Source organism: Astyanax mexicanus, chromosome 4 (assembly GCF_023375975.1).
Source record: "Astyanax mexicanus isolate ESR-SI-001 chromosome 4, AstMex3_surface, whole genome shotgun sequence".
In the NCBI taxonomy this organism is placed as follows: Eukaryota; Metazoa; Chordata; class Actinopteri; order Characiformes; family Acestrorhamphidae; genus Astyanax; species Astyanax mexicanus.
In genome coordinates, this window is record NC_064411.1 from 28,051,805 (window position 1) to 28,107,814 (window position 56,010).

General features: G+C 38.2%; 3 protein-coding genes across 4 annotated transcripts; 1 reads left to right on the forward strand and 2 right to left on the reverse strand.

Moving 5' to 3' along the window:
- Nucleotides 1–793: 793 nt before the first annotated feature.
- Nucleotides 794–28,194, reverse strand: LOC103031452 (high affinity cAMP-specific 3',5'-cyclic phosphodiesterase 7A). 2 transcript variants are annotated; one of them, XM_022679268.2, is made up of 13 exons: nt 27,320–28,194; nt 15,341–15,401; nt 14,049–14,189; nt 13,291–13,463; nt 11,544–11,607; nt 10,576–10,671; nt 10,316–10,416; nt 10,019–10,150; nt 6,423–6,514; nt 6,056–6,200; nt 5,740–5,836; nt 5,520–5,600; nt 794–4,500 (listed from the first exon to the last, which is right to left on the reverse strand). In XM_022679268.2, the coding sequence occupies exons 1-13, from the start codon at nt 27,455–27,457 to the stop codon at nt 4,307–4,309; spliced, it is 1,515 nt and encodes a 504-aa protein (XP_022534989.1). In that variant the 5' UTR covers nt 27,458–28,194; the 3' UTR covers nt 794–4,306. The 2 variants fall into 2 exon arrangements, with proteins under 2 accessions (XP_022534989.1, XP_022534990.1); XM_022679269.2 differs by having other exon boundaries at nt 13,291–13,439; nt 27,320–28,193.
- A 7,293-nt stretch (nt 28,195–35,487) lies between these two features.
- trim55a (tripartite motif containing 55a) lies at nt 35,488–51,255 on the forward strand. Its single transcript, XM_007237634.4, has 10 exons — nt 35,488–35,798; nt 42,093–42,265; nt 43,293–43,476; nt 44,055–44,150; nt 46,567–46,712; nt 46,941–47,028; nt 47,560–47,582; nt 47,676–47,800; nt 48,861–49,213; nt 50,956–51,255. Exons 1-10 carry the CDS (start codon nt 35,679–35,681, stop codon nt 51,052–51,054), a joined length of 1,407 nt encoding a protein of 468 aa, XP_007237696.1. The 5' UTR covers nt 35,488–35,678; the 3' UTR covers nt 51,055–51,255.
- A 560-nt stretch (nt 51,256–51,815) lies between these two features.
- Nucleotides 51,816–55,079, reverse strand: LOC103031770 (corticoliberin-1). Its single transcript, XM_007237645.3, has 2 exons — nt 54,990–55,079; nt 51,816–53,828 (listed from the first exon to the last, which is right to left on the reverse strand). Exon 2 carries the CDS (start codon nt 53,806–53,808, stop codon nt 53,350–53,352), a length of 459 nt encoding a protein of 152 aa, XP_007237707.3. The 5' UTR covers nt 53,809–53,828; nt 54,990–55,079; the 3' UTR covers nt 51,816–53,349.
- Nucleotides 55,080–56,010: the final 931 nt, after the last annotated feature.

Genomic DNA, 56,010 nt, shown 5'->3' on the forward strand with positions numbered 1-56,010 from the left:
AATTCAAGTAATTAACTCTTGATAAGTTCAGCACAGCTGTTAACTGAAAGCTGATCATTCCAGTTGACTTTACCTCAAAGATGACTGAGAAAATCCAGCCAAGATGTGCAAAACATCTAACAAGAGGAGCTACTTTGAATAATCCAAAATATAAATAAACATATATTCAGGTTTGTATAACCATTTTTGTTTACTTAATAATTCCATGGGGATTCATAGTTTGCATGACTTTGAATATTAATCTATAATGCAAAATGCTTCTTAAAGAAAAACTATCAGGTCTGTGAGAGACATGCGGGCTGGTTGGATGGTGATACAATACTTATTTCATACAATAAAATGCAAATTCATTATTTAAAAATCACACAATGTGGGTGCTGAGTGGTGCAGCAGTTTAAATCGCTGCCACTATGATCGCTGGTTCGAATCCCAGTCATGTAGCTTGCTGTCAGCCGGAGCCCAGAGAGAGCAAAGCCAATTGTGGGTAGATTGGGCTCTTTCCCCTCATCACTCCTAGGGTGATGTCAATCAGCACAATGCATCTGTGAGCTGATGTATCTGAACCGAGTCGCTGGACCTTAGGTCTAGCTAAATTGGAAGAAAAACGGCGGAAAATAATATCTCTGACAAGAGGACCTCTCCATTATTTGTATGTGGGAAAACATTCAAATATCTGCACTTTATGGACTTGATTTGATGATGTAAAGGGTTTAACATTAGGATCATGTGCTTTTGGTTTAGAAAACACTCAATAAGCAAGAAAAGTGGCATAATAACAAACACAGAAACAACCTTTTTCTGTCAATTTTCCTTTTTATTAAAGAAAACATTACCGCAGTAGGCATTTATCAAAATCGGTTTTGGCAAAACGTTAGAAATGACTCTCTTTCGGTTTGTTAAAAGGTGTATTCAAAAAGAACTTCCCACAAAATGGTAAACAGCATTCTCAACCCAATCTCAACCTCCGAGTGCTTGCCTGGAGAGAGATGCAAAAACAATCTAGAGAATCTAGATTCCTGCGTGTGGAGTATCTAAAATCAAAAGTAATGATTTCTGATTACTCCACTGATTAACCAACAAAGACATTTAGAATGAATACATAAAAGGAATTAACTGATTCTAGACCATCACCTCACATCTGTCTTCTAGTAGAGCGAACAAACGAAGCGTAGAGTGTCAGAAAAATGGAAGAGAGAGAGACACACAAAATACATGAGGAATGTATCAACCTGAAAAGCAAAAAGAGAAAAATGAAATGTCCCTAGCTAAAGGCAAGCAGCTGCTGAAAGAGGCTGAACTCTCTCTTGGACTAGGGTTTGGTCACACAGCTTAGTGCATAGCTTATAAACAAGCCTAGTTCTCACTCATCTACGAGCCTTAATAAGCACCTTATTAAAGGCTTAAGAATCCACTGAGAATTATGGAGAGAGTCTTTATAAAGACTGTATAAGATCTAATACCTCACTTTAAAGTCTTCAGTCTTTAAAAACACTGCTGTAAATGTGTTAAACTGGTTTCACGAAGACAGATAAGTGTTAGAAAGCCTCAGTGGCATATGTAATACACCTCTCTCATCTGACCAATTATGTTTCTTTAGTAGGAAAACCTACATCACAGTAAAAATTGCACTCACTGTAATACAGTCTGAATGTACAGTGGCTTGTAAAAGAATCCATACTTTCTCACAGTTTGTCACCTTACAACCACAAGCTAAAATGTTTCTTATTCAGATTTTAAGTGATAGATAAAACAAAAAAGTAACACATAATTGTGAAGTGGAAAGAAAATGATACACTCTGAAACCCCTAAATAAAATCCAGTGCAATCAATCACCTTCAAAAGCCACTTAATTCGTTACGCTGTGTGTAATTTAGTCTCAGTATAAATACAGCTGTTCTGTAAAGGCCTCAGTGGTTTGTTAGAGAACACTACTGAATAAACAGCATCATGAAGATCAAGAAACGGAGATAAAGTCGTGGAAAAGTTTAAAGCAGGGCTAGGTTATAAAAACACATACCAAGCTTTAACCATCCCAAAGAGCACTGTTTAATCCATTATCCAAACATGGAAAAAGTATTCTACACCTGCAAACCTACCAAGATATGGCTGTCCACCTAAACTGACAGATTGAGCAAGGAGAGCACTGATCAGAGAAGCAGCCAAGAGCTCCATGGTCTAGTCGTGCACTCCACAAATCTGGCCTTTATGGAAGAGTGGCAAAAACAAAACCATTGTTAAAAGAAGACATATGTGGTGTTTGTAGTTTGCCACAAGCCATGTAGGAAACACAGCAAACATGTGGAAGAAGGTGCTGTGATCAGATGAGATTAACGTTGAAATTTGTAGCCTAAATGCAAAGCATATGTGTGGCAGAAAATTAACACTGCTTATCGCCCTAAACACACCATCCACACTGTGAAACATGGTGGTGGCAGCATCATGCTGTGGGGATGCTTTTCTTCAGCAGGGACAGAGAAGCTGGTCAGAGTTAATGGGAATATGGATGGAGATAAATACAGGAAAATCCTAGAAGAAAACCTGTTAAAAGCTGCAAAAGACTTGAGACTGGGAAGGAGATTCACCTTCCAGCAAGACAATGACCCTAAACATACAGCCAGAGCTACGGTGGAATGATTTAGATCAAAGAATATTCATGTTAGAATGGACCCAAGTCCCACTGAGCTTCTGAGGCAAGACATGAAAATGTCTGTACTGTTTACAGGCGCTCTCCATCCAAAAACCTTAGTCTCTAGCTGCGCAAAGCTGGTAGAGACATATAACAAAAAGACTTTCAGCTGTAATTGCAGTGAAAGGTGTCTCTACTAATTAATGATATAGTGTTCTGATTTTAATTTGATTCAAATTTTGAAAATCATGTATTATTCCCATTCTCTTTTACAACTATGTGATACGTTGTGTTGGTCTATCAGAAGACAAATCTCAATAAAATACACTTTAGCTTGTGGTTTTAAGGTGACAAAATGTAATAAAAAAAAAGTTACTTTTGCAAACCACTGGATGTCCAAACATGTCTCTACACCTTCTTATTACTGAATTCAGCCATTTCAGCTTTAAGGTGCATTCATTATTACTGACACTGTCAATCAATTATGTCAGATAATCTGTAGAAAAGCAAAGCCAACTGATTCAGAACAGTCTTGAGCAGTCGCACACAAGCCTAAGAGCATCATGCCCAATGCCAGGTATAAAGTTCTCTGGCTGTGGGCTGCAAAAAACAGTGGAATGACGTTCTCTGGAGTAATGGAGAACTATTGAATACATTTGCGATGAGTCTTAATGCCAGGATTAATGAACAAACATCAGTACCTGACCTCATTAATACTCCTGTGGCTAAAATGCAACCAATTCCTCATGGCGACGGTCCAAAATCTGCTCCAAAATCTACGTGGAAAGCCTTTCTTACGAGAAGAGACTTTAACTGCAGTAAAGGGGGTATTATTACTAATAAATACCCTTGACTTTGCATTAAATAAAAACAAAAAAAAAAACGCTGCATAAGTGGGTGTCCAGATCTCCAAAATGTTGGATATACAGTATACAGTATGTGTGTGTTTGGATCTTTTTTAATTAGCAGGGACAGCAGTAGTTGTAGTAGTAGTGCTACGTTGTGGTGCGTCACGCTTGTGTGTGTGTGAGAGAGAGAGCAATTCGCTCACAGTTCACAGTGTAAAGACAGAAACACGTTGATGTATGGCATTAAATGCATCAGTGCACTTCACTTCAAAGTGTGCGTGTGTGTGTGTGTGTGTATGCATAAAGAGAGTGAAAACCCAGTAGATGAGTAAAGTATGGCACGTAACAGTAACGCACGTCTCATCACTTGCACAGTTCAATAGCAAGTACAGTATAATGGCACATCAGTTCAAGAGAAGCACACGCCCCCTCAGCTCACTCAGTCAGTCAGTTTGTGCATTTGTGTATTGGTTTCCATTCCCTTCAACTCAACGTTCATCTGTTTCAAATATAAAATAAATTAAATAGAAGCACGATCAGGAGCATTGGAAGAATAGGCAGTGTGAGGTATCTCTGTATTGCTCTAGTTTAGGAAGAAAAATGCGCATTAAATACAATAAATAAAAAAGTTAAAATAAGAAATATTAGTGGTTTAATAAAGTAGGGAGTGTGGGCAAGCATTCATGTGTCTGTGTGTGTGTATATGTATGTATGTGTGTGTGTGCACTTATGGGGGCTGGCAGTGCATCAGTCTCTTACCCTCCTTGGCATAGGTACAGTAAATGTTTATGCTTTTACAGAGTTTGTGCGTGTATTTGGGTGTACGAAGAGGTCATGGCCCCAGGCCTCCCTGAGGTAGAGTTTTGGAGGATGTGCTCTGGGTGGGTTCTCGAAGGTCCGCCTGTGGTAAATGGGTCCATTTGTACTTGTTAGAAGCCATGTGACCCAGCATAATATGAGAAAGAGGCGTGTCTGAGAAACGAGCCCATTCCACAAACAGGGGCTCCACCACAAACGACATGAACCCTACAGAAACAGAGAGAAAGCTTGTGAGATTGTTTGAATGCACAACTGAGTAAATGCATGAGCGATGCAAGTTAAAGAAGGAAATCTGGTGTGAAACAAACTTGGGGTGTAGTGAAACATGATAACGAGTACGAACCATTCGCCTCCAGCATTCCAAAATACAGCACTTTTAGGCGATGCTCCCAACAGGGTTACAATACTAGTCATGGGGGCATAGTGTTGCTCATGCAAAGAAATGGCTAATTTTTACACCATTAACAAACTCAAAGTAGCTCCACACGTCATTGGTAGAATTCTGAGGGCCCTGACATTTAAATGAGGCACTGAGAACTTTGAAAGTGCACAGGTAGTTCATTTAAAAAAGACTCTTTATACACACAGTACCTTTAGGTAGTTCTCTGGGCACTGTGGCTCAAAACCCTGTATTTCGGAATGCTGTGGGTGATCAGAGGTGGGCTATTTGACAAAAAATTGTACTGGTTATCATGTTTCACTACAACCCTATTCCATTTCACACCAGATTTATCCTTTAACATATGAATAAGTACAGATGTGAAGTAGCAAGTAACTATTCCTCTCAATCACAGATCCACTATAATTTTTTTCTTCACTGTTTCAGAGGGTGCTTGAGGAAAGTGTAAGACTATCTGTATACAAACTGAAGCTACAAGCATCATGACAACAATCAAAAACAACCCAGTAAATCCACCAAAGGAATGAAATCCATTTAAAGAAAGAAATGGTGATTCCAGAATGGTCACACCAAAACACAGATCTAAATCCTATTGTGATGCTGTGGGTTACATTTGAAATGAGCTGTGCAGCAAGAAAACCCTCAAATAACACATAGCTGAAAGAATTCTGCATGGAGGAGTGGGAAAATTCCAGTCAATGTCAGAGACTGGTAGAGGTTATAGGTGGTGTCTTATTGACAATAAGCTTATTTCAGCCAAATGGGTGCCCTATGTATTTTTGTGTGTATGTGTGCATTTATGTATGCGTTTTCCTTAGATACCTACCAATCTGTATTTTGTCCACACTGTTTGAGTTCCTGTCGCAGAGAATGCTCATGTCAAGATGATTCCTCCTCTCAATGTCACCTACACACACACACACACAGATAAGCACACAAATAGCATCTCTGCAGATCAAAACACCAGTGAATACATAACATTTTAGGTGAAGCGAATTTCCCGAAACAGTATGGTTGGGCAATGCGTGTCTGTGGGACACATGTACCTTGATTGAAGAACTCCTCAGTAACTTTGTGGCTCCACAACTTGCTTAGATGCCAGGGTCTACATGGATTACAGATATCTGCACATTTCAGAGCCATCTGACAGAGAGAAAGAGGTATTTAGGGTCACACCAAATAACTGCTGTTCAAGTTAGCGTCTGTGCTAAAGTTTACTGTGTATGCTATGTAACATTGTGTGTGTGAAGTCTGAATCGTCTGTTCTGTGTGTAGTATGTGTTTGTGTGTGCGTGAGAAGTTTAAATAGTATGTGTTTGTGTGTGTGTGAGTGTGTGTGTGTGTGTGTGTGTGTGTGGGTACCTGCAGTACAAAGTGTCTGTGCTGGCTGTTGTTGAGGTGGAGGTCCGCTCGGTCCAGGTGGGCTCTGAATTCACTCAGATATTCATTCTGTCTGCTGATATCAGTCGCCAGAATCAGAGACCCCAACCGTTTCTCCAAGTTCTTCCTGTGTGCACATACACAAACAAACAAACAAACACACACTTTTTATTCACATTATTGAATGACAAAGAAACTGATGGTCATATGAAAAAATAGGCATTATAAAACAGAACAGGTAGATGTAATAGAGTTTGGAGATATTCTGTGTGTGTGTGTGTGTGTGTGTGGGAGAGGGAGAGGGAGAGAAAAAGAGAGAGAGAGATGTCTGATGTGTGCATGTGTGTACCGGTCTTCAAATGGAAAGTGGGACAGAAGTCCTGACTCTCTAAGCAAGCTGACGGCACATTTCCAGTGGTGATTCTCCAGTACAGACGTATCCTGTAAGAAACATATTAAACATGCAGGTGTAAGAAATCTGCTGGCCCCATCAAGTAACAGAAGCTGTTCATTGATGAGATAGAATGGGTTTAACAATCAGTTTGCTAACTTTACATGCGTCAAAATCCTAATGAGTGTGTTGGAATAACTGGCCTTCCAAATAGGGATAAAATTAGGAATAAATAAAGAAATAAATAAAGAAATAAAGTTTGCCTCAAATCAAGTCTTCTATTGTTGAAACCCGACAGGAAAACAAAAAAAAGACAATAAAATCATGACGAATCAAATTAAGAATTTACTGTAATGGCAAAATAACCAGCCACTCAAAACCTTATTTCAGTTTTAATTGTGTTTCTTTGATTTGATGAATAATGCATGAATAAGTTGGTGAAGACTGTTTTGACTCTTTTTTTGTTATGTTTTGATATCTCCATGTTTACAGCAGCTCTTGCCTCAGCCCCATTAGCAGCACCTCGGTTGCTTAGGTAACCATTAAAAGTAGTTATAGCCAAAAAAAAAAAAAGAAAAAAGATCCCAGGACCTACCAGAGCACCCTGTTTTAGAATGTATATAACTGGCTTTGCAGTGAAGGACAGCAGAAGCACACTGATGCCATTTATTACAATATTTGCATATACATGACCACTACTGCTTTCAATATAAAATAAAAAAAAAACTTGACATTAATATGTAATAAATGTTTAGGGACCATCTATTGGGGATAGTGCCAGAGGAGAAATTAAAACCAGTATTCATTTTCACATACTGCCACACCACTAGAGGCGCTGCTGAGCGCTGTGTAGAACAGCACCGACAAAGAAGCAAATACAGCTTGGTAACTAACGCATAACAAGTTTACAACTGGAGTAATGTGGAGCCTGCGAGTGTTTTTATCAGAGTAAAATAGAAAAACAACTGCAAACAGACATTATTCACTCAGAAAAGAGACAAATTAAATTACACAATCAATCTACAGCTCAGAGAAAAGTTTCTCTCTTCATCCAGAGGAGCCCAGAATTGGTCCTGGGTACAGAATCATTTATTTACACAAGTTATAAAACTCCCTAAAACTCTGGAAACAAGGTGCAGAAAAGCTTGAAGAGCGGTAACTTTACCCGTTTAAATATATTTAAACTGTAGCTTTTTTATATAATATATTTTTTTAGTATAAGATCAATTCAATGTATTTGTTAACTGGAGAACTAAGAGAATTATGATTAACTAATAAACAGCTGCTTAAATACTTTCATGCCTCTAATGGCTTCAATAACAACATATTGTAATTTGATAATAAACTTGTGTTATACTTGTGCAATAGAGCTTTTGAGAAACATCTCCTTTAAATACTTAGACATCATTTAGGAGTATTTTATGTCAATTTATAGTGTTTATTGAACTATTTAAAATATTTAGTTTTGTAAAGGAAGCTTAAAGTGTTAAAGTTGTAGGTGTATTTCTTTTTAAGGTTTATTGTTTACATTCTTCAGCTGTTTCTCTGATAATAGTCTGAAAAAAAGTCTGATTTCTTCATATATTGTGTAATTTTGCAAGACAAATCTACAGTTGTGGTCAAAAGTTTACATACACTTGTAAAAAAACATAATGTTATGGCTGTCTTGAGTTTTCAATAAGTTCTACAACTCTTATTTTTCTGTGATAGAGTGATCGGAACACATACATGTTTGTCACAAAAAACAGTCATAAAATTTGGTTCTTTCATAAATTTATTATGGGTCTGCTGAAAATGTCACCAAATCTGCTGGGTCAAAAATATACATACAGCAACAAAATTTGTCAATTTTGGTGATGTAGCGAGTTGTGTCAATCAAATTAGCTTCATGTCATGGCCTCTTCACTTCTTGTAAGTGATTCTGATTGACTACAGCTGTTGACTTCTCATGAGCCCATTTAAATAGGGCTCATTTGACCCAGTGATTAGACTCAGCTACAAAAGCTACAATGGGAAAGTCAAAGGAACTCAGTGTGGATCTGAAAAAGCGAATTATTGACTTGAACAAGTCAGGGAAGTCACTTGGAGCCATTTCAAAGCAGCTACAGGTCCCAAGAGCAACTGTGCAGACAATTATACGCAAGTATAAAGTGCATGGAACAGTTGTGTCACTGCCACGATCAGGAAGAAAACGCAGCTATCACATGCTGCCGAGAGGAGATTGGTCAGGATGGTCAAGAGTCAACCAAGAATCACCAAGAAGCAGGTCTGCAAGGATTTGGAAGCTGATGGAACACAGGTGTCAGTCTCCACAGTCAAGCGTGTTTTACATCGCCATGGACTGAGAGGCTGCCGTGCAAGAAAGAAGCCCTTGCTCCAGAAAAGGCACCTTAAGACTCGGCTGAAGTTTGCTGCTGATCACATGGACAAAGATAAAACCTTCTGGAGGAAAGTTCTCTGGTCAGACGAAACAAAAATTGAGCTGTTTGGCCACAACACCCAGCAATATGTTTGGAGGAGAAAAGGTGAGGCCTTTAATCCCAGGAACACCATGCCTACTGTCAAGCATGGTGGTGGTAGTATTATGCTCTGGGGATGTTTTGCTGCCAGTGGAACTGGTTCTTTGCAGAAAGTAAATGGGATAATGAAGAAGGAGGATTACCTCCAAATTCTGCAGGAAAACTTAAAACCATCAGCCCGAAGGTTGGGTCTTGGGCGCAGTTGGGTGTTCCAACAAGACAATGACCCAAAACACACATCAAAAGTGGTAAAGGAATGGCTAAACCAGGCTAGAATTAAGGTTTTAGAATGGCCTTCCCAAAGTCCTGACTTGAACCCCATTGAGAACATGTGGACAGTGCTAAAGAAACGGGTTCATGCAAGAAAACCATCACATTTAGCTGAACTGCACCAATTCTGTCAAGAAGAGTGGTCAAACATTCGACCTGAAGCTTGCCAGGAGCTTGTGGATGGCTACCAAAAGCGCCTAGTTGCCGTGAAAATGGCCAAGGGACATGTAACCAAATACTAATGTTGCTGTATGTATATTTTTGACCCAGCAGATTTGGTGACATTTTCAGCAGACCCATAATAAATTTATGAAAGAACCAAATTTTATGACTGTTTTTTGTGACAAACATGTATGTGTTCCGATCACTCTATCACAGAAAAATAAGAGTTGTAGAACTTATTGAAAACTTAAGACAGCCATAACATTATGTTTTTTACAAGTGTATGTAAACTTTTGACCACAACTGTATACTAATCAAAGCCTTAATTTAAAGCGTTGGTGTTTTATATTATATGTACTCCTAACGGTAGAGTAAGTCACAAACCTATATTAAAGCCCAGTCATTCAATTAAATAAAATAAAGAAATAAATAAAGAAATAAAATGAATAAAACTACTGTGATATACCGTGAAAACATCAGAATCTTGAAAAATACTGTGATATACATTTTTGGTCATACTGCCCAGCACTAATCGAGAATATGTAATCTGGCGAGGGAAACTACATATCTACCGGGATCCAGTCAGAGTGGGCGGGGTCTTACTTGGTAGAGTGAAGCCAGGTAGTGGCTGGTTTTGATGAGGAAGGTCTGATTGACACCTGGATGATCCAAATCATGAGTTGCAGCTGCCAGCAAACCCAACAGGATATCGAAGGATGTCAGAGACTCTGAGAGCTGTAAATACAGCAGACAGGCATATCGTTTATAATGAGCAGTGTAGATGTTTATGTGTACCATTCTTACAGTCATGGTGTTAAAGTATAGAGTATGTCACCCTTCAATTATACCTCTATACCACTATATATCCCACCCCGCCTCCCCCCTCAGCAACCCACAAACCTGCGGTTCCTGCAGGTAGCAGTACATGGCCTGCGTCACGTCTGCAGCGTGGAGAGAATTATGATATGGGTTCTGACTGCGGTAGCCTTGGTGTACCATCACTATTACAAAAAAAAGAAGGAAAAAAAACAGGGGGTCACAGAGTCTCCTCATACAGTATGATAGCAGGTGTGAAAGTCTGCATTTCTAGCTGCATTTAGCAAACGGAACATTTATATTTGTGTGTGTGTGTGTGTGTGTGTGTGTAGGTGGACTTTTACCTAAAAACTGCCGCAGTTTGAGGTGATCCAGCTGGAAGAGCTTGATCAGACCATATTCACTGAAGAGGTGAAGGGTTAAATCTACCAAACTCTTTCCTGTGTCAAAAAGAAAGGAGATTTGTTGTTAGAGTGGGTATCACTGGACATTTTATGATACAATATTATCACTATAAAACGATAACAGCCCACGATAACAGTTCTGCGACCAGTCCAAAATTTTGGACACACCTTAAATTCAGTGTTTTTAATTATTTTACAATTGCTCCGCATTTAATACTTAATACTCCGCCGATTAATACTTAAGTCATCCAAACTATAAAGAAAAACATATGGATTTATTTATTTAATAAACAAAAAAAAGTTAAACAAACCAGAATATATTTTAGATTCTTCAAAGAAGCACCTCGTTTTTCTCAGTTTTTTCTCATGGCTTAAAAAAAGAAATTACGTTTTTTGTATGGCCTAGTTTAAGTCTAATTGAGATGCTTTGGCATGATCTTAAACAGGACGTCTATGCTCTAAAACCCTCCAATGTGGCTGAATTAAAACAATTCTGTAAAGAATGGAACAAAATTCTGCCTTATTACCAGTTATCGCAAACCCTTGATTGCAGTTGTTGCTGCCAAGGATGGCAGATACTTTTTCACATTGGGCCAGTTGGGTTTGAATAGATTTTTTTTCCCTTAATAAATACAATTATCATCATTTAAAAACTGCTTTTTGTATTTTTCAAGTTTTCTTTGTCTGATATTAAAAAATATTTAAAAATGATTACACTGAAAAATATAAGTATGATGCAAAAAGAATGAAGCAAAAACAAAAGAAATCTTTAGGGGGGCACATAGTTTTTGCCACAATAATTATGTTATTGACTTATATGGGACAATACATCACCACAGAGTCATATATTACCACTTGTTATGAGTGTGGCAACTGCAGTTACAGATAGTTCCCAGCAGATGGCTCACCATTTGAGAGATGATCAAACAGGAAGATATCAAAGCTCCAGCTTCCGACTTTCCTCAGCAGACACTAAAACAGGAGTAAGTGAGAGAGAGAGAGAGATCAAAATCATAAATATCAAAACACAACTATGTTAATATACAAAAAAAAATTATAATAATGAAGTGTATAATGTGTTTTAATACATCTCTGTGTTTTTCTGATGTTTTACTGTTTTCATATAATGTCTCCAATCAAATAATTTTACTATATTTGACTGTAAACACAATGGATCCATATTGATGCCTATTTTTAGTTATTAGTGTCTACTTCTAATGTGAAGTAGAATTCCATGATGATTTTAAGCGAATGATAGTCTTCCACAGTGCACTTGTGATTGCTAGTGAACACCATACAGTAGGTCACTACATCAGCATAATATGGACAAGTGTGCATTGCAACTCTCTCAATACAATGACAAAAACAATGGATGTTTACACCACCCCAAGAGGCACTGAAAATAAATGTATAATTGGACGCCACTCTGACAGTATACTAGTCCACTAGCACTTTTTACTTTTCTAGTGCACTCTGTAGGTGTGATGATCTTGGGAGCCATAACAAACGATAGTCAGTCAGTCACCCCTAGCTCTCTCAGCTCAGAGAAACAGTATGTGCACGACACATATATGTGACCACATGTGTTTCCTTCTCTCAGGACAGGGCTCCCAACTGGCATCTTTCAGCAGATTAATGCTCAGACACAAACACACAGCGGAAAACTATTATTTTAAACTATTAAACTATTATTAAACTATTATTTAGAAATGGAGAAAACTTGTGAACCTTCCCAGGAGTGATCGGCCTTCTGAAATTACTCCAAAAGGGCATGGACAACTCATCCAGGAGGTCACAAAAGAAGCAAGAACTGCTACCAACTGCCATTTTTTAGCAAGTTAATGCTAACAAACACACAGCACGAGTTTTCCAGGAATTTTCCACCAGATTACTAAACGTCCCTGGTGTGCACGTCTGCAAGATTATCAATAAGTATTTATGAGACCAGCTGGTATGATTCGCAGGGACTACATAAAATGTATAGTACATAAAAAAATACATTTTTAATTAGATGTTCTCATCTGCTTCTCTTCTGTATTTAAAAGGTGTCTCTTCTGTATGTGACACTTGCATGTGTGTGATGTCCCATTCTGCTCTTCCCCAACTGGCTTTATGCAAAGTAGTGGCTCTAATGATTTGCATAAATTTGAAATATGCTGTACTATACTTTTTTTTGCCTTTCGGTTAGTCTGCTCTCGACACAACACAACCCATAATGCACCACGGCGCGTGGCTGCTCTCTCTATTAAATTGAATAGGAGGTGTTGAGGCGAAAGTGCAAATGGACACGTACTGTGAAGAAACAACAGCAGCTCTGTATAATAAAAACAATGACCGTAATGTTTTTCTTGCTGTTCATCACTTAGCAAAAATCTTAAGCTGCAGTTTAATGCACCGCTTTGTCAAAAATTTTATGTGTAGCCCAGACAGGTTTTATTTGTTTCCCTTGTGAATTTTTGCAGAATTTTGCTTTGTCGCCGGCAATATTGATGAGAATGTCATTCAATTTATTTAATAATTAAATGTGTTTTCCTGTTATTTAGTAAAGCTACATTGTTCACAATACTAATGAGTAAACATGGCTTAATTTTGTTTACAGTTCTGAGTTCTACTATATGTATGTCTGGTTTTAAACCCGTTTTCTTAGTGTCTCACCTTTGCTTGGCCAACATACTCCTGGTCTAGAGTGTGGTGTGTGCTGTGTGTGTGATTTCTGCTCAAATGGGAAGAATGCAGGTTTTTCTGGAAGCTTAGGACACTTCTGACCGGTTGCTCTGCTTCCGATCCCACAGCGTCCGTCCGCGCTGCACAAACAACACCAAAACACCCTGTTTACAAACATGCAAACAACACCAGAACAGCTGTTTACAAAAGTGACCATCTTCCACATGTCTCACATTTCAAACTGAGCCTCTCTCTGATATACAGTATACCTTTATTTATCATTTTACATGGTAATAGATAAATCAACGGCTAAAGCATAACTCTTCTTTTGTTTTAGAAAGAAATATATAAATATATATATTATATTTCTGTAAAATGAATGCTCATATCTCTGATACAAATGAAGAAGCAAGCTTCCCAACACCTCCAGCACATTTTTACTAAACAACTAAAAGTGATGTAAATGTAAATGTGACAGATAACAGTACATGTAGGACTAACTAATAGATAATGGGATTAACTGTAACATTCAGTAAAGTTTCTAGCTATATGATACAAAAACAGGTAATTCTATTAATTTCTTTGTTGTTTAAATGAGACAGATTTTCCTACTCAAGTAAAAAAAATATATATATAAAAATTACCTAAAAAAAAAAAACAAAACTGAGAAAAATAAGGAAAAACTAAAACAATAATAGTTAGAAAAACAATAAAACAATATATTTGTATTTGTGCGCAAATGTACTTACATTGTAGAGGTCTGAAGTCAGTGCAGAACTGTGTGTGCTGTCTTCTTTGTGTTCTTTCATATCTTTCTTTACTCTTTTCCCTCTCTGCTCTCTCTCGCTCCACTCTTTCGGGTGTGTACAGTGGCGCTTTTAATCGAACATCTATAAAACCACACAGATCACGCGAACAAATTCATTAATTCTATTTTTTTTCGCAACTTACAGTTGCAAGGTATATAGAGTTATAGGGTGTGTTTGTGTATATTGTTTTTAGTCCACTTTTCTTTGCCGCTACCTGTGCAGGGGTGTGGGGGAAGCATGAGATGTGTGTAGAAGGTGTAGGTTGTGTGTGGGATGTTTGGTCTGTGTGTGTTGTGAGATGACTGTGGGAAGGATGTGGGTTGTGTGTTTAAACGGGGTGTGGGCTGTAGGGGTGGGCGATATGGCCCTAAAATAATATCATGATATTTCATGGTATTTTTGCGATAACGATACTCTTGGCGATATAACAAAATAATGGATTAGTTTTTTTTTTTCAAGAATACACTACTGCAACAAAATTACAATTAAATGTTATTATTGCATACATACTGCACACCTGTAACTGAGATATTAAAACATTAAAAATAAAATAATTTAATCAGATTTGTAACAGAAGTCAATGATCCAGAATGTCATGATACTTAAATGCACTCCATATATCTCCATATATCCATATATGCACTGCGTGTGGGGGGCATGGGGTGTGTATCGGAGGTGGGGAAGGCGTGGGAGTTGTGAGAGCAGTAGGCTGAAGGTGTGGTGTGTGAGGTGAGTTGGTTGTATGTATGGGGAGTGATTTGTGTGTGTGTGTATGATTGTAGAAGGTATGGATTGTGTCTGGGAGGTGTGGGGTGTGTGAAGGAGGTGTGGGGCTTTGTGCGGGAGGTGTGGGTTGTGTGGATAGGAGATGTATGCTGTGAGTGGGAGGCGAGCGGGAGTCAAGGGTTCAGTGCAGGAGATGTAGGCTGCATATCGGAGAGTACGGTCTGTGTGCGGGAGGTGTGGGATGTGTGTGGAAAAGGTGTGTTGTGTGGTAGGTTTGGTCTGTGTGTGTGGCATATGTGGGCTGCATATCGAAGGCATGGGCTGCATGCGGGAGGTATAGGATATGTTTGGGAGGTGTGGTGTGTGTGCGGGAAGTGTGTGGTGTGTGTGCGGGAGCTTTTATATGGGTAATATTAAGTCACAGACTTTGTACAGTGCGTCAGTGATCTGTCTGTTCTCAGAGTGTGTGATGTGTATTTATTATGGATGTTTATGGTGAGACGCACCGAGCATGCGGATGTAGAGTGCTGTCTGGTCTGAGCTGTCATATGAAACTGCTCCTCGTCTCTGTAATAAACACAACGATACAAACAAAACATGTTAATAACAACACTAAATAATATTTACACTGACCTAAGCCATGTTTTGGCATGCAGATTTATTTTCTATATTAGAGCAGACCATATGAAACTGTCTGGGAAGAGCACAGACTCCAATAACATCTGATTTCTGATTTACAACTCAGAAAAGCAGAGCAATATAGAAATGTTGGTGGTGGGTGATTTATTTTTTGGTATGGTTGTGGTGTATGAGGTGTTAGTGTGTGTTGAGCTGGTACAGTGAGTGGATTAGGTACAGTAGTGCTGCTTAAGTTTTTAAACACTGTGTTCACTCACTGTCACCTACACTATTTCACACTATTACACCTATAGCCTTGAAGATATATGGTCCTATTTTAGCAACTGAGAGGTTTGCCATCAACTGTGCACAGTGCAGTTTGATTTAGGGCATTAGTGTGTTTTTGCTATGGTAACAACAGGAAAAGTACACTTTGTGCGGCCTGAAGCTCGCAAAAGTCACGCACTAATTCTTTTAACTAATCATGGGTGTTTTGGGCGTAACGTGAAATAAACCAATCAGCGTGTCACTTGCTCTCTGACTTTGCCGGATTGCTATTTTAGCGGTTTTGCAGTTCTGTGCTTCTCAGCAGAGGAAACTGACCAAAAAAATGACAAGCAGGCCATATATTATTTCCAATATTACATTCAATACTATACTATTTTGTATTCCGATTATTGTTGATGGTAAAAGTAGGGTTTGTGCACTGCTGCACGTCCTGGTGTGTGTGTGTATTGAGCAGCGGTGTATGCATGTTGCGAGCATGCAGCGCTTCTATGTCGCCAAGATAACACTGAACATCTGACAATTTACTGTTGCTAGGGTTCAAATCAGGCAGTGGTGCACCTGTGTTTTCCATTGCCAAGACACCAATACAGCAGAAATTTACCTAAACACACTCCAGACCCCACCGTTGGTGGACTATTCTCAGTCCAGCAGTGTCGGTGAGTGAACACAGTGTTTAAAAACTCCAGCAGCACTGCTGTGTCTGATTCACTCACTGTACCAGCAGCACAACACACACTAACACCACATAGACCACCATACCAGTACTAATCACTAATGACCCACCACTCAAATAATAGCTGCTCTCATGTGGTTCTTTTGTGTCCCGATCATTAAAGAACAGCTTTATTTATGTCCATTTTTTGGACATTTTTATAAAACTATTACTATTATTAATATTAGCCATCACTACTTTTTAAAGTAATCTGTTTAACTTTGCCTCTGCGTGTGGAGCTCTGTGTGTGAGTCTTTGTGTGGGACTGTCACTCAGATAGGCTTCCTTTGTATTAACATTTCTCTGTCAAATATTATGCAAATACTAAAACCAACAGTACCTCCAACATTTAAATATAACCAAATACACACACACATACAAAGAGTGAGAGCAAAAAAGATAGAGAGAAAGAATTATACCACTCTCTCCTATCATACCTATTTCTAGTTCTCTGTACAGGTCAGGCTTGGTGTGTGTGTGTGTGGAGGAGACAGTAAGACAGTAAGATGTCTGTGTGTAATGGTTTGACCTGTGGCTCAAGGCAAAACACAAGAGGGCGAGCACACACACCCAGTGTTTTGTCTTGAGCCCTAGGCCAAACCATTACACACAGAACGACCATGTGATGCTGAATATCAGCACCAACAATGAATTAAACAAAAAAAAACCTATAAATACTCCTACTTTCTTTTTAATACAAATATAATCTTCCCGATTTTCATCAGTGATCATAAAAAATGTTCAGTGATCATAATAAACTGTAGGCAAGAATATTCCCACCCCCCTGCAATATACCTACAGACTCATACATTACCTACTTTAGTTCCTCTCTTATAACTCCCATCAGTAGGTAACTTAAGTAAGAAAGAAAGTTATTAAAGTAGTTACATAATAATAAGATTGGGATCTTAGGGGCAAATCTTCTGTGACTTAAGCAGTAATTACCTGATTATTAGGCTCATTAGGCTTATGGTCAGCTTGCGGGTAGGGGTGTGCCTGAGATCATACTCTAAGCAATATATCATTAGCATTAAAAAAAAAAAAAAGAATTAAAAAAAAAAAAAATATATATATATATATATATATATATATATATATATAATCCCAAAAAAGTTAGGACAGTCTGAAAAAATAAATAAGTAATAATAATAATAAAAATAAGAAAAAACAGCTGGTCACACCTGTGCAACTTTACTTTTTTTTCGCACCATTGAAAAAATTAGGTGGCATATGTGTATTTTTTTCATTGCTCACTTTATATTACTTTTATTATTAACTGTCATTTACGCATTTGTAATACTCAGACAAATAATAGCAAGGAGTTTCCAGTTGTTTAATGCACCCAAGAAGAACAGAATTACCATAAAAAATAATAAATAACATAAAAGATAAATAATAAATATAAAAAAATGTTTCCACGCATACGCAACTCGACAGAACACCGGCCGCTGCACCGTCATAAGTGCTTACTCTGCTGAGCCACTGGGTAACACACATTTCTCAGGTCTCATATTAATAAGACTTATTCAGAATGGTGATGTATGTATATATTTATTTAAAAATATATTGTAATAGCAAATAGTGTTACTTTTAAAAATTTGTATTTATAGCAATTACTGTGTAGATTTTACTTGCATTTTATTGTTCTTCTATTAGTAGTATTGTTGTCGGTTCCTGATGTGGTGATGATTACGATATAAATAGCCTAAGTAATACACATCTGCTCAATCGAACCAGAGTCTGTTTTAACTGGACCAAATAGTGCTGGTGTAAAAACGCCATAAGAAAGTAGGAACAGCTGAGCCGAGCTTTTTTAGTGACTGGGACAGCAGAACACCAGTGCAGGGTCATTCTGTTATGACGCTATCACACCTGCACCCAGTCCGAGGTGGTGATTAACTGTGTCCCGGCTCGTTTAGTCTGAACAAAGTGCCGTTTCATCTGTCTCTGCCTATGAAAAACCAAGGAGCTGACCACAGGCGCAGTCTTCCGAGGTATAAAGGGGCTATCGAGGGCAGAAGGAACTTCCTGCCCAGCATGAAAGAGGCTGAAAAACTCCCTTGGTCAAATTCTGCACAGCCCTGTAATTTTACAGAGTGAGGCAGATGGCCTGTTTAAAGGAGAAGCCCTGAGCAAAGTGTGCCCTGATGCCATTCTTCAGTGACTGAAGAATAAACTTTGTTCAACACCACCATTTGCCTGCGGGTGGTAGAAAGTAGTGCGCACATGACGAATTCCCTTATCAGGCAGAGGGGCATATGAAGAGCAGCAATCAGTGGAGGCACAGGCGCATCACGCCATCTGGAGCACTTGATCCGGGGAACATCCTCAGTGATACAAGTTGGAGTTGGCCAGTATGGATTGGCATGCTACTCATGGAGTGCAGTCACTGAGAAGGGGAGGGGAGACCCTGTTGCAGTCCCTGATGAGTGTCAGTGGCTTCAATGGTTGGGGAGTTCAGTGAACCTATTTTGTAGGCCACAAGTAGGCCAGTCATTAACTTGGGGCCACACAGTCTTTGTACATCACTGGCCTTTTGAGCTTCATACAACACCCAGGTGCCCCTCACTTCAATAAAGTGCCTGTAGACTGGCAGAAAAAATAGACAAAGTGTCTTACTGGCTGCAGTTCATGATGAATAAAAAGTTGTCAAGTGCTCACTGAGGTGTCCCTTCTTGCAATAAATTATGATTATGTGCCCCCCAGATCAAGACATTTTGATATGCCCATCAAAAATACAGTGCCCAACACCTGGTATGAAACCTATAGTAAAAAAACAAAGCTCTTACTGCAGGAACTGAGACTTAGTTCAATGTTAAAGGCAATAAAATGAGGCATTAATAACTTTAAAAGTGCACAAGAAGCTTATTAAAAAAACACCGTTTACATCCCGTGCCACTAGCTTTCAGCTCTGTGCGATAATGACAGACATATATACACATAGACTCCACATAGTGGAGCTTCTCGTTTTAAATGTCAGGGCTCTCCGGATTCTAGCAAGGAGGCAAGGAGGTGTGGAGCTACTTTGATCTGGATAACGGTGTAAAAAGCGATTTATCGGGGCAAATACAATTGTACAGACTGCTGGAAAAAAGTACAAAAATTCTGGATCTCAGAAAGCTGTGGGAGAGCGGAGGTGTGCTATTCAACAAAGGTAAGTACTTTTTTTTAATCATGTTTTACTACACCAAAAGTCAATTTTACACCAGAGTTCTCATTTAGGCTTAGCTTAAGACATTGCCATGTGAGTCAGCTAGACCTCTTCCTGTAGCACTTTTCTCCTGTTTCCTCCAGAGTCTTTTGAAGAGGTAAGAAACAGTACTCACTTCAGGCTTCATCTGTAATTTCATTTGTAACTAAATGAAAGACTTATACTTTTAATAGTTACTTGAGTTATCTGTGTTTTTTGTGTTTTTCTAATTAATAAGATGAAAGTGTGAATGTGCTGCCGTGTTTTTTGCACTATAAGTCTCAACTAAAATCCTTTAATTTTCCCAAAAATCGTCAGTGCACCTTATAATCCAGTGCGCCTTATGTATGCATTTTACCAGTCAGGAATTTAGAAGCAGTAAAGCCACTCTGTTTAAGTACAGCTTTAAACAGAAGTTTAGATCTCCAGCAGCACCAGTACTGGAGTAGCATTAGCATTAGCCACTAATCGCAATGTTTCCATCCAGAGGTGAGTATTATTGGCCTGTAGCCTGCTGCTAACCCCAGCTAGCACTGCTGCAGCAGCGTTAGCATTAGCCGCTAACCACGCTAGCTCTTTTGTCATTCAGAGGGTAGTATATCGGACTGTAGCCTGTGTTTAAACATTGTTGACACAAGCTACGTGGGACAAACTGCTAGCTAATATCGCCCTGGTTTACCAAAACACTCAGGCTTTCTCAGTGTAGCGCTGTCAGGCGGCAGTACCACTAGCGGTTAGCTGCTAATGCTAATGCTCTAGCCTTGTGGTGGAGACATTGGGGAATCTTTGCTTACTGTAAATAAACAAAAGCGCTTTACTCATCCAAATAAACCTTTTCTAGGAGATAAATCTGTGTAGATTAACATTCAGCTCTCCTTTGACTTTAAAATAAAGTCTTTTTTTGTATAACAGTTTTGTTTCATTAGCTTAGCTTTACTTAACTTAGTTAGCTACCCCCCCACCACCACCCAGCGACCAGACCCGCTGAATTAGACCTGCTGTTCCTTATTGTGTTTTTTAAAATGCATTTTATAATCCAATGCGCCTTATGTATGAAAATAGACATTCATTGATAGTGTGCCCTAAAATCCGGTGTGCCTTATAGTGCAAAAAATATGGTAAATGCTGCAGTAGAGAGTGTAGTAACATGATATGCCTCAGTTTAACTCAGCAAAACAATATATGATTTATTTCATATTTTTTTCTTTCTTTTTTTTTACAATATACTATTTTTTAGCAGAAACAAACAAAAAACCTGTGAACAGTAAATTATTTCCTACAGATGTGGATATAATTGAGGCATGTATCAGTAGTACAGTGTGAGAAGTGGATTTCAGTGTTTGTATGTTTTAAGGTCTGTGCCGGTTAGAGATAGTTCCACTTCTCTAACTTCTCGGTTCTCTTCCTGCAGAGGGGGTGGCTGTCTAATTTACATTACATTTGAATGAGCTGAAAAGTCATTTTAATCCATAACAACAGTGTCTATGTAGTATATGTGTGTGTGTGTGTGTGTGTGTGTGTACATTAATGAGTAGGTTGTTGTGTGCTTGTTTAAAAGAATGTTCTAGATTCTACAAAAGTGCAGAGAGACAGCGTGTGTGCCAGTATTACATTAATCAATGTGCTAGTGCATTGAAAAGTTACTTTATTTCAGTAATTCCATTCAAATGTGAAACTCATATATTATATAGAAGTATTACACACAGAGTGATCTATTTTAAGTGTTTATTTCTTTTATTGTTGATGATTACGGCTTACAGCCAATGAAAACCCAACAATCAATGTTTCAGAAAATTAGAATTTATAACACCCATTGTTACTTTTGGAAGTGTGGGCAGTGTGCCAAGTCCTGCTGGAAAATGAAATCTGCATCTCCATAAAAGTTGTTTCAGCAGAGAGAAACATGAAGTGCTGTAAGATTTTGAGGGAAAACAAAACTGCACTGACTTTAGGCTTGATAAAACACAGTGGATCAACACCAGCAGATGACATATAATTCCATATTTAGCTGAGACATATAAAATGTTAATTTTCTGCAGCATATATTTTTGTTTGCTGTCTTCAACTAGACAATATGTTTTTTAAATAGTGTAATTTATTTTTACATTTTGTTTTACATCATAAAGCAAAGACACAAACATTTTTTTATTTCTATTAATTAAAAATCTTTGAAGTAAGGTTGGTGGATTCAGAGAATCACACATTTAGTAGGAATCATAGCCGAGATGTTGCTCTTTCATCCCTTTTATTCTGTCTAACTGTAGAATAATGGAATGTGAGGCATGTTCAGTACATTACAGGTAATCGCCACCTTTTAAAAGTTAAGCTAGTGTTTATCCTGATTTTAGTGATTCTGCCGCACTCTCTTTTAGCTTGCTAGCTTTTTTCAGTTCTAATTCTGTGTTTCTGTGTTTTTGTCTGCTCACTCTCACACAACCAAACCAAAAACAAAAGTTTGCCCTTTTAATATTTCCACATTTGCAGTAGCTCCTGTTCTGTTCATATCAGCTCAAACAATAACACTGTGGTTGTTCAGGTAAACGGCAAAAAAAAAAGTTTTTGATCCTCTTTCTAAAGCTGCACATGCGAGTTAAGTATGCAAAGACGTGAGGTGGCAAAATCCTACCATAAAACTTATTTTATATATGAGATATACTCAACTTTGCAGGTGTGATCACACCAGGACTTTGTTTGATATGTTTTATTCAAATGTTTGGTCTCCCATCACTCAAGGAATAATTCTGCTATCGAAGAAGTTTCTAGTTTTGTTGGAGTCAGCCTCCCCAGCACCACGGACATCTACACCTCCAGATGCAGGAAAAGGGCCACCTGCATCAGGAAGGATCCTACCCACCCAGCACACGCACTTTCAGTCCCGCTCCCATCAGGCCGGAGGCTGCGGAGCATCAAGTGCAAAACAACCAGACTGAGAAACAGCTTCATTCCGGAAGCTGTAAGACTCTTAAACTCCACCTAAACAACACACTGCACTGACACACAAGGACAAACTACTGTTTACAAACACTGTCACTTAAACCGCAGTGAGACACTTTATCTCCACTGCTCTAATTCCATATCATGCTGCAATAGCAAACTTGCACTCTGGATTTCATGTTGCTGCAACCTGTCTACTCTCCCTATTTATTTATTTATTTATTGGGGTATTTATCTTATCTATTTTGTATATTCTATTTTAATTGTTTTCTTTATTTTATCTATATACCTTTTTTAATAACAGTTCTTGGGTGTGAACTGGATCAGGAGATAACAATTTTGCTCCACCTCATGTACCACATGTGATGCTAATGACAATAAAATCTCCTTGAATCCTTGAATCCTAGTTTCTGGCTGGGCTGGGCAACGTTTTTAAACTCAAATTGTACTTTTTTCTATTTCTTTTTCCAAACCTTTTTCTTAACCAAAAAATACAAACAGTGCTTTTTCTCAGACAACATATTTAATTCACAGCTGACATGAGTAGTCTTATTCTCATACTGTCACCATAGGAGACTCCATCTCTCTGAATTTTGTTGGAACGAACATTGAGCAAAAAATCATTTCTTGTGCTTAAATTAAGAATATATTTCCTACGCATTTTGCTTTATGCATTTTAGTTATTTTTTAAATATCACCATTACATTGACAAAATTAAATTAAATTATCTGTAATTATTATATTATATTATATCACACAATAATATCATGATTCTTTTTTTAATGCTGCTAGTTCCCTGTATTTTTGAGAGGGGGCAGAAATAATAGTGTTGTGTGTTTTAGGGCAGGTGGAACTTTCTTACTGTATTATAATATCTCAAAAGTGAGTGAAAGACAGAGACGCAGAGTTATTGAGAGACAGCATGAGAGTGGGCGAGTGAACGCCTGAGATTTTAGCACAGCGGCGGTGTGTCTAAAATTTGAATAATCACCAATGTGAATGATCACCATTAGGGCTGTTTGTTATATCGTTTAAACATAGTCATTGCGATGTGCGCATGCACAATAATTACATCGCAGCACCTGCAATGTCACCAAAGGCAATAAAAACAAACACTTTAGGTTGCAATGTTCTAATTTTTGATATAAGAAGAAGATACACAGGGTTCTAAATGAGCAGCGCTTTCTTTGGCTGCTGTTGAAATGGGTGAGGGGGAGTGTGAGGGGGAGGGGCGTAAACACAAGGTAACCGCATGGCTTCAGACAGCCTGTCCAAAGCTGTGCACCTTTTTGCACACAGTTTTGCGCAGATATTTCCAGTTACAGCTGGAATCACGCTGTCGTGAGACAGTGGGCATGTGGGGGCGGGACTGGTGCTGTGACGGGTCCTGCACTGTCTAATATCGCAATTTACATCGGCGAAAACCAAAACAATGCAATGTAAAATTTTTCCAATATCATATATATATGTTTTTTTTACCTTATTTGCGCGCGCTCTAAGTTTGACATGTTTATGTGCGTTTTTATGCAAAGTATCGTAAACAGGCACCATATTCATATATTTTTTTCACCTTTCGGTACTCTTTAGTACTGAGACATTTCAATTGGTGTCTTTTTGGTATTGAATCTCAGTACGCAGCCCTAGTTTCGCCAATCCCGCGTTCCAAGACATCACCAGAAGTAAAAGCAGTAGCAATATATCAATCAGCTTACTATCACTTCCATCATTTTGTGATACATAGCGTACTATCTAACTTCCATCTGTGAGCATCCAAGCTTCCATGCTGTTTGGATGTACAAAATACTGCATAATAGAGTGTTAACATGAGACAATGCTAACAATGATGGCTGATATCTAGGCATCATGATTATTACATTACCGACTTATTAAACAAACAAAAAAAAGACACATGACCTCAATATTTTTAATAACCATGATATCTATTGTCTATTGTGTTTATTTGTATGTATATGCAGTGAACAGTATTTTAACCAGTGATGTTTAAATAACTGACCAACGTTTCAATAACTGTGACTTAATTCACACGGTGTGGACTGCAGTATGTGAAGAAAAAAAGAATATATTTCCTAAACTATATCTTTAAAAGGATATGACTGCTCTGTTGTGATATTCTGTTCTTGTTATCAGGGCTAATTAAATGGTCTTAAAATGAAAATAATATCGTTTATCACAATAATTTCTGGAACGATAGATCATTTACACATTTTTTTATTGTGACGGGTCTGCTGATATCTGAATGTTTAATTGGAAAACAGTTAACTCAGGTGTGTGTCGCATTACCAGCTCCAACATCCGACATCCAAGATAAATGAAATCAGAATAATACTTCTTTAAATTTAAATAAAAAATATTAAAGACTGCTGCTTTAATGACTGGTAGAAGTATGTAAAACTGCTGTAATGTGATGATGAGTTAATGTGCTTTATAATCAGTACTGCTGTGAAAAAACATGAAGCATTTATGTTCAATCATTTCTTTAGTTATGTATTACTGGTGTAAAATAAATATTACTAAACATTAATACTACTTATCACAAATCAGCCCCACAGGGTCAGAGTGCCATTTTCTGTCTGCTTTAAAACACATGATAAACTTACTTAAATCCCTTAAAACCAAGGCCTTCCTGCTTTGTAGGAGAAAAACAACACTGGTATTCAGGCTGTAGAAACTGACTTCACTGTTAAATAACACAGTGCAGCCACTCTACTCTCCCCACAATTGTAGTCTTCACATGCTAGGGGCCAATTTATTGGGATGATAGAAGCACTGGATATTCCTTCAAGTATAACAGTCTCTTCTCAGTTCTATAAAAAACTGTTGATAAAAGATACTTTGTTAAACTAGGTTTAACTCATTCCCATTTGCCTCAACTTACAAAACAGATTCATATTGGTTACTGAATCATTTATGATAGTTAACAATAACTGAACTACATTACATTACATTACATTTAGCAGATGCTTTTGTCTAAGGCAACTTACAATAATGTACATTTAGTAACAGAAGGCATAGAAGTTTAAGGTATTAAAAAAAATAATAAGACAGGGCCTTAAAAGGAGTAGAGGAGGGGAAGAAGGAAATTTGGTTAGAACTAATTCGTTTGTTAGAGGTGTTATGAGAGTAAGTGCTCTTTGAAGAGCTCTGTCTTCAGGAGTTTATTAAAGATAGTGAGGGACACTTCTGATCTGGTAGTGAAAGGAAGTTTGTTCCACGACTGGAAAACAGTAGGAGAACAGTCTGGATCGCTTTGGATGAATGTCTGGCAAAGTGAGGCGACGTTCAACTAGAAAAAGTATATTGCTGTCTGTGCAAACAAGACAGATGCTTTTCATGACTGCAAACAAAACTCAAAAACAAAGCTTATAACAGCTTGCCCAAGGACACTTTGTTGATCGATATGATGTAAATACTTTGTGAAAAAAAGATGGGTGATAAACTATTAACTGTGCAGTTTCTAGGTGGTTGTTAAGGTGTTGCCATTTATTTCTAATTTTATCCTGCAGTGACCCAGCTAACAGGGCCTTAGTCTACTAGACCAAATGGTAGCTGCCTAGTTGTTGCTACAGTGCTTTCTGCTGTATTGTTTGGTTTTATGCTTAAAAGAAAAATCCATATACAATGCAAAACCAACAAAGCCCTTAATTTCGATGCTTTAATAAGTTGTGGCCACACATTAGAATCTTGTTCCCACACTTTAAAAAGTTGTTGTCAAGTATTATATAGTTTTTTTACATAAGGTCACCTTAAGTGCTCTGTAGGAATTGTATTGCTTTTTTCATATGGACTTTTTTTTTGTTTTGTTTTACAGAACGATACTTCAGCAACCACCATAGCAACAGCCAATTCAGTTACAACTAAGTAACACCATATGAACTGATTCAGACAACCAGCTAGCAACACCATAGGTAATGAGACCCTAATGCATGGTCACCACTTATTAAGGTGTTGAGACAAATTCTAATGCGTGACTTAATAATCTTGTGCCCATGGCATGCTTTAAGTCAAGGCCACATATTAGGAACTCCTTCCCATGCTTTTAACAAGTCACAAGATGATTAAATACTGGCATTTAAGTCTTCCCCATTAGGATCTCCTGCTGGCCAGGCAGTAGAATTAATCCCAACGCCTTAATAAGTGGTGCCCACGCATTAGGGTCTTGTTCACATGACTTATTAAAGCATGGGAATAAGATCTAAATGCGCTATGCATTAAGATCTAATTTACCACTTATTTAGGGTTACATGGCTAGGTCTTAATTATCTAATTTCCATGCTTTAATAAGATGTGGGAATGAGGTATTAATGCGTGGAAATAAGATCTTACTGCATGGCCACCACTTATTAAAGCGCAGGAACTAAATAATTAAGTTGTCGGAAAGACTTTTAAGACCAGGGCTTAATTTGTTAATTCTCATGCTTTAATAAGTCGTGGCCACACATTAGGATCTCATTTCCACACTTTAGTAAGTCATGGGAATGAGATCCTAATGTGTGGCCGGACTTCCACTGTTTTCCACTAAAACGTGGAAACAAGACCTAATGCATGGCCTTGACTTATTAAAGCATGGAAACAATATATTTTACTGCATGGCCATGACTTATTAGAGTGTGGGAACAAGATCCTAATGCGTGTTCACTGTATATATATATATATATGTGTGTGTGTGTGTGTGTGTGTGTGTGTGTGTGTGTGTGTGTGTGTATATGTGTAAAGATCTCCTACCTTAGAGAGCTGTCGGGGGGCCGGTCCGCCGAACAGGACCGGGCTGGATGTGAGGCAGATCGCGCCGCGCCGGCCCAGGACGTGCTTCGGTACCGGCCGGTCCAGCGGCAGCACCGGCAGCTGGTAACATACTTCCATTGGAGAGTCAGAGGATGCGGCACGGAGAGCCAACGTCGAATAAAAGCGAACAGAAACCGAGACATGAAGCGGAACCGGGCTCTGAATCCATCTGGGTTTAAGGGGATGGCGGCTCGGGTCCGGTCAGGGCATTAGTTAGCTATATGTTTCCGCGGATTCGTGCAGAAACGGGACGCGGACCGGGCACACAGTTCGTTCCAGTCGTACCGAGCTCGGCTGTGTTCCATATTTTAGTCCATAAGTTTCTTAAACGAGAGCTAAAAAGAGCGGGCCGCGCTCCAAATACATCACCGAGCCCTCTCGCCTTATCGCCCCCTCGCTATCTCGCTCCCTCGGTTACAGCGGTGTCGAGTCCAGGCCCAGGCTCTAGCCCGGGTACAGCAGCACACAGCGCAGAGTTAGTGAGCGTTAGCTTAGCTAGGCTAGTGAACAAGGCTGCGGCAGCGGAGCCCCGAGTCCACACAGCCCGCTACTGCTGCCAGAGCGCCGGGGCAGCCCAGCAGCTCCCCGGGTAAAACCAGCGCACATCCTGCCCAGCCAGCCACACACACCGCCTGCACCAAACCCGGGGGAGATCTGCGCTCTGCACTCCAAAAAAATCAATCCAGAAACACTGCAGGCTGCTCTCTACAGGACGGGTTTCCCCTACTGCTGCTGCTGCCCTCCAAATAATAAAACCACTGGAGGAGCAGGGGGAGATCTGGCAACACACAGCTCCACCAGCTCCTCTCTCGGCCTCGTCCCATTACTCGGAGCTCCCACTACACCGCCTCCTCCCATTGGCTCACAGACAGACCCCCTCTCCGAGGGATGAAGCTGATTGGCTGCGGACTTTTGTGAGGCAGCTGCGTGATGGAATGATGCTGGTGCTGCCCTCCCTATCCGGGACACTCACTCACTCACAGGCCCTCTGTTTACAAAGACTATATACAAGATTAGAAAATGCACCAGAGAGAGAAAAGAGAAAAAAGAAAGAGAGGAAAGAAAAGTCTGCCCAGATCTATTATTTATTATATCAGTTATAAACCAAATAGACTGCAGGGATGATCACAACAGCATAGTAATAAAGCTGGATGATACTGTAAAAAAAAAAAAAAAACTAATATATGTATGGAAGCCCATTTCCACCACTTGCTAAAAAAAGAGTAAGGGTCCTCCAGTAAGAAATTATTAAAAGATAATTCCACCAGACTTAGTATCTCATAAGTATGACTTACTATCTCATAATTATGACTTACTATCTCATAATTATAACTTACTCTCAAAATTATGATGTACCATCTTATAATCATAATCATATAATCATAATTATGACTTACTGTCACATAATTATGACTTAGCATTTCATAATTATGACTTAGTGGAGGACCCTTATTTTTTCCAAGTGGTGGAAATGGGCTTCCATATATATGAGCGATCCTCAATTATGATTTTAAGGTTTTTATTTGTAAACAAACAGCACTATTTAAAGTGATTTTAAAACTACATTTTTTTATATTTTTATGTTATTTTTCACAAAAAGTAAGCATTCCCCTTCAGCCTCACATGTTACATATTAAACACAGTGCAAATACAAGATCCATAAATTTCAGTTAAGAAAAAAGTGTAAAACATGAAAATCACTGCCACATAAAACATTCATTACAGGTTTCAGGCAGAAGCACAAGTCTATCTTCTGAGATTCCCTCTGCAGCTTCTATATGTAAAGATGTGCAATCTCGATTATTCCATTTTGAAAATCGCATAAAACCAGTAATTACATTAATCTATTAATTCAGTTAACCTCCAATTCCTACATAGTAATATCATTAATAAGAATATTTTCTTCCTCTATCATTCAGGAATATTATACTGAAACAGTGTAATCAGTGTTTATCAGTTCAATTTTTTGACCAAAGAGAAAATTGGGTGTTAAACTTCTTTATTTCATGTTTTCTATTTGGTATAGTGAATAAGAAATGGGTTTTCCTATTTTTTTCCCCAATTTTTAGATTTTCATTTCTGCCTTCCGCAAGCAGAATTTCAGGAAAAATAAAAAAAGTCCTTTCTTGGTTTTCTTGTAACAAAAATATGAAGGTACAATCCAAATTCCTTTGTTTGCAAGGTGTAAATAAAATGGATAATTTTTTTAATTTTTCAAGAAATGAGAAACTAGAAAAATGACAAAATATATGACAATATGATTTTTTAACTATCCTAAGTGGACAAAATGAAATAAGGAGGTTTTACACCTTCTAAAATTTAAATATTTAAATAGAATTTAATATACTTTTGTTATATTTTTTGTGCTACTATATACATGAATGTTTAATCGTTTAGTGTAATCCTGGAGTAAAAAATAAATGGACTAATGGGTAATTTTACTAACAGACCTTTAAAGGAGAAATCTGGTGTGAAATGGACTAGTGTTGTAGTGAAACATGATAATGAGTAGGAACTTTGTCAAATAGTCCACCTCCATTCATCCCCAGCATTCCAAATTACAGGGCTTTTAGCTGAGGCTCCCAACAGACTTAGCGCTACCCTTGCAAAGAAATCACTATTTTTACACCATTAACATGCTAAAAGTGGCTTCAGACATCATTGGTAGAATTCTGAGGGCCCTGATATTTAAAACAAGGCACTATGACCTTTGATACAGCACAGAAAGTTTATTAAAACACTGTTTATACACACAGTATCTTCAGGTAGTTCTCCAGTCACCGCCATTTTGAAAGTTATGATAAGTCGACTGGTAAGCACGAAAATTAATTCTGTAAAAATGTATGAATATTATAGGGGTATTTTCCGCTACAACTTTAATTCATGTATTTTTTTACAAATTAATTTAGCATTTCCTTGCGTGGGCAATGCACCATGTATGTTTATGTTTGTTTGTTTTAGCCACACCTCTTCTAGAATGCACAGGCCGTGGTGGTGCAGTAAGTGCTCTTCAAACAGTCTGAGTCCTCCAGTGGCATAAGGTGACTGAACTTTGGATTCAGTAAAATTAAAGATATGCGTGTGAGTCTGGCATGTGCACTGCTACACTCTCTGATTGTTTGCAGAAACGGGTTAGTCTGGTTTTTGGAAGGCATGTGCAAGATAAATCTATCACCACATGTTCATAGTTATCATAGCACATGAAGTTATTTTCAACAGTTACACATCACCTGTCTCATAAAAAAGGTGGAGATGCAGATTCTATCACAATGTCGTCTGTTGCGTGTGTGCAGTGTTGTATAGTAATTGATTTGCTTTTCATTGCTGTAATAATTATCTGTGTGAATGGTAGGAGTGGCATTATTTGCTAACGTCAGCACTCTAAACCTGTTCGTCTGAAACTCCTGAATCACCTGAGGCAAGAATCCCCCTTCTCTCACTCACTCTCACACACACACACACACAACACACACACACATGCTCAAGGATATTGTCAGTGTTGACAGTTCAAAGCACCAAAGCATCAAACTGACAGTGTGTGTCCCTAAGGCTGTTTCCATTCATCAATCCATTTGTCCACCAATTTATTCAACCACCAACACACAGACTTGTATTTTTACAGTGATTTTATTAATGCTGTGACTTCTCATATAGCTATGTAGCTGTGTAATTGAAGGTGCCCTTTCGCACACCCTGCGCAAGCCATTTCACGATGCTCTTTGCTACCTTACACCCCATCAACAGTCTATTTTCACGCATGCACCTGCGGCGTTAAAATAGCATCTGAGTTTAGAAATAAATCTACACTGATGGGCGTGGTAAATGGGTCTGGAAATGAGGTGTATTCATGTAAATTTGTATTTGTATTTTAATCTCAGTGTCTTCATGAGGGAGAGTCAATTTGAATAGTTTTTTCAGTGTCTTGAAGGAGTTCCTGGAGGTGCTGAAAAATAGTTGCTACTTTTCCTTCATGCTGTAAAATTCCAGCTCATCAAAAATCACCTCAAATCATCATCTCAGTTGATCAAGTTTAGATCAGGGGATTGTGGAGGACTAACACTTTTTTACTGTTTACTATTTAATTCCATATGTGTCTCTTAATTCATGTTTTCATGTCTTTAATATTAATCTACAATGTAGAAAATACATTAAATAAATAAATAAATAAATAAATAAAATTATTGAATAAGAAGGTGTGTCCAAACTTTTAACTGGTATACTGCCTATAAACGAATGCAAAAAGAGAGAGACAAAGAAAGAGATGTAATGTGGCCTCCACACTGGGAACAAATGAGGACATAAACGATGCCATGCCTCCTCTTCTAGTTAGAACTCTAAATGATCCATAGTGCTGAATGGAGCCCAGGGGCCTGAATCTGAACCTGTGTCCTATTTACAGTAAAGCTCTGCCTGACTGAGGGCAGATCTTTATACTGTGTCCTCCAGTGCTGGAGCTGGACATTGCCAGACTATATAACCCAGAATAAACTGGACCAGGGTGCAGAGTGGGGTTCTGCAGCTTGATGATCTCTTGCTCAATCACAAATGTTACGTTGTGCTACATCTAGTGGCCACAACTGCAGTTTTCGCCTTTTTTATTTTACTGAAATCAAAAGGAAAACTAATTACAAATATGTTTTATTCACCTGACCATAAATTCAATATAAAATTATTGTGATAAGCAATTGATATAACTTAAAACATAAATTAAATTAACTTACAATTTAGACATAATAACAAAAGTATTAAGGTCTCAGTTACACTGCAGATATTTCCAGTCTTGTCCTCATCTACACAAAAGCATGATTTTTACTAAAGGACAAATTCACAATTAATTGAAGAATATTAAGTCAACTCAAGTCAAGAGTCTTATATTAGTTAGACAGTGCAACGAAATCACGTTCCTCTGGAACCATGGTGCAACATGGAACAACAGTACAATAGACAAACATAAAGTGCAAACGTGAAATAAATGTGCAACATAGAACTATAACTGATAGGGATAGAGACAGTCTCTGTCTCTGTGTGTTGAGAAGTCTGTTGAATTTGTGGAAGAAGCTGTTGCTGAGTCTGATAGTGGAGGCTCAGATTCACAGTCCATGTGATGGATGGTTTGGGTTTATTATTAATTAAATTAGGAATTTATTTATTTATTGAATTTTGTGACTGTGTAAAAATTATAAAACATTTCAAAATACAAAAAAACACTGTAGACAAACCACAGCAGGACAGAGGCTCAAGAAACATCCATAAAAAACATCCAGACAGGCTCAAACGGGACAGGGTCAAACAAAAAGCAAACAGAAAACAAACTGTGTATTTATACACAGGCACACACAAGGAACACCTGTGAAGGTAACGAGGGGGCGGGGTTACAAATGAGACAGTTTATAGCATTGTGTAGTTTATAGACATATATAACTAAACAATACTTATATATAAAAACTAAATTAACTAAAAGTATACAAGTATTTATATATCTATAAACTACATAATACTACATAATACAGCTGACTCCTGTGCTGACGCCGCCATTTTATTTGCTGAAATAAGCTGGCACGCAATGAATTTTGGGATAGCATGGGCTGTAAAGGATGCATCCAGTGAATACTATGTTTACATGGAAAAGAAGGGCGCATTCATTGGCCGCATTTGAAGGAGCCTTCAAAATGAGACAGCCTAGTTGCACTGCTGTGACGTAATCAGCCTTCAAATGAGTCCTTCGAAGGATGCCGCCCCTGAATTGGGACACACTGACAGACTAGTGTACTTTTTAGTCACAGACTACTTGCCTTGCAGCTTCCTGTAGCTCTCCTATTGGTTGTTGACATTGTTCACGTCACTATTTGCATGAGCCAAGTCTCAAGACTTTAAATATAATATTTTATTATATATTATATTTAAATATAATATTAAACACGGTTGATTTTATTTGAACGGCAGGACATGAAAAAGACCTAAACCTTCAATCCTAACCACCTTAGACCGAACGATTGAGATGACGCAACCATAACTCTACTCTAGCAAGACTCTCATGATTTGGAAATATGTCTGCAACAGTGAAATCGCTTGTTTGGTTAGCTCGTTTGGTGTAAGGTTGGCATAACTCAGTTAAAAAGAAGGCAGCTTGCAGCAGCTGTGATTGGCTGGGCAGTGTTTGGTGAGCTAAAAGCAAGCATTGTGATTGGCTCAGTTCATCAGTAGTCAACATCCTATTTCAAGAGATCAGTTGTCAAATTTCCCCCAATTACTGCCTCTTCTCTCCATTCCTTCACCTACTTCTAAAGCTAGAGGAAAGGAGGAGGAGAGAAGTAGTAGCAAACATTTCTGGACTCCAGCGCACACACAGAAATTACTACATAATTTTTCTTACCAGTCCTCCTCCTCTTCTCCGTGACCCATAAACTAATTTTGTGCGGCATCTTGCTGCCTGTCTGAATACCGTAGGAGACAAAAGAAGCTGCTTAAAATCCTCCCTGAAGCATCTTCCAGCAAATGATACACCACAGTGTTCTACACAGAAAAGAATTTGGAGTGACATCATTGTGCCCATGCTTACAAAGCACATGTTTTTTATTAAAATAATTATTTATTGATTCATTTTTTATTGTGTATGTGTAGAAATAATACAACTTTATAAAAACAGTTGTAGAACATCAGAATATCCTTCATCATTAAGAATAAAGAAAATAAAGAAAATAAAATAAATAACTCAAGGCTTCCTTTTTTTGACAGGCAAATATTTCACATCGTTTTAAAAATGTAGTATTTTCTCTGCAATAGCAGGAGTTTAAACATCCTCATTTAACACAATTAAAAGGATTACTATCTGTCTGTTTTCAGCGGCTTTGATTGTCTTAGCAGTATTAGTAGAGCTCAAAGCGAGCATTGTCGTTGGCTCAGTTTGTCAGTAGTCAATATCCTATTAAAAGGAATCAGCTGTCACATTTCCCCAATTACTACTCCTGCTCTCAATTCCTCCTCCTCCTCTACCTTCTTAAAAAAATCAGGAGAGGCAGACTCCAACAAGAAATGTTGAGTGACAGATAATTACACCCAATGAAAACACAGTCTCATACTTAGTATTTTAACATTTTCTATACACCATTTTAACCCATGAACTTTATGCTCAGCATTTTAACCGTATAAAAAGCATTTACACATTTTAAAACATTTAAAATTATATATCACACACCACCAATATATAATCATCTAATCACATATATTATCACAACTGTATTCTGTGGTTAAGTGAGATTAATTGGACTTGTTTTTTTCAAGATTAAATTTTTACAGTAGATATTTAAATGTAAATGTAAAAACATCTAGGCTTGATTGTAAAGATTTCTGAATTTCAAGCATTAATTTATCTTGAATTCTTTATTTTAGCACCACACATTGGTCCCTAGTATTTTAACTGACACCACTAGTATAAATATGATTGCATTTTACATTCCTTACATTCAGTCTTTTATTTACATTAAAATATCTGATGCAGGGTTCCCGCAGGTCCTTAAAAAGTCTTAAAATGTCTTAAATTAAAAATTTAGTCGGTGCATTGGTGGGAAAGCACATACTAACATTAGTGGCAAGTTTCTGGGGAGAGAACCAAGGTTAGCGTGGAGCTAGCTAACATTAGCGGCAAGCTAATTAACTGTAAATTTAATGTTTAATTAATGTTAATTTGATACAGGCTAATTTAATGTTAGTGGCGAGTTAGCTACATTATCAGGAAGAGAACTAGGGTTAGCAGAGAGCTAGCTAACATGTTCTGCATTTAATTTGAACAAAATGTAATAAAAATGAGAAACGTTAAGTATATATACTAATAAAAGTAAACCGCAAAATATACCAGGGGATACATCAACTTTTAGAATTGTAATGCAACCAAAACATTAAGGTTTATTCAGTTCATACTGCTGCTATATGTTTGGTGTGTATTTTAAATGTTGGTGTAGGCTAAATGTTGTTATCAGGCTCCAGACGTTCACACGGGTCGGGGCCACAGATCGCACCGCGGGTCAGACAGCTGTCCGGTCTCGAGCGCTGACATTTTCATATATGGGCATGTGCACATGACAGACCCCTGACGCGCGCGGGCTAAAAACAGCCTGGGCTCGGTGCGCGCGCGCATGGAGAGCACGGGCTCCGGGCCTCGACATTCCTCCCCGGGTTACCGGATTCACCACGAACAGACACGCGGCCGCCGCTAATGAGGTAAAACAACAGTTTACCGGTGAAATCAGGAGAAACCGCAGCGCCTGAGCCGCTCTACAGCCCGAGAGAGCAGAGAGGAGCCATGGACAACCTGGAGAAGCAGCTGATCTGCCCCATCTGCCTGGAGATGTTCACCAAGCCGGTGGTGATCCTCCCCTGCCAGCACAACCTCTGCCGCAAGTGCGCCAACGACATATTCCAGGTACAGCAGCCGCTCTCAGACCTTGATTTACACATTTACCTGTGAAGCACAGGTGAGAGAATCTCTAATATAGAGGAGAAGAAATAATACACGCTGAAAAATCTGATCTGGGTTTAGCTTAGACACTAGAGGGCGCTAGAGAGTCAGTCCAGAAACGAATGAGTTCATATGGAGCAATCAGTTCCTGTATCAGTCTTTGACAGTCACGTGTGTTTATCTAATAATAACCATGTGTATTATTTTTTTTATTAATCACAACATGCAAACATATGTAAAAAAGTATGTCAAGAGAAAACAAAGATCAACAAATACTTATGGGTCCTTTTATTTCCTTTAGGGTCTTTTAGTCCTTTGGAGTCACATATGTGGAGAATAGAAGCATCATTCTTTTAGCTTTGAGATTGAATCATAGTTTTATTTCTTAATCTGAATTCTGCAACAAATTCGGAAGCATCAGATTAAATTATGTGATTAGAAATGGGTATGTGATTATATTCCTGATGGTATTCTTTGCTAACTTTTTTGAAATTACAATATTCATGATATATATCTTCTTAAAATAATGACTTTATTCTTAATCTTAAAATGGGGTTGATATGGTATATAAGAAGTGTGACAGTATTTTTTTTCAGGAAGCTATCATCTCATAAATCTATTCCTTTAGTAGCATTTAAGTGTTCAGTTTAATTTGGACTCTTCCTTACAAACATATTCTCAATAACAACATAAAATAACTGCTGTGATGTAAGTGACGTACTTGTTTTCTGTAAAGAAGATACTGAATTCATTAAACACTTTTTTTTTTATTGTGTATTTTTCCGGTCTTTTTGGATACTTTTTTTTTAGACTTGAAAATTCAAAGACCAATATATATTGTATATTTTTGATGACCTTTTATTTGACCCCAAAAAGAAATAATATTTTAGGAAAATATTATATACACAAAATAAAATTTGTATAAAAAAATTCCAGGTGAGCTGAGAGAGTTTACCAGAGACTCTATTTTATATTAATTATTTGTAATAATCTGTTAACAACACTGATAAATACAACCTGACACAAACAAGCTGAAATTATGTTTCTGCTGCATATAGCCTCGTTATGTTTCCTGGGTATTAACTACAGATATTATTTTATTTACAGCAGGAGTGTGTGCATGCTAGCCTAGCTAATCCAAACATTGCATGTATGTAATGTTAGCATTAGCATTGGCTACTTAAGAATACAAAAAATCAGCCTGCATTAGCGTGCCATTATAAGGGAATGTTATAAAAAATAACAGGATGCCTTCAGCGTGGTGCCCGCTCACATAAAACCCCACCATGATGCCGATAACCGTCAACGACCGATTAGCACCAGACGTGTGTAGCTACAGTACTGGAGACCCAGATTCAGTACAAGTGCTCTATGAAAAGTGACTTAAGTAGAAGTGTAAATGTTCTTTAAGCACCACACTTAAGTGGAAGTCATAAACTAGTTTATTGTAAAATGTACTACTTAAGTACTGAAAGTAAAAGTACAAGTATTATGTTGTGTAGTTATTACAGAAAGTAGTCAGAAGTTTGAATATACACTGCTCAAAAAAATAAAGGGAACACTCAAATAACACATCCTAGATCTGAATGAATGAAATATTCTCAATGAATACTTTGTTCTGTACAAAGTTGAATGTGCTGACAACAAAATCACACAAAAATCATCAATGGAAATCAAATTTATTAACCAATGGAGGCCTGGATTTGGAGCCACACACAAAATTAAAGTGAAAAAACACACTACAGGCTGATCCAACTTTAATGTAATGTCCTTAAAACAAGTCAAAATCAGGCTCAGTATTGTGTGTGGCCTCCACGTGCCTGTATGACCTCCCTACAACGCCTGGGCATGCTCCTGATGAGGTGGCGGATGGTCTCCTGAGGGATCTCCTCCCAGACCTGGACTAAAGCATCCGCCAACTCCTGGACAGTCTGTGGTGCAACGTGACGTTGGTGGATGGAGCGAGACATGATGTCCCAGATGTGCTCAATCGGATTCAGGTCTGGGGAACGGGCGGGCCAATCCATAGCTTCAATGCCTTCATCTTGCAGGAACTGCTGACACACTCCAGCCACATGAGGTCTAGCATTGTCCTGCATTAGGAGGAACCCAGGGCCAACCGCACCAGCATATGGTCTCACAAGGGGTCTGAGGATCTCATCTCGGTACCTAATGGCAGTCAGGCTACCTCTGGTGAGCACATGGAGGGCTGTGCGGCCCTCCAAAGAAATGCCACCCCACACCATTACTGACCCACTGCCAAACCGGTCATGCTGAAGGATGTTGCAGGCAGCAGACCGCTCTCCACGGCGTCTCCAGACTCTGTCACGTCTGTCATGTGCTCAGTGTGAACCTGCTTTCATCTGTGAAGAGCACAAGGCGCCAGTGGCGAATTTGCCAATCCTGGTGTTCTCTGGCAAATGCCAAGCGTCCTGCACGGTGTTGGGCTGTGAGCACAACCCCCATCTGTGGACGTCGGGCCCTCATACCATCCTCATGGAGTCGGTTTCTAACCGTTTGTGCAGACACATGCACATTTGTGGCCTGCTGGAGGTCATTTTGCAGGGCTCTGGCAGTGCTCCTCCTGTTCCTTGTTGCACAAAGGCGGAGGTAGCGGTCCTGCTGCTGGGTTGTTGCCCTCCTATGGCCTCCTCCACGTCTCCTGGTGTACTGGCCTGTCCCCTGGTAGCGCCTCCAGCCTCTGGACACTACGCTGACAGACACAGCAAATCTTCTTGCCACAGCTCGCATTGATGTGCCATCCTGGATGAGCTGTACTACCTGAGCCACTTGTGTGGGTTGTAGAGTCCGTCTCATGCTACCACGAGTGTGAAAGCACCACCAACATTCAAAACTGACCAAAACATCAGCCAGACAGCATAGGTTCTGAGAAGTGGTCTGTGGTCCCCACCTGCAGAACCACTCCTTTATTGAGTGTGTCTTGCTAATTGCCAATAATTTCCACCTGTTGTCTATTCCATTTGCACAACAGCAGGTGAAATTGATTGTCAATCAGTGTTGCTTCCTAAGTGGACAGTTTAATTTCACAGAAGTTTGATTTACTTGGAGTTATATTGTGTTATTTGAGTGTTCCCTTTATTTTTTTGAGCAGTGTACTATTGTTTGTTTGTTTTTTTAATGTTTAGGCTAAAGGACACTCACAGGTTAAATAGGCTGTTCTAAGTAAATGTTTCTAGATGTCCGAACTTTTAAAAACTCTCACAGGAGTTTATTACAGTAAATTATTATGAATACACCTGCCTAACTCTCGAGACTTTATTTTACCATAGTTTTGAGAAGATTTAGGGTCTGAAGCTGTTCTTAAAATCAAGTATCATTAAGTAGTTGACAAATATGTGCGGGGCTTTGTGCGACAAATAATAATAGTTCCCACAGACAAGGTATTTGTTCAGGCCTGTCCACACACATCCAGCTATTTTTAAAAACAGTAAAGTTTAACTGATTACAGCAGCTTATCTTTAGAACTGTTAGAACAGTCGTGTTGTTTTGGTCCTTCAGCTGAAATGGAAACATGTCTGACATGTTTGAAATTGGGCCTACACTGAAGTTGGGTGCTGACCAGTGCTTGTCGCTGGGCCTACGTTGGACAGACTTGGTTGACTAGCTTGGTCATGTTGATCATGCTTATAGACCAGCTAAACCATCAAATTTAAATTAATTCATACTCTGTACTGGTCTAGATAGATAGATAGATACTTCATTGATCCCCGAGGGGAAATTCTTGGCCCAGCAGCAGGTATGTATAGTACATATATTATAACGATACATATAAATACAATAAAATAAAAAAAATAATTAAATTAAAAGTATAAAAGTACAGGCTTTAGTGTGTGTGTAATGGAGAATGGAGGTAGTGAAGTTGAACAAAATAGACAGTGAACACCAGTTGATGTGCATAAAGTGAGGATAACTGATGTCAGCCATACAGAAAGTGCAAATACAGTTATATAATAATTTAAATTTAAATTTAGCAGTGCAAAAGATCCGTAAACAGTAGATGAATGAACTAGTGAATAAACTACTAGTGCAAAATAGGGTAGAACTGTAAAAATAATGTTATGGGCATCAGCAAGACTGAGAGTGTGTCCATAGATGGGGGTGTGTCCATGTGTGGCCAGAATTGCCGGAATGAAAAAGTGTCACAGAGTCTTCAGTTTGCTGTGCTGAGAGGAGTTGAACAGTCTTATGGCCTGAGGGACAAAAGACTTTCGGTGTCTGTCTGTGGAGCAGGACTGGGACAGCAGTCTGCCTATAATGTCAGTCTGTCTATAATAATCAGTTTGAGCTGGCTATGCTGTTTCTTTTAGCACATCAGTCAGGATCTGAAACATCTAAACAAAAAGATCTTTGTCGTTACGTTTTATTTTACTATTATTATTTTATATAAAATCAGGGTCTTGGTAAGTTACTGTGTACAAAGTAGATACACATTAATATAATTGTTTGTTTCATATGGATGTATACAATAACATTTTGTAACATTGCGTATTTCTTATAACTGGTTATAAAAAAAGCAATTTTAGAGAATCTATTAGGAGTTAAGGTGGGCAGAGGTTTACCAATCTGTGAAATACTGTTTTAAAGTGGTGGAAAATGTTCAGAAAATGTGAAACTGAAAGTGAAATTGATTTCATTAATGTAAAATTGCAAAGAATTTGGATATCTGACCTTCTAAAGTACATAATACAATCATAGGATTCAGATAATCTGGAGAAAAAAAAAACAGATGGTCAATACTGAACGCTGGTAATCTTTGGGCCCTCAGGTGACACTGCATTAAAAACAGCATTACTGACTCTGTACTGAAAATCACTGCATGGGCTTAGAAACACTTCCAGAAATTACTGTCCGTGAAAACAGTTTACAGTGCAAACCACAAATGCAAGTTAAAGCTGTACCATGCAACGATATCATCACGTTCTAAATGCGTTGGTGTTTTCCTTAAATGGAAAAATGTGTTGTGAATAAAATGTGGATAAATGAGATTAGCAAATCACTGTATTACCATAAATACAGTGTCCCAACTCTTTTGGAAATGGGGTTGTATACTGGATGTTGCAGTGTGGTAGGTGTGTCAGATGTGTTGAAGTGCGGTATTAAACTGGATTTAGCTGTATGAGGGGTGTGTAGAGTATGACATTAGTGTAGGGAAGCTGAGTAAGAGCAGTGTAAATTGATCAGGGCTTTAAATAGACTAATTGTCACAGCCTCTCTACAGGTACAATGAGCTGAGAGCTTGGAGAAAGCACTCCCTGGAACAAGATAAAAGCATTACACACTTTGTTCTTCTGCTACAAAGAAATCATTACTGGAATCCATGTTGGACAAATATGGTGCACAGCTGTACCAAACAGACTCGAAGTAGTGTTAGTGCCATATTCTCATATCCTGGCTGGGACGAAAAGCTCTTAAGAAATGTCCTTTTCCATGTTCTGTTCCTTTGGTTCGCCTGGTTCATCTAGATCACTATATCTGATATTGTGAAGTGAGCGTATTATGTATTTTATGTAGAACTATAATCTGAGCAACTACTCATTTCAAAATGATAACTAACACTGTGTGTGTTTACGTGCATTTTAAAAAATCTGTTCATAATTGAAATACCTCAGTTATCTGCTTATTCACGTACTCATGTAAACTGCATACTCCACATGAAAAGGGATGGATTTTACCTCAGTAATGATATTTCTCAGTTTAAGTAGTGGTATTCTGATATATCAACATCGCGATACATTGATATCCTAAAATATATCGCCTTGTTTTCCTTTGTGATACATTATCGACACGTTGCATCAAATACGAATATTTTTATTAAAGCCTAGGTGTTCTAAACGCCCTAAATTTGACTTATTAAAGATACTGCTGCATTACTCCACATGGTTGCGCTAATCAAATTAATAGGTTAAACCTGCAGTGAAGAATATTGGTTGTTGAATTCTGTAAAAGTGACACCAACAAATCCATAATTCCTGGTATTTACTTATTTAAAAGTAATTTATCCTCTTCAGTAATACAGATGCTGTGAAGTATTATAGATTGTCTTTTGGCATATCAAGTTTCCCAATCACACAATTGTGATATTATCTTTATTGATGGTAAGCATGGTAATAATATCATATCACGTGATGCAATTTGATTGCCACCCCTACTCTTAACAAGAGTATTTGATTTCCAGTTTAATGTAAGGAATGCATGAATAAACCTTCATAGAAAAGTGTTTTGTTTATCATTTTGCAGGCCTCAAATCCCTACCTGCCGACACGTGGGGGTTCTACAGTAGGTTCTGGTGGTCGTTTTCGTTGCCCATCCTGCAGACATGAAGTAGTTCTAGATCGGCATGGTGTTTATGGACTGCAGCGGAACCTTCTGGTGGAGAACATCATTGACATGTACAAACAAGAGACCATCAGGTACAACTGACATATACTCAAAACTCAGTCTCTATTAGTCTCTATCCAGTCAAAAACATCTCTTCTTGTCCCACCAATGACACAGTGACTATATAAAGCATAGAGAGTGCACATCTTTCAAAAGTGAAGGTCTAGCGCCTCTGCTGGCTGGTTGCAGTATGATGTGTAGCTTCGCTAAATGATTATTAATGATATTTATGGCATTTACAACCTAATTAGTAACCATTAATAAACTAATTGTAAACCATTTATAAACTCTTTATAAAGGAAGTCTTATTTTAAAGTGGTACCAAGAAATGAAATGATTGACAAGTGGCCCTGACTAGAGCTAATTAAACAAAATAAACATAACAATACAATACAAAACCAGTTACACAGAGGGTCAAACTAAGCTTAATACAGAACAAAGGAAGACATGGGGTATAATAACTTGAGCCAGTGAAACAAGGAACACCTGGGGAATATAGCAAGGGGGCTGGGGAACAAACTACACACAGGTGTGAACACTAATGACAGGGTGGGGCTAGAGCGGAGACAAGATAGCAACATTAAAGAGCCATGTGCTAAAGAGCACATGGGAGGAAAGTCCAACAGACTAGGGAAGACAGGTAAGCTGGACAAAAACAGAAAGACCAAGAAAAGAGGAAACAGGATAACCATGGGCTAAGGTGTAAGAGATTTGTGTGATATCATCAAATTCTTGCCAATTTAGATCCCTAAGTTAAACTGAACCAAGTAGTTCTGTCATTTACTTCCATTTAGTGATGTTTTGCACAGTCACAGTGCTACTAAAATGTATAATAATAACCATCAGTGATGTTAAGAAACAAATGTTTCTTTGGTTATATTATTAACTGTTTAATGCATATGCCTTTAAAGACAAATAAAGGATTTTTAAGAGAAAAAAATAGAAAACCAAGTGCAATGTCTGAACCGTGATTTTTAAGAGTATTTTTATTTTTAACTTATTTTTAAGCTGATTGTGATTGAAGTTTATTCACTCTCACTCTCTGTCTGTCCCTGTCAGCACCAGCAGTAAGGTGGAACCAGAGCAGAAGCCTGGTGTGTTGATGTGCGAGGTACACGAGGAAGAGAAGATTAATATTTACTGTGTTACCTGTTCAGTTCCCACCTGCTCTCTGTGTAAAGTTTTTGGAGCTCATCAGACCTGTGAAGTGGCTCCACTCAATACTGTGTACGACAACCAGAAGGTACCACAACTCTTTGTCCATATTCTTCCTTCATCATTCCATCATCAACATGTACACCTTATCTACTCATATTCTGTATACTGTATACACTATAACAAATGTCTGTAGCTTTACACTGTAAGGCTACTGTATAATTAATGACTTCTTACAGTAAAACCTGTATACATTATGCTACTGTAGACCTACAAATCGTCCCAAGGGAATTCCACAGAAAACTCTCTCTTAACTTTCTCATGTAATTCACATTTAATTTATTTTTTAATAATCCGTCTTAGCAAATGGTACAATATCCGTTATATCTAAATGTGCCCAGTTAACAATTTTAGTTAGTTGAACGTTTTCTGAACATTGTTGTAGGTAGCGCTCTTAGAGCATTCAATGTTTAAAACTTTCTGGATGTTCTTAGAACATTTGTATTTAACATTTTTAAACATTCTAGTAACGTTGCTGCAACATCACTTGTTTCAATGTTTTAATGTTTCGTTTTGGGAACGTTACATTAAACATTTCCATAATGTTAATATTGGTCTTTTTAAATGTTTTTAAACATTCTGGTAACGTTTTGTGTGTGTGTGTAGGTGGAACTGTCAGAAGGGGTTGCAATGCTAGTGGGAAACAATGACAGAATTCAGGCTATAATAACCCTGATGGAGGAAAGCTGCAGAACCGTGGAGGTTTGTGTGTTTTTGTGTGTTTTTGTGTCTTTGATTTTACCAGCAGTTTAATGCCATGTTACTGACTCCAATCATAATATTATGACATTCTTCTTGTTTCTACACTCACTATTCATCTTATCAGGTCCACTGAGCATATAGGACACTTTGTAGTTCTATAACTACAGACGGTAGCCCTGTATCTGTTCAGTGCTCGGCAGTATATTAACTAAACAAAATACTTTTGCAATTGTACTTTTGTAGATTATTTATTATTGATTATAGTTTATAGTCAGTGCAGTGTGTCCACTGAGACATCTCAGAAAACTTGAGACAGAGGAAAATACAGGAGTGCTTCCTTTAGAACCCCAGGTTAATTATTCAGCTACTGTATTAATCTTATTATTCTTATTGGGAGTCATAGAGCTCTACGTGGTTCTACTGTAGGGGCCTGTGATGCTGATAAGAACAAGTATAGAAATGTAGTAATAAAAGTGAAGAACTGAAGTGTGCACCATGAACACAAACAAATCTGAAATGATAAAAATGACATTTATAGATCTAATTCACATTAGTTTTGTCCATGCATTGTGCAAATTGTCTAAGTTAATCTGATGTACCACTCTTGGATATTTTGGGAACTTTTGTTGCTGGTGGTTTAGACATCAATGGCTATATATTGAGTTATTTTGAGGGAAGAATAAATTTACACTGTTAGATAAGATGCACACAGAATACTTTTCATTGTGCCTAAGTGTAATTTTGTCAGTGTTGCCCCATTAAAAACTTTTGTGATACACTGTATCTGCCCAGTTAGGCAATTATCTAAAATACAATGATATACAGTGAAACTGCCAGAATCTTAAAAAAAAAAACACGATCTAAATCTTTTGTCATACTGCCCAGCACTATAATGTGTGTTGTGCTGGTACAGTGAGTGGATCAGATACAGTAGTGCTGCTAGAGTGTTTAAAAACCTCAGTGTCACAGCTGGACAAAGAATAGTCCACCAACCAGAAATATCCAGCCAACAAAGACCACTAGAGAATGACCAACAATAATGAGTGATAAGTGAACAGTGAGTGAACACAGTATTTAAAAACTGGTCGTAATATTGTGACTGTGTTTTTGACTGTAGCCTCTCCCAAATTATTTTGTTTGTGAATAGAGTATACTCACATTCTTGCCCTGTGCCTATTGTCTATATAGTTTATATTGTAGTAAGCTAATTCTGACTGCATGAGTAGAGCACATTTTCATGTAGGGTATATATTTTTCTGTGCATGTCTGCTTGTTTGCTCATTCTTAGTTTTTAGAAGGTTTACAATGACAGACTAAACACATCATGCTCTGCAGTGTCCATCACTAAATAAATATACATTGACAATAAATTGAATATGAACTCATGACCATCCACCAACAAATGTGATTGTGTAATGTATCATTTTCAGCACTGCAGTGACTCCAGCGTGACATTGTTTCTGGTATTTTAATACCTCAGCCTACCTACAACTGCTATGTTGAGAATAGCCTTCAGTGCTTGTGATCAGAAAAGGGCTTGAGGATAGTTAACACGTACATGGAAAAAGAGGAGTTACATGCCCTAACTGTAAACCTTCAACCATGAAGTTCTAATTAAGTTAGTATTCAGTGATATACAGAGTGCTAAAGCCCATTAACACGACTGTGCTTGATACAGTCCCGGTTCTATAATCGATCATTCCTATTGCTGGATAAATTTGGAGACTAAGGATTGTGTAGAAACACTTGTTCCCTACAAAGTGTACAAGAAAATTCATAAATTAGATTTGAAGGACTTGTAATGCTCAATGTGGTGTTAGTTTTAGGATAAAGAGGTGGGACAGCGATACCACTGAATTTGCTTCGTCATTTTGTAGTCTCGTTGCCATGCTGTAATATAAGCCTTTATTTGGTGTTCTGTGTATGCCCTGGAATGCCCTGTGCATCACTGGATCCATACATGTGAGTTGATGCTACTGCACATCAGTTAGTCACTGGATCCAGTCACTGAATCCTCTTGTAAAGAGTCATAATATTAAAATTGCTACATGAGCTGATGCTGCTTCACATCAGTCAGATCAGTAAACTACACCAACTTATGGCAGGCATTAGCTGGACATATTACAGTGCCTATATAGGTATGTTGTGTACAGTTGATAGACCATGTTAACCAGTGGCTCAATACAGAGGTCCTTAACTGAGGTTTTGCGACCCTCAAGGAGGTTCCAACATAGTCCCTGGAGGGTCATGAGATGGGGGCAAGGGGGGTTGTTGGTGTTTGGACAAAGTGATATATTTTTTACCTCAAAAAGGGGGTCACACAGTGAAGAGTGTAAAGAATCCCAGCTCAAAACGTAAATCAGATGTAGCTAATAAACTAGAAATGGGTAAAAACTGCAACTGTTTGTGTATGCAGGAGAACGGGCGAAGGCAGAAGTCCCATGTGTGTGAATCATTTGATCACCTGTATGCACTGCTGGAGGAGAGAAAAGGAGAACTGACTCTAAAAATCACCTCAGAACAGCAGGAGAAACTGGATTACATCAAAGGCCTACAGCGCAGGTACACACACACACACACAGATACACACAGAAGGGTAATTATAGTTGTTACATAATTGCAAAGTACTTGTGTGTCTCTTGTTTACTGTAATCCAGGGTTTTTAAGTTTTTTTTATCTCTGTCTCATTTTTTGTGCTTGTAGTGTTTAAAGTTTTTTTAAAGACATGCGCACAGATTGTATAACTATTGTACGTTGTTTGAAACCAAATCAGCCTATCGATCTATACAGATACACAGAGCACCTGGACAACAGTACCAAGCTGGTGGAGACAGGAATTCAAACCATGGAGGAACCAGAGATGGCCGTCTTTCTACAGGTTACACACACACACACACACACACACACACACACACAGACATACACACAGACACACTTTATTTATTACTTTAGATAAATACACTCATCATTAAAAGAATTGTTGCACCCTGAAGCAATGATAAATGATTGCAAAATGAATTAAATTAATTGATATGGGCAATATTTATTGAGCTACACATACAGGAGTAGTGACTCTCAGTATGGGGTTGCAAGCTGTAGAGGTTCCTTATGTGTCCTGTGATCATCCATTCCATTCAATGTGAATATACTCACACAGTTTCTGCAGATTGTGCAGCCGTCTGCCAATGGTGCCGGCACTAGCAGGATAAGTCACAGATGCTGGCAACACAACAGCACAAGTCTAAATGTACTCATGCGCACAGGCCCGTTGCAGGAAGGCCAACCTGGGTTGAAAACGACTAGATATGAATTTAATGCAACAACATAGTGTATATTGTACTATATAATATATTAAGCAGTCATTTATCTCCTTCGTGCTCTGTCTTTATGTCTTCTCTTTCTCTAACAGGCTACCAAACCCTTGCTGCAGAAGTGAGTATACCCAGATGCACTAAACATAAATACATGAGCATAGGTACAATATTTTAAGTCTTTAACTTGTAAACCTGTTCTCTTTTCTCTCAGAATAGCGGAGGGAAGAAACACCTCTCATCTGGAGAAGTTGGAGCGTGGCTATGAGAATATGGATCATTTCAGAGCCAATTTCCGACAGGAGAGGGCATCCATCCTCAATATTGACTTTGTCAGAGGTATGTTTGAGTGTGTATACATATATATCAATATAACATAGAACAAATTTAATTGGAAAATGTCATAACTGAATACACCAATATGTAATGGGTGAGGGGGCCTACCTTTTAGGCTGTATCTGAAACATAACCACCATCTTAAATGCTGCCATGTTTGTTTTCTGAAATTAAAGTCCTGCGACTTTTGACTCATCCTGTATATAGGTGTATAATAGTGCAAAAAAGACAATTTGGTACGATTTCTGTACAGTGGGTGGAAAAAGAGGCTGGGTTTCCTTTTGTTAAGAGTTGTGCAACTTTCAGAATGCTCCATGTACTGTTAGATATTTTTATGTTTATTACTGTAAAATACAACACTGACATAAGTGCAGTAAGACGAGTGTTATGATTTGTTTAATATAAAAGAGGAAAATAGCTTTGGTGGTAGGTAGGGATAGCTGGTATTCTGCATAATATCACATTTAGTAAATTCATTAGAATACAATGGAATGCAAATATTTCCATATACTGTATTACACTGTCCTCTATGTTTAGGAAAGGTCATAATAAAGCTGAAGAACAAAACTGAGCCACCTTTCCTGTGGTTCAAATGCAAAATAAAAAAAAATATTAGATAAAATAAGACTTGTGCATTTCGAAGCAGTATATCACACTTCATTGTCAATAACAATGTGCACTTTATACAGTTATCAGCATGTCTGGATGATTCTGGAATATGCATTAACCTTTTCCAAGTACTTCCACAAACATACACCACAGCACCAACACATTGCCACCTGCTCTCCAGGGCTATGGTTGTAGAGGCAGGCAGAGTCTCAAAGTGTGTTTCCACTCAAACCTAACCATACTTAATCACACATTTTCTCCTTCTAAGACTAAGAATTTATGATGCCTATTTAAGTGTAAGTAAAATAATCAATTGTTAGATTGGCCAAGTGGAACAAAAAAGGAAAAAAGAGAGAGATAGAGAGAGAGAGATTTAATCCAAGTATGTGTGTGAGTGTAGGTCTGTGTCATTGATACATTGAAAAAGTAACAGTGCACTCTTTCATCTTTGCAGAAGAGGATGAGGCTGGAGATGATGATGATGAAAACGATGATGACGATGATAAGGAAGAGGGTAATGTGCAGGACAGGTCTCCAGCTCAGGCATCTGGAGCAGTAAACCCTGCCCCTTCCCACCAGAACCCAACCAGTCCAGATTCCACACCTGCCACACCCAGCAAATCTGAGCAGACTCCAGTACCGACCCGCGCACAAACACCAATAACCAGCTCAGGACTCAACACACCTTTATCCCATCCTACTCCAGGTCCTGCCCAAACCACAAACACCAGTGCAACACAGAGTACACCCTCGGCCACGCCCACCTCTGGCCCCACCCACAACCCTCCAGCCAGTACTGCAACAGAGGTAAACAAACCGAAACGAAACCAAAAGCAATGCTGCATTCAAAGCAGTGAATATTCTACACGTTCTACACACTGCTAAACATCCGTCATAAGCAGAACATGCTTTATACATGAACCAGTAATGCTCTATACACTATTACACTATTAAAACCATATTGGGTATGAACTTTGAAAATATTTCAAACCTTGGGGTTGCCACCTCCAAGGGGTTCCTGACATAATTCCTAGGGGTCTTGAGAATGATGTTAATTAGGGGTATTTTCTCCACAAAATGTCTGAAAAACCTGTGAAACACCTTTGTGCCTCAATGCAGGCCCAACCGTCACATTGAGTTATATAATATAACTTATATAATTATTATTTTCTTAATTGTAGGCAGCTAACTTGTTTGTTTTGTTAAAGGGGTCACAGAAAAAGATCTGAAAAGGATAAGTTACCCTGAACAAATTCTTCGGAAAAAAGGAGGTCTGAGATCCTCATTTTCTGCTCTGGGTACCTTAGATTCCTACCGTACTTCGCTCATATCCCCAGCAGTGTGGGTTCTGAAAACAACAGAGAGGATTATAACCACTTTTTGTTTGATATGATTCATTTTGCGCAAATTAAGGGTAATTTGGAAATAAATAAAGCTTGGAAGTATTGGATGGCTTCATATGTAGATTGCCAGTGTAAATGTAGGGTGAAGGAGGTGGTTGCTACATTTTTTTAACCCTTAAAGGGGAGTTGCATGGTGAAAAAGGTTAAGCACCCCTCTTTTCTGTCGAATCTAACCTCTAATCTAATCTAACCTTAACAACACTGAGCTCGCCCGCCTTGGCTCGGGACCGCCCACACGCAGCGCAGAAGCGGGGCAGCAACACGGTCTCATCAGATAGGAGATAACAGCGCTAGGAACAACATGGCAGTTAGTTCCTGTGTTATTTGTGCAAATAACAGTGTTACATGCTTTGGCCAGTGATTTTGAGCTAAGGAACAAATGGTTAGAATTTGTCTATAGAACAACACCAAAGAAAGTACAACTGATATAGGTAGGTTTATGTTTAAAACAGTTCTGTTTACACTAGTTAAAAGTAACAATTCACCCTGAGGTTTTGTTCCAACTGCCTGGACAGCTCTGCTGCAGCTTAGCCAACAAACCCTGTGGTGCATTTTTACTTTCTGAACCTGTACTACCCACCCCTGTTTGTAAATAACTATAGGTTTACATAGGATCTCCAGTGGATTTCACATTTTACAGAGACTCTTAGATTAGATTAGTGGCTGAACTGCACTTAGCAGGGCATTACACATGTTGTAAAGTAACATATGACACTGCAAATACTGTTATTAGTGTAAAAATGTCTTAATTTTAAAACATTTCTAACTGTTGTCTGTCTCGATGCCCCACAGTGCTGTTAGCCAATCAGAGGCGATATGTTTGCATGTAGGAATATTGATGAGCAAAGTTTAATTGTTTAGTCTTTTGGAGCAGCTTTCAAGCTTGACCTAACCTACTGAACCTGTGGAGCAAGCACAGCCAGGTCTAGGGAAAAAGGCTTGTGTGAAATCATCCTCAGATTATTCTTAAATAAGTCTCTGGACGAAGATAGTTTTTCATATAGCTTTCTTCAAAGAGTGTTCAAAACTATGCTTACTCTACAATTTCTCTTTCTCTATTTCTAAGAATTATCTGGAAACCGAGCCCTGAACATTTTCAGGTGGTTTTTGATATAATGTTCCCCTCTCTCTTTTTTTTTCTTTTAGGCTTCCTCCAGCCTCCATGGTGGCAGCAGTGCTCTGAGCTCAGAGGAAGATCAACCTCGCCATGTTTTCTCCTTCTCTTGGCTCAACACAGCCAAATAACACTGTTAGATTGCTACCAGACTGCTGGCCCATGCTGGACTCCCCTGTGTTTTGCTTGGTAATTGAAAAATCAGCAGAGACTATGTGACGGATTTCCATTATGACTGTATTTTGTGTGTGTTTGTGTTTATTTTTCTTAAAATGAATTTACATGTGTGAACATAAGTATGTAGCAGTAAAGTATTATGTTACAAAAACATACAGTCTGTACATTTTATTATTATTATAAGGTTTCTACACAAACTAACATTAAACTAACATTGTTTAGTTTTAAGATGTACAGTGTTAGTTTAACCTTAACAGTGTTGATCTCACACTGGCAAAGATAATTTATTTGGGTATTAGTGTCTCATATTTGTCACTTTAACCTAATGCATTATGAGTTCGTCATGGACACCATTATAGCAAGGAATATGAAATAAACTTTATTATGTGGTGGAAATGTGTTGATATTCTGACAAGGAATCAACATTCACTTGAAAGATTTAAAAGATTGGAGCTCTGAATCTACACTCACAACACTCACAAACAATGATCACCACAAATAAGTATAATAATTATTAAATTAATTATTATTTGTATTATTTAAATGTCCCTTACACTGCAAAAAGACACAGTTAAAGGCATAAAAAATTAATACGAACGCTAAGGTATTTAATGAAAGTAAAGTTTTAATACAAACAATATATGTAAAACCATGACATTGAATCAATGTAAAACCTACAGTACAAACGCAAATATAAAATGGAGATCAACATGGTTTTAATGCATTATTCACTGCTTGGCCCAAAAAAAAGTCTGCACCTGGATTTAAGTAAGTAAATGATGTGGGGTTGATGCTGCAGTTGGTCTGCAGGTTTAGGTTCAGCAACAGTATGTGCTGAAAGAATGAGGTCAGCTGACTACCTGAATATACTGAATATAGACCAGGTTATTCCATCAATGGATTTTTTTCTTCCCTGATGATATGGCCATATTCCAAGATGACAATTCCAGGATGTATGGGTCTGGAATTGTAAAAGAGTGATTCAGGGAGCATGAGATCATCATTTTCACACATGGATTGTTCACCACAGAGTCCAGATCTTAACCTCATTGAGAATCTTTGGGATGTGCTGGAGAAGGATTTGTGCAGTGGTCAGACTCTACCATCATCAATGCTGCTGCAAGATCTTGGTGAAAAATTAATTAATGCAACACTGGATTTAAATAAATCTTGTGACATTGCAGAAGCTTATTGAAACAATGCCACAGTGAATGTGTGCCGCAATCAAAGCTAAAGGTATGTGACCTTTTTTTGGTCAGGCAGTGTAGATAAACAAATATTAGTTGATTCAAGATACAGTACTAGTTTTTTTTTACATTGTTAATGAATACTGAACTCATCCAGATTATGAAGGAACACATAAAGGATCATGAAGTAAACTGTTAAACAAACCAAAATGTTCTGTGAAGCATTTAGGTGGATCTTATCTGGGGAGCTGTTAACTAGTGGTTTTTGAGGCTGGGAACTCTAATGAACTTAATGAACACAGGCAACTCTTACTTTTCCTTTCTTGGGGCGGTCCTGTTGAGAGCCAGTTTCATCATAATGTTTTTGATGGTCTTTGCAACAGCACTTGAGGATACTTTCAAAGTTCTTGAACATTTTCTGATTGACTGACCTTCACTTCTTAAAGTATTTTTTTTACTTAGTTAAGTAGTTCTTGACATAATATTAATTAGAACATTACTAAAATATAGCAATTCACTGTAAACCAACTCATAACACAACTGATGCTCTCAAATACTTTATGAGGGCAAGAAATTCAAGTAATTAACTCTTGAAGTTTAGAACAGCTATTAACTGAGGGTGACTCTAACCTATTAAGCTGAATGAGAAAATTAAAAGAGGTGCAAAAAGCAAAAGGTGCTACTTTGAATAATCTAAAATATCTGTGTATTACACAAAAAATGTGTAGTGTGAAATAAACACTGAAAATGTTAAATTATCACTGTAACAAAGTTGATTTCACACAGGCAATGTTTGGTGCAGTAGTAGTATGTATAGTATACTCTATGTTACTTCAGCACAATAGTTTTCACAATAGAGTTCGTCGTGGACAATGTAAAGCTGCTGGACATTTTTCAGTTTTCTGTTTATTTGGCTTTTTTTAACAAATGAACACAGCACATGTAAGGTGACAAACACACTTAATGATAGTACATAATGATAATGTTCCGTATACTTATATAGTAGCATAAATGAAAATATATTACAGGCTGTTAAAAATAGGCAGAAATCTCGGGCAGCTTTTATTTACCGAATATTTCCATCATTCTGCGGTTGCTGCTCGCCTGCTGCGCTAATTGTTCAGCTCGCGCCATCTGCAGCACCTCGCGCAGCAGGTGGAAGGTCAGGTCCAGAGAGATGGGCGCGTCGTCGGAGCGCCGCTCGCGCTCGCTCGCGCTGCTGTCCGTGAGCTCGGCGACCCGCCCGCGCAGCAGCCCCTGCTCTAGCTGCACCTGCAGCGCGCCCTTAACGGAGCTCGCGCGCGGCGGGGCGCTGTTCGGTGAGAGGCGCGCGCTCGGGCGCGGGCTGTCCAGCTTGATGAAGTACTCCTCCTCCCCCGCGCGCATGAGAATCGGGAGCGCGCCGCGCCGCAGGTCCGGGGTCGTGGGAGAAACGCCGCTCGTGTCGATCGCTTTACATTCACCGCGCGGGAGAAACGCACTGAGCAGAGCCGTCCCCGCGAGCAGCACGTGCAGCTTCATTTAGGAAAGTCCGGGGCAATCTGCACATGGAAATAACTGAAATTACTCACGCGCGACCTCGTTAGGAAGTTTTCCACATTTGAAAACATTTCCTAAGTTGTTTAAGAAAAAGAATGGGTAAAACTTTTATTACAAAATAAATTTAATAGATTTTACTGTTTAAGATTTTTCACGTTTCTACATGTTGTAACTGGTGAAATAATTCTTGGCCCCTATGAATTAGTGGTCCCTTGGTGGTCCCTAACCCCTAACATCTTTGATCCGCAACTAAACCTAATATAAAAGTTACTACATATAAATTAAACTGTTAATACTTATCTTTCCTGATAGCAGAGAACATTTTTGTAACGATGCGTTACATCTTTTAATGTATGTGATGGAAAAACAACATTGAAACTACTTTTAACATTCTGTCATAAGTATCGGTTAGAGCTCAAATTGAAACATTAATTTGTAGCCTTTAACCGTGAATAATGTTTTATACTTGCATATACTTATGCATAGTTGTGCTATAACAAATGTTTCAATAACTGCGACTTCATACAGTCTGGACTGCAGTGCATGGGTGAAGAAAAAAGTTCCCCAATCTATGACTAATTAATATGTTGTCTTTAAAAGGGTATAGGCTAATTGCTTTGTTTTGATATTTTATATTATTATGTCAGTGGCATTTAATGGTCTTAAAATTACAATAATAGCCTTTTAGAAATCATTATTGAAAATATATCTTCCACAAAATAATATTTAAATGTCTACATTTTAAGAGTAGAAAGACACAGTAAATAAGAACAAAAACTAATACAAACGGTACATAAACCCATAACATTGAATCAATGTAACGTTAGCTCAATGTTGTTTTAAAGCATTAAAGATAAATAAATGTTGCTAAAATATACTTGCACTTTACATAAAGTTTAGCTTCTTTTCTTAATAAACTCAATAACCACTCTAACGTCTTTGACTATTTTAAAAACACGTTTTCTCTAGCACGTTAATCTAAGGACTCTTTGATTATTATTTGTCTTTTTAAACCGTTTTAAAATGATGGGATTGCTACCGGTAAATAGGCTTATAAACCGTTAGGCTACTAATACTCTGACTATTAAACTCTTGTTTTTATATACTCAATCATACTAAAACATATTGATCCAATCATTTTACAGATACACTGAGGTAATTACCTGAAAACGAATTGCTCAAATCCCGCGCAGCTGCTTAGCTTTTACAGGGCTTCCTGCCTGGAGTTCAGTCTGCAGCAGAAACGTCGCTTACAGCGCGAAAGCCGCTCCGATTTATATCCAACAAGTGTTCAGCTCCATGCGCATGCGCGCTCTGTTGTGCCAAATTGGACCCCCGCAAATGTCCGACTCTCTTTTGCGTGTAGGGGCGTCACGCGAATGGGCACACCAGATTACAGCCGCAATCTTGATTTTGTATTTTTTATTCGCACCAAACAGCAGACCAGTGATCAAAGCATTGATTCTATTGCATTTAAAAATATTAAAACTTTCTGGTTTGATTCTTTTTGCAGAACATGTAGGGTCTGTTTCAGTCCTAAAAATAAATAAGTGTTATAAGAGACTTTATAAAACAGGGTACGGCCGTAGATTTAGTTTCCACATCTGGAACAACCCCTAAAACTAGGAACATCTCTACCAAGTCAAAACATTCTCATGATTAGTTGTCCTTCTGTGATTATGACATTTTTTTCATAAGAAAGTGTAAACACCCAAAAAGTGTTCAAAACACTTTTGAATGGTACTTTAATTGTGGTTGCAGTTGTTCATTTTAATTTAATTTTTATGAAACAGACTCAATTTATTTGAATTCAAACTAATGTTTGGGTTTACAGTGTACCCTAACATGCATTTTAGAAGTGAAAAATGTAAAATATATTGTATGTCTTGGTATGCTACCCATTAATGTTTTTTAATTTCTGTAGTTTATGTAAGGAAGAATTTGGGGGCAACGCTACTTTAACCTCTGGTAATATTGCCTATTATTATTATTGCCTAAATCTTTAATTATGTTAAAATAAATTTGGTGAAATGATGTTATACACAATTTATTGGTGCCCTTCTGTCTTTTCAAAAGAAAACGAGCACTGTTATGAAGTGCCTTATATGCCACCTCTACTAGACAGTTTCCCAAAGGTGCTCTTTTTAGTAGATATATTTTTGTGCTGTATAGGGTTCAACTATT

Excerpts from the sequence above, each read along its gene's own strand:
- LOC103031452 (XM_022679268.2), bottom strand. The coding sequence starts at position 27,457 with ATGGAAGTATGTTACCAGCTGCCGGTGCTGCCGCTGGACCGGCCGGTA. Across the intron at positions 10,417-10,575 it reads CAAACTGCGGCAGTTTTTAG|TGATGGTACACCAAGGCTAC; the intron begins GTAAAAGTCCAC and ends TTTTTGTAATAG. Across the intron at positions 5,601-5,739 it reads TGAGGAGTTCTTCAATCAAG|GTGACATTGAGAGGAGGAAT; the intron begins GTACATGTGTCC and ends GTGTGTGTGTAG.
- trim55a (XM_007237634.4), top strand. The coding sequence starts at position 35,679 with ATGGACAACCTGGAGAAGCAGCTGATCTGCCCCATCTGCCTGGAGATG. Across the intron at positions 47,029-47,559 it reads AGATGGCCGTCTTTCTACAG|GCTACCAAACCCTTGCTGCA; the intron begins GTTACACACACA and ends TTTCTCTAACAG. Across the intron at positions 47,801-48,860 it reads CAATATTGACTTTGTCAGAG|AAGAGGATGAGGCTGGAGAT; the intron begins GTATGTTTGAGT and ends TCATCTTTGCAG.
- LOC103031770 (XM_007237645.3), bottom strand. The coding sequence starts at position 53,808 with ATGAAGCTGCACGTGCTGCTCGCGGGGACGGCTCTGCTCAGTGCGTTT.